Below are 72,089 nucleotides of genomic sequence, written 5' to 3'. Positions count from 1 at the left end.
TTAAGAGAGAGAAAGAGAGTGGTTTTTATCAGAGAGCGAACGGGTATAGGCGATATTCTAATTGACATCAAGAGGGAAAAATGTAGCTGGGCAGGTCATGTAATGCGCCGGAGAAGGAAACCGCAATCGAGGACGACAAAACACTAAGTGGAGCAATGAAATCAGGAAATTCACGGGTGCTAGTTGGAATCGGTTGGCGCAGGACAGGGGTAAATGGAGATCGCAGGGAGGGGCCTTCGTCCTGCAATGGACATAAAACATGATGATTATGATGATGATGATGATGATGATGATGATGATGATGATGATGGAGGTGGTGGGCCCCCCCTGAAAAAAAATCCTGGGTACGTGCCTGGCCTGAAAGCTTTTAAGGGCTACTATTGGCACAAAAACAGGGCGTTCTGTGTTTAAGTTGTGCTCTCGTAGCAAACATAGGAATCGTTATGTTGTGATATCGCGCCTGCAGTCAGCATGAAATCAACGTTTTATTCCTCCATCCGGTGTTCCCTAGTCGCTAACTGAAAACTTGTTTAGTAAGTACAGTACGAGTCTTAGATGTATGGTTGTCCACAAACGATCCAAAGGAGATGCTATGAGCGTCCCCTTTGGCACGGGGCGGTGGGTTGCGCCACCAAGCTATTGCTGCTATACTCCTTAATGTCCTTCCTAGGTTAAACAATAAAAATGGAAAAAAAACACTATGAACTCTCACACACAAATTTTCTGATCTCCTATTGCGAACTGTGCTTTTGTACGTCCCCGTTTTTTGTCGTTTCCCTACTTTTCTTCCACCAATCCTCCAATCGCCTCTAACTCATGCCTATTTCGGGCATATATACTTTTTCACTGCTCTCGCTGAACCCAAAGGCCTCAAGGAGGCCAGTGGTGCCTAAATTGACCACAGGGTAGACGTCTTCACATTCTAATGAAACGTGCTCCATAGTTTCCCTAGCTTGAACGCAGCAAGCACATGTTTCTTCTTCCTTCTTGTAACTCGCTTTATAGGTGCGTGTCTAAGGCATGCCGATCTCGCTTCGAAAACTAATGAGCTTCCCTTTGAGTTATGGTAAATTGTTTCTTTCCTGATTTCGTTTTTTTTTCTCTTAAGTAGTTACTCATGGCAGGTTTCTTTTCCATTGCCGCCACCTATGAGATTAGTTCAGCCTCCCTGATTTTCCGCTTGACCTTCTTTGTTGCTGTGTTGCCCACTCTACAGGACGCATATTTGCTGGTAAGCTTCCTAGTTCTTTTCCCCCCCTGTGAATCAGTTTTTTCTGTGCAGAAACATGAACATTCTCCCAGCCAATTTACTTTCTTCCATATTCCTCAGCCGGCCTTCATACTCAATTTTACTGCGAGCTTCCCTCACTTCAAAACTAGTCCAGCCCATATCACCCTGCACAGCTTCATTTGTAGTCTTCCCGTGAGCGCCCAATGCGAGGCGACCCACTGACTTGGTTCCCATCGAGCCCTGATTGTACCCCTGGTTTAAAGCCCGATGATGATGATTGTAACCCAAATGTACGCAGAGGACGCCATCTATAGTGAGCCGACATGAAAGGCACTCATGTGGGCCTCCTCACATAGCCCGCACACAGCTCCGCACATGGCCCACGAGTTGCACACGCGCAATGTCGAAGGGTCCGTCCGTCCGTCCGTCCGTCCGTCCGTCCGTCCGTCCGTCCGTCTGTCTGTCTGTCTGTCTGTCTGTCTGTCTGTCTGTCTGTCTGTCTGTCGTTCTGTCTGTCTGTCGTTCTGTCTGTCTGTCGTTCTGTCTGTCTGTCTGTCTGTCTGTCTGTGCGTGCGTGCGTGCGTGCGTGCGATTAGCACCTGCGCAGTTTGTTGGTAAACTCAAATGCTATACACTGGACACAAGTTTCCTTCCAATCAACAGGACTTTGCCTTGGCCAGCTCCATCGTCGAGGATCAGCAACGGGTGATTGGTAGGACGTCGCCCAGGACGTCGCCCGAGCTCAAGGCATTCTGGAATGAGGACGCCTATCGGAAGCAACATTCACATAATAAAGATGATTACTCTCCCTCTCTTTCTCTCTCTCTCTCTCTGCCTTCGCGACGAGCAGCATCGCGTATGAAAGGTATTTTAGGGATGCGTTTCGCAGAGGAGAGCGAAGTTATAAGAAATGGTGGAGGTTATTTACAGGAAGTCTGACTTTACTCGAAGCAAACAACCTCTGCACAGTGCAGGCGAAGGATGGTGGGAGGCGTTGATGAGAAAGGCAAAGAAATTCTAGGGACGCAAGCAAGATAAGACAAAAGCGCAACCAGTCAAGGTTTCAGTCGCGGCCACAGCGGGGCGCTGCATTACCACATATTAGCAGTAGCAGACAATCTACATGCAAGCGCTCTAAGCAAGCTAGGGCAACAAGCAAAACGTTTTTTTTTTTTATGGACCGTCATATCTAGTGCCACATCCATCGGTATTGCTTCGGTTGCCTCGGTTGGCCCATGTCAGCGTCAAAGGCGTCCGTTTGAGAGCGACACATGGCTACACAGTGCCACATACTCAGTGACTCAAGTCGTTCCAATGCTTGGTTTCCAATCGTGTTCCCTCAGCACAGCAGCCCGATGCGCTTACCGATTCGACTATGAACTACCCGGGGCCCAGGTTGGCGGGAAAACGGCTAGATGCATAGCTAGACTCTCCGCCTCCGAAAATGTGCGTGGAGTACCCAAAGAATGCTAATCACATTAATAGACAGACAGACAAATAGGCAGAGAGTCATGCCCCGGAAAGGGCGTCAAATGCACTAAAAATGCTAATACCATTAATGGATAAAAGTGAGAGCATGAACACGGCATGTTTCTTCGCGATGGAAATGTTTAAAAATATTGCCGGCTATTTATGTGAGCCCTCACAATACTCTCTGAAATTGCTCTTCGATATTAGGCAGTGGCATTCGTCGTTTCTGACGTTTCTCATGTGAATAATGTCGACTTCTCTGGTCTTGTTCAAATGATAAGCTGTCAAAAGGAACTTAAATAGCAGGGAGAGCAGGAAAAAAGTGAGGTCTACATTTCGGCTTTTAACAATATCGATGTTAAGGAAATGCGTTTGATAAAACCCTTGAGATCATCGCTCACACATTTACTCTATTAGTGACACTGTGTTACGTGAAATTTCGACATGACGCACGCACTTTTCACACTTCCGGTTGTGTGATCCTACTCAAGGTGAAAATACATCTGCGTTCATAATTGGTCGCAAGTTGAATTTTCAATACTGGAAGGAATCCGGTTTAATATATCCCAGAGTAATTCATAAACCCTAGTCTGTAGCTGAGTCCAGCTGGAAATCTATTTCTCGTAACATTGTGGAAATCAATTTCGATTCATCTATGACTTCCTCTCTGTATGCAACTATCTCGCGAATCTAACTTTTGAAGATTCTGTGACGTGCCAGGAACCATGTGCCACTTGTTGGTAAACTTCCCAAGTGTCTCTGCATTCCGGTTTTTATGTCATCGCCGTCTGAGCGCTGTCCTCTAAGAATGCACCTTGCGGCATCGATGCCAGTAACTGATCTTTCATGCCAGCTCACATAAGGATTGGCATGAAAAAAAAAAAAATTCGCAGTGAGCTAGTTAATCGACGAACTTCCATGTTGGACACAGCTGTATAAACTTGTACACGCTTTTCTTGTTTGCTTCAAAGCAAAGGGAACTTTTTTGGCTGTTCTCCGGGGGTCCTTTCTTGGCTAATCTTGCTCTGCGAGTTGTGCAGACCTATTCACAGTCCCTGTGTCAACGACACCTGCCCGATGTGGGAGATTGGCCAAAAATTTTGTCGGCCAAAAGAAAAAATAAGGGAATACTGAAATATTAAAGCAATGAAAAAGAAGGTGAGTAAGTTAAGTTATGGGCTTTTACGGGCCAAAACCACTTTCTAATTATGATTATGACGCCGCTGTGTAGGACTCCGGAAATGTCGACCACCTGGGGTTCTTTGACGTGCACCTAAATCTAAGTACCACGGGTGTTTTCGCATTTCACCCCCATCGAAATGCGGCCGCCGTGGCCGGTATATGATCCCGCTACCTCGTTCTCAGCAGCCCAACACCATAGCCACTGAGCAACCACAGCGGGTAGAAGCTGAGTAAATGCTGTTCAGAATCAAACGAAAAATTTAGCGCAGTTCATAAAAAATGCCAGATTAAAGTTCAAAAGCATTTCCTTCAAGTTACTTTCTGAATTCATCAATCAAACCACTTGACACAAAAGAAAAATTCCTGCTAGACCGAGCAAACATACCCGTCACTGCACTCAAGCGTCGAAGGCGCCCAAGGGTACGAAAACCGGAACGGTTAATTAGAGCCCAACAAAGCAAAGCAGTTTTTCGAGAGTTCTTTTTCCTGCAGTAGAATGTCGTCAAGAGAGTACAAATTCGTCTACGGCTTCATCCTCCCCTCGAGTAGAACAATATGGCGATGGCGCCAGATCAGTCCCGTGTAAATATAAAGACAAATATATGATATGTGACTACGTAGCCCATATCGATGGCAACTTCGAGTCTTCGTGGTGCGCATAGTTTACATTTTCTTGGACTAAATAGTTGTTTAAAATGGGAAGTCTCGACTCGCCATATGCCTCCGAAATCTGGCTGTTAAATTTAAATCGCCAGACCGTTTATAAAGACAATTTGACAAATGCATATGCTGTTTCGTTAAAAAAATAGGCCAGATACCAAAGGCACATTTTTGTACGAGAAGCAGAAGAAGAAGATGCTTCAGGAGTTGTGGATCGTTGAGAAGCTGGAGCTTTCTAGACTACTCAGGAGCAACAGAAGGCCGGCTTCACAGCTTCCGCGGCAGCCAAGTATCGAGGCAGCATCTTCCGAGCCTTTCTCATGTCTGAGCGAGGAGGCGCTGATAGCGTCCAGTATCGATGACGGCCAACCCGACGCGCCAACTAGGGACGACGGGCGCCTAATATTCCCTCTCCTATACTTCGCCGTCGCCTTAGTCGCACTCGCCGTCGCTCTGACCATCGTCTTTCAAGGGAAATCCCCGCTGGCTTCAATCTCGACCGCACTGGGGCAGTACGACGACGTTTTCGAGTCCGCTAGCTTTGCATCCTCCGCCGCCGGCTGGGTGCGCGAACGCGAACAGAGCGAAGTTCGACGAGTTTCCCCGTCCCGCGTTCCCCGAAAGGTCAAACGTCGTAGGCGAACGACGCGCAGCAGACCGGAGGAGGACCTGTGTGTGTTACGACTGGCCAATGACAGCGTCTCAAGTACGGGCCGTTACGGAACGCGGACAACGAGGTGTCTCGTACTGTTGCACTGTTGCGCGAAGCTCTCCGAGACGATGGACATAAACTTCGCAGAAGCAAATCTGAGGGAGCGTGGGCGTGGCATCGTAACTGCCCGTCATGTAGGCGTCATAGTAGCCGGCAGTCGTCGCGATTTATCAGCGCACGGAGCAAACGCCACTGCGTTCTCTCGTCGCGCTGTCCTGTGGGCGTCGTGGAACAACTACAGCCACCTGTACCTCCCAGTTGCCGGCAAGATCGAGTCGGTCCTGAACACCACGAGGCTCGTTAAGGACGTGTTACGGTCCTCTAATGTCACGCTCGGAGTCGTAATGAAGGCGGCAGGGAGTTTAAAGAAGCTTTCTGCTACACTGGGGAAAGGAAACCTCCTTATTGACACGGGCCCTTCGTCCGAAATTCTGTTTGGTGATGAAGTCAGTGAAAATTATATTTGTTGTGTTCGCAGACTCATCTCGGATGGCGAAAGTGGCAAGGTACGCCGCCATCAGCGCAGGGACGGCGATAACCGTTCCGTGCCTACTTGCGAGCATTTGCGGTTTTTGTAGTCCAGTCGGGCAGACTGCTTTATGCAACGTGCAGACGACGAATAGAGCAAATAAATGCAAATGATTTGTTTTTCTTGCCATACGCTAAATGTATGGTAATACCATGACAGTTGTGTTCATATAGGAGGTTGTGGCCAAGTACTGCACCAGGGTGGCCAATCCTGCTCTGGTGAGGGAGTGCGTTACCGGTTCGGGTCACCGGGATCAGGCCACACTCCAGTACATGAGTACTCAAGTACATGACCGGGGTTGTTGGAGAAGTATGGGAGAGGCCTTTGCCCTGCAGTGGGCGTAACGAGGCTGATGATGATGATGATGACCATGAAAGAACCCATACCTGGAGATACCTGAAGTCAGAGGGTGCGTTTTGGGCTGTATTATTGGTAAAGTATCCCAGTATTCATTTATGCCACTCATGCTTGATTGAGGAATCAATCGGCTGGTTCCACTTTTTCTTATCTGGAACACGAAGCTCAGTAAACTATGCTAATATAGCAGTTCATTATTGTGCTCCTTTCAAGTACAAACGCAGGCGGTAATGTTGACAGCCGACGTTTCATTACGGACTTTACGCAACAGTCAGCCTCGCTTTAATAACTCATAATTTTCTTGTGGTAGAAACTAGTGGGCACATCAGATTGTTCACACTTATGAACATCACTTGCTTGTATTACCCGAGTGTCCTGGCCGTCTTTGATACACTGATGCATCACTTCACGTAAGCCACTCCAAACCAGTACTTTTTTTATTAACGCTACAGGGTCTTGTGTCTGCGTGCAACTTCCCCCTAATTAACTTACCCATAAGACATTCGCTGTTTACGCGCATGACGAGGCAAGAATAAACGTATAACAAGCGATAATCTAATCGCCTGCTCCAATAATCAGTCATTTAACCTGCCTTCTGTTTAACGGTGATAGTGCAGCGATCCCAAACGCCTAAAATATTTTCTTCCCGGTTATTCTAGAAACGCTGTGAGCCACTGATGCTACTGCGTGCGTCCCGCTGCTATGTGATGCAAAATAACCATCTAGCGGGCACCACACCATAAGCCACATTTCCTCCCATTTACAGCAGCGTACGTCTGCACGTGTATTGCCTGTTCGCATTCTGATGCCGTCTACTGTCGACGTACGGCTGTAACGAGGCCAAAGGAAGTGTGTGACAACGTACATGCTGCTTGAATTCACGCAAGAGCAAGTGTCGGTACATGGAACCTTTGCTAACGTACGCTTAAGTTCTTCTTTAAAGAAACAGATATTAACGGGGCCACCCAACATGTAATCTCGAATTTCCCGCCACAACGCTTGAGAGCGTGGATTCCGATTGCAGCCACAGCGGAGCGCTGCATAAGCACATAAACATGGGAACAGGCAGACAAGCTAGATAAAAGCAGTTGCATGAAAAGTTCCTCGATGCTCACACTTTAAGCTAGCTTAGTCAAGCGGTCTTGTTGCTCCATCTAGCAGGAGACCAAGAAAACACCAGAGAAACGCGCCGAATTCGTGCCGTTCATTTCATTGTGTGCACGTTCGACTTCCAGAAACTGTTGCATGTGTCAGGATTGGGGGCTCAATCCCATCGTCTGTGGTCCTTTGCCAAGATTGGAGTACGGCATGAATACGGAGGTAGCTGGCCCATGCCGTCGTCCAACTTATTTACGCTGAGATCGTTGATGAAGTGAAGAACTGTTTCTCATCGAGAACGAGGAAAAGGGGTTTATTTACAGAAATTAACTCAGTCTAACATGACTGCTTGAGAAAAAGAGTATCAGTCCAACATGACTGCATGAGAGAAGTGACTCAGTCTAACATGACTGCTCAAGAGAAGTGTGCTCAGCATTCGCACAACCACAGTTTTTATACACTCGATCCGCCGGTCCTACGACGCGGCGACTGTTCGTTTCCTCATCACCAACTCGCCGCTGCTCTGCAGAACAGTTTACGTACACAAAGGCAACCGCGCTCTGATGCCCGACGACGGCGTTGGCGGGTGCCGTTCCGGGAACTATCGTTGCCGATCGAGGGTCGCTCGTTGTTCCGTGCCACTCCGAACCGTGAGAAGCACAAAAATACGTCGTTCCCGCGGCAGCTTGTCCATGCGTGTCAAATCAGCTCCGCGTTGGGGAACTCCGGAATCATTGTTCACGCACCGAACTAGTTCCGTCACAATGTCGAAGGGGCTGGAGGAACGCGGCGGATTCCAGCGCAAAGGTCGCTTCTTTGAACGCCTCCCAGCTGCAGCGACGGAGAGGGAGAGGTGCGCGTCGTGTCGCCCTGTCGTAACTGTGTGGCAATCTTGTTTCGCAGCACGCCATTCTTGACAGCGCCTCCATGGCCCGGAAAGTCTCGACTGTCTAGCGCTGACAACCGCTAGGCAGGAAGAGAACGGCTGCTGGTCAGGGGGGGATTGATGTCTTGGCTCGCAGCGACCACTTGTGCATTGATGTCACCGCCCCAAAACATCCAACAAGGACAGGCAACTGCAACATGAACCCCACAACACGGCTCTGCGCCGAGATGACGTGCATTGGCTCTCACTTTAGACTCGCTAGGCTTCAAAAAAACAACAACAACATAAGTGCAGAAACAAAAAAAATGCTACATTTCGCTATGTCAATTTCTGAAGCGAATTCCTGCTGACACATTCAGCAATCATGGAGGGAATCCTGCCAAATGAGAGGGGATCTTCTTCGCTTAATAAAATTAACACTAGTAACCCTAAAATTTAGGCGGGGCCTCCAAACGCAGAATTCAAATTAGCCTGCTCAAACCATCCGCATTGCTATGCAACTTTCCCTTCTTATATCTAACGGAGAAGTTGTACTCTTGGAGAGTGAGGCTCCATCGGAGCAAGCGGCCGTTTTTGTGTGACATTTGATTGAGCCACGTCAGAGGACAGTGGTCGGTCTCGAAGATGAACTTCGCTCCGTACAAGTAACACGACAACTTCTGGGCGGCCCAAACCAAACAAGCGCATTCCTTCTCTGAAGCGCTGTAGGCTTCCTCTCTTACATTTAGTTTACGGCTGGCGTAGAGGATAGGATGCTCCTCGTTATCGTCGCCGACCTGACTAAGTACCACGCCCATACCTCTGTCGCTTGCGTCGCATTGAACTATGAATTCCTTTGTGTAGTCTGGCGCGCGAAGCACAGGGCGAGAAAGCAATAGCGTTTTCAAACTTTGGAAAGCGTTCTCTTTTTCCTTATCCCAGTGTACGTTACTCGGTGCTCCCTTTCGGAGGGCGTCTGTTAATGGACTTGCCAAATGCGAGTAATTCGGAATGTACCGTTGATAGTACCCCACAAGTCCCAAAAATGAACGAAGGTCCGTTTTCGTGCGCGGCTGAGAAAATTCTCCAATCGTCGCTATTTTCAGCTCAGCCGGCCGTCTCATGTCCTGACCGACAACATGGCCCAGATAAGTAACCTGCGAACAACCAAACCTACACTTTTCCGCTTTCATCGTTAAGTCGACTTTGAACGTACGAAGCCTCGCATTCCTGTCGTAATAGACTTTGGCGTTCTTTTGAGCTATTGCCATGTTCTTTCCGACTAGTTCTTGGGTTGCGCTTAGCCGTTCCAGTAAATTTGGCACGTATTCAACCACTGTTGGACTCTCCCCTCTTTCCTCCCACATCTCTCTTAACATTCTCAGTGGAGACCGGAGTGTCCTCCCATACACTAGTTCTGCTGGTGAGAACCCTGTCGCCTCATGTGGAACCGTTCGCAAAGCAAACAAAGTTGCCGGCAGACAGTTTTCCCAGTCCTCCTTGTGCTCGTAACAGAGCGCACGCAAAACTCGCTTAAGCACCGAATGCCACCTCTCTACGCTGTTTGACTTAGGGTGATAGACAGAACTGTGTATTAACTTTACCCCGCACTTTTGCAAGAATGTGGAAGTCAGTGCGCTCGTGAATACTGACCCTTGATCTGCCTGAATTTCGGCTGGAAACCCAACTCGTGCAAACACTGTCAAAAGCGCGTCTGCTACTTCGGTGGAGCTGAGCTCTTTCAAAGGGATTGCTTCTGGAAACTTTGTAGCCGGACACAGCATGGTAAACAAGTACCTGTAGCCTGATTTTGTTTTTGGAAGAGGCCCTGCCGTGTCTATTACAAGTCGTCTGAAAGGCTCTGTTATTAAGGGCACTACCTTCAGTGGAGCTTTCCAAGTCTCTCCTGGTTTACCAGAACGCTGGCAGGCGTCGCATGATCTTACAAAGTTTTCTACATCTTTGAAGCAGCCAGGCCAGTAGTATTCCATAAGCAATCTTTCCTTTGATTTGTTTATGCCTAGGTGGCCGGACCACCCATTTCCATGACAAAGACTCAAAAGGTCCTCCCTATACTTAGTAGGTATGACTAACTGATCTAAAATCCTACCCTTTCGATCTCTGTAATGCCGATACAACAATCCTGCTCTCTCATGTATCGTTACGTTGCGCCTAGCAATGCCTTCTTTAGCTGTGTCACGTAATTTTGCTAAGCTCTCATCATTCTTTTGCTCAGCTGCCAGTGACTCTCTATCCACGCGTAAGAGTTGATCAAAGTTGTTTGAGGCCGGTGATAATAACGACCCTGTCTCGCTTGTGAGCGCGTCTGCTTGCTCTTCCTGCAGGCTAGAACTCTGACACTCTAGTGCTACGCTCTCATTGAGCTGGTCAGCTGACAGGCTCTCCTCAACTGTTCTTTTGTCCCTCGGGCCTAGCTCGGATTCGGGTATTGAAGTTATCCCCTTTTCTGCTTCCGCTGGAGGAGCTTGAGCATTTTCAGCCGAAAGCGCCGCGATCTTACGAGCTTGGCCTCGGGTCAATGCCTGTACTATGCCCTCTCCCAGTTTGAGCCCTCTGTCACGCAGCAACTGATTCGAACGATTCGAAAAGATGTAGGGATACTGCCGTGACAAAAATTTGGAAACTGCAGCCTCAGTCTCTAGCTCCCCGAATGGTCCACTGATTTTGACTTTGGCCATGGGCAGACACACGCTGTGTTCTTCTACAACCTGTTTTATCCATGCTACTTCTCCGGTGAAGTCATCTACCATCACGTAAGACGGATGGACAATGTCCAGCGTGGCGGCACTGTCTCTTAGCACTCGGCATGGTTTTCCATTAACTTGCAGGTCGTGGAGATATGGACTTAAAAGTTCCATATTCTCATCTTTTTCCTCCACGTAGGAAAAAACTACGCTAGACTTCTCGCAGTTTACAGCTATATGTCCCAGTTTGTGGCATTTGTAACAGCGAATTGGTCTAAAAGATCCGAACTTTCTTTTCTGTTCTTGTGCGGTTTCTCCGTTAAGTTTCTCCTCGCTCTTTTCTGCGGGCTTTTCCGCCATGTCTACAGGCTTCGATCGTCTAGTTTGCGCACCCTTTTTGAACGTAAATGGTTTCCGCGGTCCATTTCGACCGTCCCAGTTTCCCTCCTCGGCGTTCAACTTTCTACGGGTTGCGTACTCTTCGGCTAATTCAGCCGCCCTTTCCACAGTGTTTACATTACCTCTGTCTTGCACCCACAGTTTCACAGCTTGGGGGATGGTTTTGTAAAACTGCTCTAGACACATGCATTCAATGATCATGTCTCTGCTGTCGTACGCTTCCGCGCTTTTAAGCCACTCGACTAGGTTGGCCTTTAAGTTATATGCAAACTCCGGATAGCCCTCGCTATCTTTCTTGCCTGTGCTCCTAAACCTTTGCCGAAAAGCTTCGGCTGAAAAACGGTATTTCTTCAGGAGACTAGCCTTAACTTTTGCATAGTCATATGCATCCTGCACACTCAATCTGGCGATTACTTCCGCCGCCTCACACGGCAACATAGACAGCAACCGCTGTGGCCATGTACTTGGGCCGAAGTTCATCTTTTCGCAAGTCCTTTCAAAATTGCTTAGGAACAAGCCTATGTCGGTCCCGACCTCAAATGGCTTTAATAGCCTGTCCATGCGGTACGATTCTGCCTCACTTGATCGTCCCAGAGCGCCTTCACTTCCTTGAGGCAACTCCAAACGTTTGCTTTCAAGTTCAAGTTGCATTTTCCTTAGCTGAAACTCGCGATCTTTATCGCGTTCCTCTCTCTCTCGCTTTTCTCTTTCTCTTTCCCGTTCTTCTCTTTCTCTTTCCCGTTTCTCTCTCTTTTTGAGAAGTTCCATTCCCATTTCAATATCTTCCTCACTGGCCTGATTGGAAATTAGCTCCAATAATTCCGATTTGAGCATTTCCTTGCGTACATCTAGGCCCAGTTCCTCACCAACAATCAACAACTCGTCTCTCAGCAGTGTCCTTAACTCCATGACTGCTGTTTTACTGCCTTGATTCTGCTCTCTAAATCAAGCTAGGTAAACACAACCTAGCTAACACACAACAATCTAGCTTCCCTACTGTTCTAAACAGAACAACCCCAAAATGAAGCCTAGAGAGTCAAAGCAAAACCCAAGCACTCACCGCAGATACAGCACCATGTCGCAAAGTCCATCTCACCGCTGTCAGCCAGTTGTCAGGATTGGGGGCTCAATCCCATCGTCCGTGGCCCTTTGCCAAGATTGGAGTACGGCATGAATTCGGAGGTAGCTGGCCCATGCCGTCGTCCAACTTATTTACGCTGAGATCGTTGATGAAGTGAAGAACTGTTTCTCATCGAGAACGAGGAAAAGGGGTTTATTTACAGAAATTAACTCAGTCTAACATGACTGCTTGAGAAAAAGAGTATCAGTCCAACATGACTGCATGAGAGAAGTGACTCAGTCTAACATGACTGCTCAAGAGAAGTGTGCTCAGCATTCGCACAACCACAGTTTTTATACACTCGATCCGCCGGTCCTACGACGCGGCGACTGTTCGTTTCCTCATCACCAACTCGCCGCTGCTCTGCAGAACAGTTTACGTACACAAAGGCAACCGCGCTCTGATGCCCGACGACGGCGTTGGCGGGTGCCGTTCCGGGAACTATCGTTGCCGATCGAGGGTCGCTCGTTGTTCCGTGCCACTCCGAACCGTGAGAAGCACAAAAATACGTCGTTCCCGCGGCAGCTTGTCCATGCGTGTCAAATCAGCTCCGCGTTGGGGAACTCCGGAATCATTGTTCACGCACCGAACTAGTTCCGTCACAATGTCGAAGGGGCTGGAGGAACGCGGCGGATTCCAGCGCAAAGGTCGCTTCTTTGAACGCCTCCCAGCTGCAGCGACGGAGAGGGAGAGGTGCGCGTCGTGTCGCCCTGTCGTAACTGTGTGGCAATCTTGTTTCGCAGCACGCCATTCTTGACACATGTTGTACAAAAAATCATCTGGGGACATTATTTCTCGCAAAAATAAAAGACACAGAAGTTCATTTAGGACCGAAATGCTGAATTCCTTCCTGACGAAATGTCACGTTTTCCTGTGGTTACCTCAGAGACTTAAAGATACAGGATTCGGGACAAAAATAGCTTTGTTTACCAAGCTTCACAGTGGTGATGGAAGTCAGAATTTTTTCCGGTGATCGACGTAACAATTACTACTTAACAATAATTATTAGTTACCCCTTCTAAATAGTGAGTACAGTGGGCATGTTGTAGTCCCAGAATCAAATACAGGCAGTACTCAAAGCGTGACATTTTACTGAGCACCAGTTTCAAGAAATGCGGGCATAAAGTAGGCTGTGAAATACATGGCTCTTCCTGTAACATTTATCTGACTGCATTTTTTCCGGAGTGTGGAAACGCATTAACAGGAACAGTATTGCACTGCACTGACTAGTTCCAATGTAGTTATTTCGTGGAACTAGTTAAACGTTTAGAGTTGCTAGCAAGTGTTTATGGTTTGAGCAGTGGCTGACTTAAATTCTGAATTTGGAGCATCATCCCTAAAGTATATAAATCTTAATTGGTGTTACCTTGATCATTAGCAATTATATTTGTGATTATCGCTCAAATTCTAATGTCTGCCACTACTGTTAAGCTTGATCAGCAAAAATTACTATTTTATTTCGAATCCCCATTATTAACATACCGGTACACTTTAGAGAAAAAAGTAACCGATTACGGTTAAAATGACTTATTTCTTAAATGTAATTGATTACAGCTACAAATTATTGCTCCTTGAAAGTAACTCAGTAATTACTAAAAATGAATTCATTACTTTTACGTTACTTTCCTGCGAATGTTTGCTACTTTTCTACAGATACTGTAAATAAAACAAACTGGCCTGGCTCTGTCTCTATTAATGTTCCGTAGCTCTTCGCACATTGTTTATCTTGTGTGTGTGTGTGTGTGTGTGTGTGTGTGTGTGTGTGTGTGTGTGTGTGTGTGTGTGTGTGTGTGTTTGTGTGTTTGTGTGTTTGTGTGTGTGTGTGTTTGTGTGTGTGTGTGTGTTTGTGTGTGTGTGTGTTTGTGTGTGTGTGTGTGTGTGTGTGTGTGTGTGTGTGTGTGTGTGTGTGTGTGTGTGTGTGCGCGCGCGTTTGTTTGTGTTGCTGCTGCTGCCGTGCTGTGGTGGCAGAAAATAGCACCTCTTCCTCTTCACAATCTCTCTCTCTCTTTCTCTCCGCGGTGGTGCCGAAAGCCATTTCAGCTATCGAAAAACAAGTGGTTGGATGGTGTGCTTTTGCTGCTGTTGCCGCTTGAGGCCGTATATCATTGCAGCGCGTTTTTTTTATTTTTCCTTTTTCTTTTTTTGCTGCTATAAGAAGGAGAAAAGTGAGAACATTATTGTGCCGCCGATGGTTATCCACCGCTGTTATACTAGTGGAGATAAAAGCGATAACAACGCGCTGTTATCAGCTCTGAACAAAGGACAAATAGAAGTGGCGATAACAGACAACCTTGTTTTACAGCGGAAAGAATAGGCACCGGCTCCGAGAGATTTCCATTAACAATGACACAGTTAGAACAGTTTGTGCAGCACATGCGAACGCCTTTGTAAACAAAGCAGCAAATAATAACGCATTCTAAAGGTTTTAAAGGGAAGGCATCGTTCACTCAATCAAATGCTTTTACTAAAGCAATCTGAAGCAGTGCAAAGTAGTGACAGTAAAATGAGCAATACTAAAGAGCTGTCCGCACTAGGTGCAAGTTGGTTTGCAAGCAATGACCTTCCGTTCCCCACGCGTTTGGTGAGGTACAACGAGTAATGAATTTGCCTACTGGAGTTTATTAGATAAGATGTTTGCATAAATATTGTGCTCTCAATTCGTCAGTGCAACGGACCTATAGCAGCATAAAGACCGTAAATTTGCACTGCCACTACTTGCAGTGTTTAAGATAATTTGACTTTTGCTCTTTATAAATGATAGTGGTAGGGACTTTATCAAAACTAGCAGGGTAAGCTTTCAATAAAATACTTTGAGGACGCTTAAGCTTTGCCAGTAAGAGAGAGAGAGAGAGTAAACTTTATTAATATAAATAAAACAAGGCACGATGGTTGGAGCCCCTATTCCAGGGCCCCACTGGCACGAGCGGCTCGCTGGGCTTGGTCCAGAAGAGCCAACTGGCTCTCCCGACCCTCGTCCGCAAGCCATGCCTCCCACTGCCTATTCCTCATTAATGGATGTTCGTGTAATATGGGACTGTCTATGTGCGGAGGCCTCCTGGGACACTCCCATGTGATGTGTTTTAGTGTGGGTGTGTCTGTGCACCACGGGCACTCGTCAGTGAACCTCGTGGGGTGTATTCTGTGTAGGTGGTGCAGGTTGGGGTATGTATTCGTCTGAATACGACGCCAGTCCCTCTCCTGTTGGCTGTTTAAATCGGAGTGAGGATGTCCAAAACGTCTCCGCTCCTGCCTTTGCTGTAGGAGGATGTCACGAGAATTCAGTGGAAGGTCATCGCTAGGCCATGCCGTTGCTCGGACGTTCAAACCTCGAGCAATACGGTCTGCCCTAGCGTTTCCTGCCAGTCGCTCGTGTGCCGGACACCAGACGATAGTGTGGTGCCCCTCCAGTTGAGTGCCTAAAATTTTGATTACTGATTTGGGTGCCGTTCCTTGCAAAAACAGGCGGCAAGCCGCTTGTGAGTCGGATAATATGACAGCCGAATTGGTTTGGCGCTCGGCGTCCTGAATGGCCAAGGCGATGGCTGCAGCCTCTGCCACGCATGCCGAGGCGGTTTTGAAGGATGCCGTCGTTATGTTGTTGTTGCATGTAGAAACTATGGTGAAAGTGTCTGAGCTGGCTCGACTGGCATCCGTATAATACACCCCCGGTCCCACGCCGAAACGTTTGTGAAGGGTCTTTGCGCTTGCTCTGCGTCGTCCGGGATGGTACTTGGGGTGCATGTTTTTGGGAATTGGGGCCACCGCGATGAGCGATCGAACATTGCGGTCTATCTGTGCCGTTTCCTCTCCGCAATACTGGGGTCTCAGGGGAAAGCCTAACCTCGCCAATACTTCCCTGCCCTGAGTTGAAGAACAAAGTCGTTCTTTCTGGGCATATAACGTCGCGACTGCGTACTCGTCAAAAGTATTGTGCAGGCCCAGTCCCTCGAATCTCTCTGTGCTAGCGCATTCGGGAAGACCAAGGGCGGCTTTGAAGGCTTTTCTTATTATTGCGTTTGCCTGTTAATTCTCTTGGTTTGTCAAGGCCTGATATGGAAGGGCGTATGTGAGTCGGCTAATTACAAATGCGTGACCAGGCTGATGGTCTCTCCCTCAGTAAGAGTGGAACGAGATAGCGTTCAAAGATCCTTAAATGCTTCTCACGCTTCCCGGCAAGTGCAGCTCATGTAACCGTAATGTTTACTGGGAAACGCTAGCGGCGAACGCTGTGCACGACGGCGAGATTTCTGGTAGAAACGCGACTCTTGCGTGGATCGATCCAGGAGGTGGTGCACAGCCGCGGCCAAAGAAATAAAGCATTTTCAGGTTTCCTGTATTGTTTCGCGCTTTCAATATTTAAGTCTGACAAGGCATGCGATGTCGGTGTTTTGTTTCATGGCACTTGTTTGTGGACTGTCATTTTCAAAATTCCGAGGAATAACTTTGTCAATAATCCAAGAGAAAATACGGGCAATATTGGCGATAGAATGGTGTGGCAGTATAACCCAGATATACCACATATCATAATCAAGGCGTCGCATATACATATAGCTAAATACGTACGGGATGATTTTTCTCTGATGGACAACACCGCCGTCACAGCATTTTCTGTGACCCGGGGCCCTCTGTACTGGTACTGGTACTGGTACTGGTACTGTGTTTCAACTGGAGTGCCGTGAATAGAATAAGACGTACTGCGTCACATCATAATTCGCCATTGGGTTGGCATCGACATTGTCACTTAGTGTGACCGCTAAGGTGCCGATAAAGCTTTCTGATTCACGAATGTTACGGAGACAGGCAGCAGGTTGCACAAGAACGCTATCGCTGACTTCGACCACCACCTTCGATGGTTTCTAACACAATTTCCTAGCCGATCCTCCTAAATATTTTGGTATATTTCTACACCGAATAACTTCCTTTTCTGGGATATTTTTTGTCGTTTTGTGTCAACTACTTTAGTTTGTTGCTAGTCATTTCATTCCTCGGTATGACAACGATACCAGTCATGGGTATGTAGCATGTTTAAAGAAATGAATGAGAAAAAAGCAACATCAACAAAATGTCGTGCAGCTCCTGAAATTAGTTGTTTGCTTTTTATTATTACCATTATCCTTTAGGATTATATATTACTTTTTAATTCATGTTACGTAATTTCTTTTCTCGCATTGGCAACGTGAATTTATCGGTTCTCGAAAATTTAGAAGAAAAAATGCAGCTTTCATGACCATGAGCTTCATCCATCTGATTCTTGACATATCTGTAAGCCATAAGGGACAGAAACAAAGAAGATGGCTCGCGACAAAAACTGAAGGAGAAGAAGTATAAGAAGAAGAAGAAGAGCTCGTGCATTTCAAAAATCCCCCGTCGTTCGCCCGAGAGATAGACGACCGATGAAGAAATTTACGAAAATTTACAGTGGTCGAGGACCGACCGACTCGGCCACTGCAGTTCCAGACGACACGATCACCCCGACTCTCCAGGCCCCGAGCGAGTCTTCCAACGTTGGCCGAGAAACGGCTGGTCCTTCAGCTCCCACCATCCCGGCCCTTGCTGGACGCTCTCGGCGACGTCGAAACACGTTATCGTCCAGCTCTTCGTCCGCCTCGCAAGCCCACATCGCAGTCCCCTCGAAGCAGACGAAGCACTCTTCGAGTAGCTCCCGGACAATGTCTTCGCGCTCAGAAACAGCTGAACCAGTGCCGCTTACCCATGGCATCCAGTCGTCCACTGCAGCGTCTGCTGCCCCCCGCCCGAAGGAGGAGCTGACGTCACCATCTAGGAAAGCCCACCAGGCCACCAGCCGCACTGGCCGTCGTCGCACGGACCAGCTTACGCGCGAAGGCCGCAAGGCTAGCCGACGTCAAGAGTCCAGTGTGGAAGCTTCCAAACTGTTGCCGACGACGCCCACTTCTCAGGAATCTCGTCCAGACGACACCGGCCCCGAGTGTTCTGCAGAGAAGTCAAACCTGCCAGGGACTAACGTTGGCAACCAGCCGCCTTACGAAAAGTCACCGGTCGGAATTCTGCTGAGGACAGAAGTCGGATCGCTTTCTCCCTCAAGTGAGTGCTTCAAGCTTTCCTCTATACGCGCCGTGGTTGCTCAGTGGCTGTGGTGTTGGGCTGCTGAGGACGAGGTCACGGGATCGAATCCTGGCCACGGCGGCCGCATTTCGATAAGGGCGAAATGCGAAAACACCCGCGTACTTAGATTTAGGTGCACGTTAAAGAACCCCAGGTGGTCAAAATTTCCGGAGTCCTCCACTACGGCATGCCTCATAATCAGAAAGTGGTTTTGGCACGTTAAACCCCATATTTAGTTTTTTTATGCTTTTCTCTATGCTTTTCGCTAACGGTTCACAATTCGAAGGTAATGTAATCAACCTAAATCTTTCTTATATTCGACATATTGTGACATCTGCTGGTTCACTGGCAGGTAAATTATTGTTTGCTAAAGTTTAAGGTCGGAGAAAACGGAGGACGCCAGCGCAGTAGATGGCTTCGCTCAAGGCGCAGGAAAGTGTCTCACTGGACTTGAACGAATTTTCTTAAACTGTTACGATTCACATTGCATGCTCCTGATGCCAACAAGCGTGAAAAGCGACTCCATGGTACGTCACGAAGAGGTATCAAACATATTGGCATCTATTGCTCGTGGTAAACAGAGCCAGTGTCTGGTGGCAGTTTGCCCTCTCCAGAAGACATCAGCGTTCTGCGCGAAAACACTAGCGTCCTTGCAGTGCCGCTGCGTGCATCCACATCGTGGTACATACAGTCGCGATCAAAAGTTTGGGGACCACGGCGCCAGCAAAAGATTTAAATATATTCACGCGCAGCTGCGCTGCCTGGAATTAGCTTAATACACTGTATTGGACAAACACCTGCGCATGCGTGTGCTCATTATTTCAGCCGGAATACCCAAGCTGCGGGAAAAAAAAATATAGCGGCACCTTTCGTCCCCAAACTTTTGATCGCGACTGTACGTACCATGGCCTGACCGGACAACACGGTACACCCCAAGACAAAAATTCTGACTGTTTTCTTTGTGTTTCATTTCGTAAACTATTGAGCTGCGACTTCTAAAAGGCTGGTGGCGGCGCTCCCCATCCTATCGCCGTGGTGAGACGCCTATAACTACAAGGCTGCTGCTTCTATTCCCGCAGGTTTCTACCGCTCTTAATGCAGCGCCATCCCGGTGAAACGGACTATTAAACGTTAGAGTTAGGATTGGCGAAACGGAACGAATTCAGATGGGATTCAGTGATAAATGCGAAATAAGTACATTAGCACTGCGTCACATATTGTCGCGGTCCGGGATCTGTTATTTTCAACCACGTTCCCACAGCACTGTCAAGTGTTGTTGAGGGCCTCACACGACACACGTCCTGCCTCTTCGAGATGGAGCGTGTGTGTGTGTATATATATATATATATATATATATATATATATATATATATATATATATATATATATATATATATATATATATATATATATATATATATATATACATGCAACTAATGGTGTTCTGCTCTGGACTACCGCAAGTTGCATTGCGCTCTTTGAAGAAGCAGGAAGCCTGTATCGTCTAGTTACCGTCATGGATGTCTGTTATCGCTGCGCAGGGGTGCAACTGAAGGATTCCGCAAAGAACCGGGATTTCAACCTGGAAGCAGGCAGCGTCATGCATCGGCCCGATACGGTGGTTCCTGGACCAGCGGCGACCCCTAAAAAACGCAGCCGAAGCTTAGCCGCGGTGAATAGTACGCGGAAGTTACAGATTGCCCTTGGCACTGGGACTGGCGTGTCTATATTGACTACGAACATCCAAGACCTCCTAGAAGTGGTAAGTACAGATTGTGGCGCTCGACAGCTCAGTTTCATTTGATAGGGCACAGTGAGTCTACCGGTGTTTCTCAGGTATACAGGTAGCATTTAATTTCATCTGTATTTAAACGGCCACGATAACAGCTGGTAATATGGACCTCAAGATTGGCCTGATGCAGTCAGGTTGACAGAAAAATACACCGAAATGCACTCCACTCTATGCGCAAAACACCTTGTTCCTGAGCTTTTGTGCAGTAGCACAGCTAACGATGAAGTCTGCATCTAAGAAATTGTGAACGTTGCCGCCGGCGTGCCGGAACGCTGCAAGGACTGCACACTGTGGAAAGACGCGCGACAGTCAATGGCATATTGATAGCGCGCGTTCACACAGCACTATTTCTCTAGTCATTCAACGGCAATGCTTAAGTTACAAAATAAAACGCGGGATAGGGAGGAACGAGAAATCGAGGTCACGGTCAAAAAAGCTGTGCGGAAAAAAGCCCCACCAGTGATGGGCTGCAACAGTTTCACTCACTACATGCGTCGAGACCGAACAGGAAAATAAAGGAAATCATCCACCTAAGGGTAACAGTTGCCGAAACAAGCCGAACAGGGGTCGTACTTTCGGATCGCGTTCAGTGTAAGGGTCTCTAAAGAGCGGAAGCACGAAGGCTTTCTTAACTAAAATAAAATTCTAAGGTATTGCGTCCCAAAACTACGGTATAACTATGAAACACGTCGTAGCGAGGGACTCCGTCTTAATTATTACTATTTGGCGTTCTTTAACGTGCGCCCACTGCCTGGTACACAGGCGTTCGTTGCGTTTCGCCCCCCATCGAAATGTGACCGCAGCGGCCGGGATTCACTGATACCGCGCATGAGATTTGTCTGGCCTCAAAAGCCACTTTGCTCAACTCACTAAGTGTCATCCATATTTGCCTCACCAAGCGAGCAGAATAATATAACAACGAGTAGCGGAGTTTATCTGTGACGTGGGGATATATATATTTTACCGGTAAATCAGACGCATGACTTAGGTGCAACCATTCCAAAGACGTGCATCTAGACCACGCAACATACAACAGGGACTGTGACGGCCCGACAACCTTCCGACAGCCCTTCTTCACCGGAGGAAGTGTGTTTGCATGCTTCAGGCATATGCGAAAACGCCAGGAAGGCCATGATATAAAAATTACTGACAAAGTGCCACTGTTTCCTGGCCCGACCACCCAACTGTCATGCGTTTCTAGCGCACTTTTCCTCACATGTTCTGCTGACCTGGCCGGGACGTCATATCAGGGCAGGGGTAATTTCGTGGAAGAAGACGACGACGTCCAATGTTCCTTGCGTGGCCTGCTCTTGAACTACTTTTTTAGGCCTGATTTTAATTAACAAAAATAATTTCGTATTCTCTGATAACCTTACGCGTGCGCGATCCGTTAAATCGGTTTTGTGAGCTAGGAGAGCAAGATCATAGCCCAGACTTTTTTTTTCTGTTGACAGCGTGGGCGACAGGGCCATAAATATATTTGGGGCCACAAACAAATATTACACCGTGCTAAGCAGTTTCGAGCTAGATATCGCCATGTGCTAGTACTATTACCGTGCCTTGTAGCATGACGGCGTCTTGCACCATGACTGCTTCTTCTAACGTAACTGTTCCTGGTAACACTACTGCTTTTTGTACCATCAGACTCGAGGGCTCACAGATCAAAGTAAAGCTTAGCATGTATTTACACACATGCAGGAGCACAAACTTATGGGTGCATGTAAGAGTTCTAAGAATCTTTAAACTTTTGAAAGCAAACAGTTATTCAATTGTATTCCCAGGGTTGCTAGGCCATGTGAAGATGTACATTGCAATAAAACCTCTTAGTATGGGCAGTGAAATGTGTAGAGCTCCGTGCCCTGCCCTAAGTTTTCTAGACCACAGCTACTCGTTGTAGGGGTTGGAGGACGGGACGTCGGGATGAAAAACCAAAACTTGGGAGGGATTTATTCTACATTATTTACAAGGAGGTGAGAGTCATGTAACAGTAGTACAGACATTACGGGCCTGCAGCAACTCGGACGCTGCGGCCCGCGGCAAGAAGTTCGAGAGAGGTGAATCAGGGAATCAGGGCAATCACGCCACTTTCAGCCAATGGTAGGCGCCCGTGTCGCGGTGTCACACCTGGCGGCTCTCTGCGGTCTTGCCTCGCAGACTGGCAATGCACTTCTAACGAGGAGAAGGGGAGGGCTGCTCATGCTCCATTGTCCGAGGCCCACCTGCTAATCCCGGCGGCGCACGAACTTGTTGGCACGTGAACTTGTTGCCTTAAACTTGTTTGCTCGGCCGCTCCTCTGGAATGTGCTTTCCTGCTTCGGCATTCCTCAATTAGCTGTGCTGCGACTCGAAGTGGTTTGGGGAACTCGAAGTAATCGCAGGAAACAGCTCCATATCTAACAGCTCGTCCTCGCCCCGGTTGTTCTGAATGGCCGGTGAACTCAATTCGCTGGCCATGAGGAACGCTGAAAGAAGCTGCAGGGTACTGGGGTCGAGCCTCGTTTGACAACCCTCGCGATCCTGGGCCCTGGAGAACATACGTCAAACAAACCAAACAACACAGCGCTGCACCACGCGTAAACGCAGGCTCTTCACCCCTGACTCGCCAGGCTATTACTGAGTCAAAATCAACCCTGATCATTTAGTTCGCCAATTTTGACAAAACAGTTGTAACCACCCTTCCAAACAGCCATCCATTTCTCCTCGAATGCCGACAAGACCAGAGTACTATTGTTGTTGCAAAACAAAAGGGTCGTCGACGATGCAAACAACAAATGAAAACAGCCGAACATAACTTAAGTGGCCTAACTACACGAACAGCATGTTTCCAATCTATCGCAGTGGCGTACTTATCGCACGTAATGGTGCCACTGAACAATCTGGTCAACCTCACAAGTACGTAATCACAAGCGCACTAGCCTTGTGGTCATTATTCAGAACGCATACTTGTGTCATAGGCAAACTTTTCATTCACGCTTACTCACGTTTCTTTCCTGAAAGTCCTACAGGACACGTGACATAAACGAACAATTAAAATTGCGGGACTTACACACTCCGCAGAACCCTTAAACTAATGCGTCTTTTAATAACTCGTTCCACGCCTACTTATAATGGAGGTCAGAATACGGCTGCCCTCCACACACACGAGCAACCCAGTCATAAATCTGCTTCCTTCCGTCCACACAGGACTCGCGCTAATGGAACTAAGAACGCTTCTCCGTGCAAATCATGCACTCACTGAAAATCTACGCGCTTAACCTTAGAAAATTCAAAAACACTTAAAAAGAAAGAAGGTTAAATAACACACACGCGCGTTACGATAGGCCTCTCAACGATAACCTTGACCTTCAGGTTACTCACACACACACAAAAAAGCCTATCTACTTATTAATGAGCATCTCGCGAGACTACAGGATTACATAAAACGCATCTTTCAAATCTCGAGCTTCTCAAACGAAAACATAAACAAAGCTCATACCTTACACATTGAAAGAAATCCTAGTCTCAAATCGCGAAAACTTTCCGATGCTCAAAAATAAAAAACAACACTTCATTTCTACGGAAGCGCTCCTGGCTTCCCGTTCCCGATTGCTTACGACTGACTCATACTCTGAGCCGTCCCCGAGGCGGTCTCCTTTTGAAAACTACTTTGGCTGCCGAGGAAACACAAAACGGCTGACTCACTATCGGCTCCCCCAAGACGTTACGGTCTCCTGCCAATTTGCGTCCTCGCGCCCCGCTTTCAACACAAACTCGATTGACCGCGTCGCTACTCCCTACCTGGTCTCGTCCTGCCACCTTGCGTTTCTTCGAACTGCACGCTGAGCTATGAAAAGAACTACGGAACGACGAGGAGTTTAACAGCCTCGTGCCCTTTGTCCGCGTCCGTGCAGAGCATTCTTCGCGGTCCCCCTTTGACCTGTGGCTCGAACGTTCTGGATGCGTCAACATCGTCCTAGACGACCGCACCTTCTTCCTCGCGCCCTGCCCTTTTGGGTTTCTCGCCATCTTTGGCGGCGCTACATTAATTACCGACTTTCGGTCTTTACCGCGCTTCTTTTTACGGCGCTTTCTCTTTGCACTCGCCTTCATGTCGCCTTCTCGTGCCTCGTGCTGGCCGGTACACATTTCGTCGGCCCGGATCGGTCTCTTACCCGCACAGTCTGAGTGATTCTCACTTAAATCAACACTTTCTCTGCCTCGACTGGCGGACAGCTCAACCGACTCTGGAACAATGCTGCAGGCTTTACTCGAGTTAGACAACTCGCACTCTTGCGAACTGCCCTCTACTACATTGCCCAGCGCAATGCTGTGCATCGGCACACAGCCCGTCGGTATCGATCGCTGTCTCACGCGCACAGTCCGAATGATTAATAATTGAATCATCCCTCTCTAGGCTATCTAGACTGGCGGAGAGCCGCACCGATCCCTGAACAATGCAGTTGTTCTCTCGTGAGCTACGGAGCTCGCCACCCCGAGAACTATTCTCAACTGCATCGTCCAGCTCGCACTTCACTTCTGCACGCAGATCTGGCTCTACATGGGTGCTCGCGTCTGTCGCGTCAACAGTACCCTTTTCCTCGCTAGCAGCCTCGCTAACCTTAACAGCGACGCACACACGCGGTAACTGTGCCAATTTGTTCGCAGCTGGCCTAGCTGTCTCCACAGTCATCTGTTGGCACAGCACCTCGTCGCTCTCACTCTGGGCTTTAACGGCCTCTATTGCCACTAAGGCATCGTTAGCAGCTAGCCTTTTCCCTTTACCTATGAATCTGCAGCTAATCTCACAGGCACTACTCTTTTCGTCGGCTTCTGGCGAAAATCCGCTAGACACTTGCTCATTCTTTCGCTCTGTACTACCTACAGAATTCTCAGACAGCCGTTGTCTCTGTGCCAATAACTGATCACAATGCTGTATCTCTTTGATCAGTGCTGCCTTCTCTCTCTCATACTTTTCCTCACGCTCAAGCTCGCGTTGATTCTCACGTCCGTGACGCTCACACCTAAGAGTAAGTTCTTGAAGCTCCTGCTTCCGTTCATTTTCGCGTTCTTCATGCTTACTCTTACTCTTAAGTTCACGATGCTCTCGCACACGTACACGACGCTCACGCTGCCGTGGCTCCTGTATCACCTCCCAAGCAAGCTTAATGCTTTCATCATCATTGCCACTATCTTGAATCGCCTTTATGATAGCTGGCGTTTTCATCCGTTCGTCCGCCTCAACTCCCAAATCGTCGCACACCAACAACAAGTCTAACCTCGTCAACCTTCTAAGATCCATGGGAGCTGCCCCGACAGGTGGTTAAAACTGTTTTCCTTAATTAATTTGTGCAAACACACAATGCAACAAACTCCCGATTCCCAGAACTATCAAAATTGAACACACAACCTTTGAGTCTGGCGAATCATAAGGAAAAAAAACCACGCGCTCACTTACGGTTGCAGCACCCTGCCATCCGGTTCCCTTGTCCGCTGTTCCCGGTTCCTCCGGACTCCCTGGGTCGAAGGCTCGCTCCTTCTTCGCTACTCCCAGTTTCTTCGGACCTCTTTCGACGAAGGCTCTCTCTTCTTCGCTCTTCCCGGTTCCTTAGGATCTTTCTCGACGAAGGTTTATCCATAGCGCTGCCACCAGCTGATGCATTCGGAGGCGATCCCACCGCTGCCACCAGATGTAGGGGTTGGAGGACGGGACGTCGGGATGAAAAACCAAAACTTGGGAGGGATTTATTCTACATTATTTACAAGGAGGTGAGAGTCATGTAACAGTAGTACAGACATTACGGGCCTGCAGCAACTCGGACGCTGCGGCCCGCGGCAAGAAGTTCGAGAGAGGTGAATCAGGGAATCAGGGCATGTCCCAGCATCTCTGGAAGGCTTCTTATAAGCCCTTCGAGCACTGTAAGTCACGTCATGTTTGACCAATGGGAGAGTCCACTCCGATGACGCCACTTTCAGCCAATGGTAGGCGCCCATGTCGCGGTGTCACACCTGGCGGCTCTCTGCGGTCTTGCCTCGCAGACTGGCAATGCACTTCTAACGAGGAGAAGGGGAGGGCTGCTCATGCTCCATTGTCCGAGGCCCACCTGCTAATCCCGGCGGCGCACGAACTTGTTGGCACGTGAACTTGTTGCCTTAAACTTGTTTGCTCGGCCGCTCCTCTGGAATGTGCTTTCCTGCTTCGGCATTCCTCAATTAGCTGTGCTGCGACTCGAAGTGGTTTGGGGAACTCGAAGTAATCGCAGGAAACAGCTCCATATCTAACATCGTCCATTCTCCTGCCGTCAGTCCAGACTGTAAGGTGGTCGGATTAAATTAGATTCATGGCAAAGTATTCAAAAAGCTATCACGATACCGAAATACTTTTGAGACAACTCAGACTCGACGTGACAGTTGATTGGATACTTCAGGATACACTGTAGCTGTTTCTTGAGGCATGCCGCTGTTAGGATGCTTACCTTACTGATGTCTGAATGCAGCATATAGAGTTCATTGGAGCGTGAGTCAGCGGAGTATAAAAAAGCAGATCTGCGACACCAGCGAAGTGACATCGTCGATCTCATATTTTAACTTATAGCTGGCCTGACGACGTAACGATATTGCTTGCGAGTAACCACCGCGAAGGCGACGTCGTTCTCATTTCAACAACAATGTCACTATACCAGTTGCCCCACATAACTTAAAGCAAGCGTCAAAAATATCCGCGTGCCACGTAGTTGGATAGAACCAAGCTAATGTTGTTTGCCGTCGCTTGAATATACTCGGACAACTTTTGTGTCTTGCCTAATTACACAATTATTCTTAACTTTTTCGCACATATTCTAATTAGATCAAACGTGTTAATGAGAACATTCTAGAACAACAATAAAAACTTCCGATATAGATTTGTACGCTCGATACCAGGACGATAAATTTGTTTTCCAAACACGCGAAAGCCTATGATACACAAAAAGTGCCGCGAGTGGCCAGGTGAGTAGCAATTCGTGTATTCGAAGGCTTCTTTCATGCTTGGAAAATCACTTTTATGTGGCACGTATTGAGCAACAGAGAGGTTGATATGGAGTTCTAGATGGCTCCACAATTTTCTCATTTACATTTTTCATTAATATTAGTTGAGAAGGTGATCGTAATTAAAACTTTTTACGTTAATAGGCTTAATGCAAACAATAATCTGGGTATTTCCAAGCGACGGCAAACAACCTTACCTTGGTTCAGTCCAGCTACGTGGCATTTGCAAATATTTGATATGCAATCTCTTTGCGTTCGTGCTTCTAGTTCAGCCCAACCACGTTACAATGTAGATGTAGACAGAAAAATACGGGAAAATCCATATCAAATAACTTCAGCAGTAATAAGTAGTATTGCTGAAATAGTAGATGGTTAACATGTGAATCTAGCAATAAACCACTAAAGAAACCCATAAAGGGATCATGCTAAAAAAGGTCTCGACGTTTGCTCTCGCTTCGTGCCTACATCCTTTCCGCCGTTTTAGTATGTAACCATACTTCATTCCACAAGCAATTCATTCTTTAAGACTGCTTCAATTCACAGTCCAATTAAATTGCGCAACCGTATGATAAATGTAACTCATACGCACTTCAGAGCAACTTGACAACACACAAAGTAACAACGCTTTGCATTACGCAGCACTTGCCTAATTGGTAAACCGATTAGTTGCGTTTGCAGGAGCTACGGTGGCGTTAGAGAAGTTCATCGAGTTATCTCCTCAGCAATCGCCAGATTTCTCAGATAAAAAAATAGGGCGTGTATCTGTGTATTATTCAAAGGTGTGCATATAATGATGATGATGATGATGATGATGATGATGATGATTACGACGACGACGTGCATACATATTGACACGTGTACTTGTCTTTATCGGGCGACAAGTATTGTCGCCTAACAAATGTTATCGCACAGCGCGGGACGCGCCTGCATGTGTCCGAAGTTTCTGGAAAGTTATCGAAGCTTCTATCCGCTGTCTGTTGTCGCCGAACGTTGTGTTATCTGATTTCATCGCTTGACACGAATGGTGTAGAACATTTTAGAAGACATGCGGGTCCCAACGTTTAATCTGGAACATTCGATGATTGCTGTATAAAAGCCGACGCGCTTGACCCGCTGATCAGATTTTCGACGATCGCCGAGCGTGTTCGCCGCTATCGTTGCGCTATAAGTGTAGCCTGTTTTAACGCGATAGCGTTAAGGAGCTCGTGTCGCAGAAAAGCCGGTGTCGTCGGCGTCGGTGTCGGGTGTCGGCGTCGGCGTCCGCGGCGTTGACCGTGAGCGATAAATCACGGCAGGCACTTCATACATAAAAAGCAACTTCCAAGGTGGGCTGGGTGGGAATCGAACCAGGGTCTCCGGAGTGTGAGACGGAGACGCTACCAGTCAGCCACGAGTTCGATGCTTGAAAGCGGTACAAACGCGCTTCTAGTGAACGCGGTGTTGCCTTAAAAATGTGCCGTAGAAAGTTATATTGCGGTGTATATCGGTAATTATGAGCATGTAACTTACAGAAGTCGCATTTACACGAGTAGCGAAGTACGTTTCCGCTACATTTCTTCTGCGCTTACCGCACACGCAGAGCCATCTTGCGGCAAACACAGAAGACCCCCCTCCTCTCAATGTACGGTGCTGCCCCGACAGGTGGCGCGCCATACGCGCATTGGGCCTTGCTGTGCGCGGACCGGTGCCAGGCGCGTTGCGGCCCCGACTCCCTCTCCCCTGACGACGCTTCGCCGTGCTCCCACGCGGGTTGCAGAATCAAGCGCCATTCCTTTCTTTAGATTACTATCTGTCTATCTCTCTGCTCGTGCCGATCACGACGTTTGGCTGGCGTAGATCGTTTCCCCCTCCGAGACACCGAGTTCTTTGGTTCGTTCCGTTTGCTCAGGCGCACGTTTCGTTGCCGCGCCGAACGCTGCGTTGCTCGACGCTCTCCGTGTGATAGGTGGGCGCAAAGTCCGATGCGGGGCGCCTCGTAGGTGATCCCTGCGCACCCCTTGGCGGGTCGATGGGAACGCTGTCGCGTTCCACTCTTGAAGGCGAAGCTTAAGCGTCCTCCAATTTTTGTGGGCACAGGTTCGCCCAATAAAAGTTAGTTTTGTCGTTCACAGTACTGCTACTGTGTTATTCAACGTCACGACCACGTGACATCTGGTGGAGGTGCTGGGTAAGTCCGGTCATGAACGGTAATTCTTGCCGTGCAGACTCCAGACGGCGTGATGAGGTGCCCTCCAGCGGTTCGAATTTGAGGGCCTTCCCACGTAGTCTTAACTTTCTTCAACTGGGCGGCGATGTGTCCACTCATGACGGAGTAATCAGCCCCTGTGTCGACTAAGGCAGTGACTGCGTGGCCGTCGAGAAGCACGTCGAGGTCGGTGGTTCTTTGTCTGGCGTTGCAGTTAGGTCGTGGCGTCGGATCACGGCTGCGTCGTGTTGAACTGAAGTTGGAACGTCGCGTCGTCAAGTCGTCGTTCGTCGGTATAGTCTTGCCTTCCTGACTTCGTCGGGACGGCGGCGTGTCGTTGTTATGTCGTCGAGATCGTTTCGTCGTCGTCTTCGTCGGCGGCGGAGGATCTTCGTCAGTTCGACGAACAGCAACCGCACCTCCATCGGTTGCTGCTTTTAATTTTCCGGATATGGGCTCGCTGACCGGCCCCGGGCTGGGCCAGTGTATGGTCGGCGCTGCGGCGACAGGTAGCGTCCTGGTGACGGCGAACGGGATGGGCGTCGAGGGCTCCACTGAGTAGCGGCGAGGTAATCGGCGATGTCACGTGGGCGCTCTCCAAGCTGTGGACGCGGCGCGTTGACGGCGAAACCTCGCAGTCCCATCTCCCGGTACGGACATCGTCGGTAGACGTGACCCGCTTCTCCGCAGTGGTAGCAGAGCGGGCGGTGGTCAGGAGCACGCCAAATGTCCGTCTTCCTCGCGTAGGTGCTGGGCGACGGGTGGTCGTGCTGGCGGCGGCGGCGGCGGACGACGAAATTGCGGCGTTACAGGGCCCTGGCGCGGTCGCTAAGGAGGGCCTTGACGGCGTACGACGGCGGCGTAGGTCATCGCTTCGGGTTGGGGTTGCGGTAATTGAGGTTGCACCTCCGGGACTCCAAGCGACCGCTGAACCTCATCTTTGACGATGTCAGCGATCAAAGCCACTTGAGGCTGCGACGACGGGAAGATCTTCTGAAGCTCCTCTCGTACGACTGCCCTGATAGCCTCGCGCAGGTCTTCGGAGGCCAGTGATTGAACTCCGGCATAGTTTGTAGCGTTGGTGCGGCGGTCGAATTGCCGGTTTCGCATCTCGAGTGTCTTCTCGATGCTAGTGGCCTCGCGAAGAAACTCGTCGACAGTCTTCGGTGGGTTTCGTACCATACCGGCGAAAAGTTCCTCCTTAACACCACGCATTAGTAGCCGGACTTTCTTTTCCTCGGACATTTCCGGGTCGGCGTGGCGGAATAGGCGGCTCATTTCTTCTGTAAAAATCGCGGTGGTCTCGTTGGGCAGCTGCACTCGGGTTTCCAGTAGTGCTTGGGCTCGTTCTCGGCGTACGACGCTTGTGAATGTCTTCAGGAAGCCGCTTCGGAACAGCTCCCAGGTAGTCAAGGTGGCTTCTCGGTTCTCGAACCACGTCCTGGCAGCGTCTTCCAATGCGAAGAAGACGTGTCGCAGTTTGTCTTCGCTGTTCCAGTTGTTAAAAGCAGCGACCCTCTCGTATGTCTCAAGCCAGCTTTCTGCGTCCTCGAACGTTGAACCGCGGAACGTTGGAGGCTCCCTGGGCTGCTGCAGCACGACGGGGGATGCTGGGGCTGCCATTGGGGTGGACTTGGTGGCGATCTTCCTGCACGTCTCAGGTAGGAGTCCGTGCTCTGGGGGCAGTCCTTGCAGCCGGCGGCTAGCTCGCTGGTCTTGGGCGACGTTGGTTTTGTCCTCGGGCTTCGGGCTTGGATCGCGGCTTTGCGGGGGTGTTCGGTACATGAACGCACAAGCACCTCCACCAGATGTCACGTGGTCGTGACGTTGAATAACACAGTAGCAGTACTGTGAACGACAAAACTAACTTTTATTGGGCGAACCTGTGCCCACAAAACAGGCTACACTTATAGCGCAACGATAGCGGCGAACACGCTCGGCGATCGTCGAAAATCTGATCAGCGGGTCAAGCGCGTCGGCTTTTATACAGCAATCATCGAATGTTCCAGATTAAACGTTGGGACCCGCATGCCTTCTAAAATGTTCTACACCATTCGTGTCAAGCGATGAAATCAGATAACACAACGTTCGGCGACAACAGACAGCGGATAGAAGCATCGATAACTTTCCAGAAACTTCGGACACATGCAGGCGCGTCCCGCGCTGTGCGATAACATTTGTTAGGCGACAATACTTGTCGCCCGATAAAGACAAGTACACGTGTCAATACAAGTCCGGACGAAAACACTCCGATGCCGATTGCCTATCACGCGCCCCCATTGACCCGCCGCCGCAAGATGACGAAGATGACGACGCCTTCCTTGGCATGATAAGCGCGGAAGACTTCGCTGAATAGCAACGGGCAGACCCGGAGCTAAAAGGCCTGGTGGAATATTTGGAAGGGCACACCGACGTTGTCCCCAGGGCATTTAAGCGCGGATTATCTTCCTTCACGCTTCAAAACAATCTCCTCGTGAAGAATAACTTTTCACCAGTCCGCGCCAACTGCCTTTTTGTTGTCCCGTCAGGACTTCGTCCAGAAGTATTGCACGCCCTACATGACGATCCGACCGCTGGACACCTCGGTTTTTCCCGGACACTATCGAGGATACAAGAAAAGTATTATTGGCCGCGCCTGACCGCCGACGTCGCCCGTTATGTCAGAACATGCCGAGACTGTCAGCGACGCAAGACACCGCCAACAAGGCCAGCCGGATTACTACAGCCAATCGAGCCTCCTTGCCGACCATTCCAGCAGATCGGGATGGACTTGCTGGGACCCTTTCCGACGTCAACAACCGGAAATAAGTGGATCGTCGTGGCGACAGACTACCTTACCCGCTTCGCTGAAACTAAAGCACTGCCGAAAGGTTGCGCAGCCGAAGTGGCAAAATTCTTTGTCGAAAACATCCTGCTTCGACACGGCGCCCCAGAAGTCCTCATCACCGACAGAGGAACGGCCTTTACAGCAGAGCTCACCCAAGCCATTCTGAAATACAGTCAGACAAGGCACAGGAGGACCACGGCCTACCACCCGCAGACGAATGGTCTTACGGAGCGGCTGAATAAGACCCTCGCCGACATGCTAGCGATGTACGTCGACGTCGAACACAAGACCTGGGATGCCGTCCTGCCGTACGTAACATTCGCTTAAAACACGGCGGTGCAAGAAACAACACAGATCACGCCGTTTAAGCTGGTTTACGGCAGGAACCCGACGACGACGCTCGACGCCATGCTGCCCCACGTCACTGACGAAGAGAATGTTGACGTCGCTAGCTATCTCCAGCGCGCCGAAGAAGCCCGACCGCTCGCCCGCCTACGGATCAAGAACCAACAGAGGACCGACAGCCGACACTACAACCTCCGACGACGCTTTGTTGAGTACCAGCCCGGCGACCGTGTTTGGGTTTGGACACCGATACGCCGACGAGGACTCAGTGAGAAACTACTCCGACGCTATTTCGGACCCTACAAGGTCATCCGACGTATTGGCGCTCTGGACTATGAGGTCGTGCCAGACGGCATTTCGCATTCACAGCGACGTCGCGCACGACCTGAAGTGGTCCACGTGGTGCGTCTTAAACCATTTTACGGACGCTAACGAACTTTCCTTATTTCGTTTTTTTTTTCTTTGCTATGAGTGCTTACTTATTACTTTCGTTTGTTTGCAGCATCGGGTCGATGCTTTTTAAGAGGGGGGTATTGACACGTGTACTTGTCTTTATCGGGCGACAAGTATTGTCGCCTAACAAATGTTATCGCACAGCGCGGGACGCGCCTGCATGTGTCCGAAGTTTCTGGAAAGTTATCGATGCTTCTATCCGCTGTCTGTTGTCGCCGAACGTTGTGTTATCTGATTTCATCGCTTGACACGAATGGTGTAGAACATTTTTGAAGGCATGCGGGCAATGCGGGTCCCAACGTTTAATCTGGAACATTCGATGATTGCTGTATAAAAGCCGACGCGCTTGACCCGCTGATCAGATTTTCGACGATCGCCGAGCGTGTTCGCCGCTATCGTTGCGCCGTAAGTGTAGCCTGTTTTGTGGGCACAGGTTCGCCCAATAAAAGTTAGTTTTGTCGTTCACAGTACTAATACTGTGTTATTCAACGTCACGACCACGTGACAATATGTTGTCATGACAGCCCGAATAACGTAATAGTCTGAGTTTTACATGTCGTGAGCCACCAAATAGTGAAACATTTTATTGCCATTATCTTTACAGAAAAAGCCGACCTTGGACAAGCAGTCGCTATGGCCAAATCTACACGCAGCACTTCTTGAAGGAGCACTCCAGCAGCGCCGGACGTTCATCTATTTGCTGTTACTATGTACCGCTGCTGGAAGTCTACTTCTAGGCTTACTCATGTATGGAATCTTCAGTGGAAACAGTCCAAGTGCCGTCAAAGTTTGCGGAAATAACGACTGCGTAGACCATGTGGCAACACTCAGTTTGGCCGGCAACGAGGACATCGTCAGTCCCTGCCAAAACTTTGCCCAATTTGTATGCTCCGGAGTAAAAAATAGGTACAGTTTCATGGCCGAAAGCGTCGTTGAGCAAATGATATTCGGCCAAACAGATAAAATTATCCGGCGCCATGTGACCCGTTCAGTCTTCCGCAGACCCTCCCAAATGATACGCAGATGCATCGACTCAAACACTCGGGACGAGAGCACGCTGAAATTTTTTGTGGATTCTTTGCGCAACAAGAGCTTCGCCTGGCCGACCCCTGATGAAGCAGACGCTTTCCCGGATGCCAGCTCTAAGAACTACTCGCAACCCCTGAAAATATTGCTCGATCTCGCAGTGACGTGGGCGATGCCACTCTGGTTCCGTTGCGACCTCCTCTTTCGACGTGAGCGCACGGACCGTGCAGTTAGGCTTGCTCCGTCTCCTATGGGGCGTGTAGCAAAAAAATTTCAGGATTTTGTAGTGAGCACCAACTTATACACTACCTACGCTCAGTTTATAGCAAACATCATTTTCTCGCTTCGAAAGCCAACACCTTCGTTTGCTTCTTTTGTCCAGCGCAGTAGAAGCATGCAGGAAGATATCTACAACAACTTGTCGGTCACTCTCACGAATTCTGTTCCAAAAAAAGTTCTGTTGATAGACATGCCTTCGTTTGTGAGAGGGCTCACGGTCATCGACTGGCAGAGGGTGCTGCAAACAGTGTATAATGTGCATCCTCCTATCACCGGCAACGATGTAGTGTTTGTGACGAACCATCGGCTACTAGTTGTCATCAGCGCGCTCTTCCAAGCCTACACCCCGCAAGAAATTGCGTTTCACGTCATGTGGTGGTTCGCTCAGATCGCATGTACCCTCTCGAGCCGGCTCCTGTTCAACGCCATCAGCAGTGTCCGGCCGGGAAGTCGGGTGCATTCCTCATACTGCGCGGCTCTGGCCAAAGCGTTCTACAACATTTTGTTGGCGGCTGCATCTAAAGCTGATACTTCCATCCAAGATCAGATTAGGATAAATAACTACTTCAAAAACGTAAAGACTGTTGCTCTTGAAAAACTCGGATCTACGAAGAATATCGAGAACTTGACAAACAACACATTCCAGAGCATGCTCATGCAGACGGAAACTGTCCTCTGGCCCAGTGGCAGCTTAGCAAGCCCGGAAGGCTTGAAACTTCACTACGGTCCAGCGCATAACGGCTCCAACGGATTGATTGGTGAAGTGCTTGAAACAGTTCGTTTCCAGCAGCGCTTCATCGGAACATACGAAGCCAGTGTTGCTGCAAAGATATTTTTTTCTACAGGCACACACCTGACTTCCTACGATCCCGCACAGAATGTCATCTCTGTGGCGACAGACATGCTCGGGCCGCCTTTCTACTACTCTAGTGGCACCAGCGCCATGATATACGGCGGACTCGGCTTTCTTTACGCCATGGAGGTTGTGTTCGCAGTGAACAGCATGATTGCTCTGATTCGCGACAACCTCACTTCGACCCCGACCCAGCCGTCAAATGCGAGCCTCTGGGTCCCATCAACGTGCGATAATCGCGATTTACTTTTTCCGGAGCTCCCAGCGCTTGCCTTGGCCCACGCGGCGTACCTACGCTTTCGTGATGCGAACTCGGACCTCCCTCTGAAAGGCTTAAGCTACAGCCCAGAACAGATATTTTTCATTTCCTTTTGCCACGCTACGTGTTTGTTCTACCCGAACAAAACCCATTTTTCTCCAGCCTGCAACGAAGCTGTCAAGAACTTCGCACCGTTTTCGAGAGCATTTTCCTGCCCGAAGGGTTCAGAAATGAATCCTCCAATGAAGTGTGAATATTTCTAGTATGTTTATGCCGTATTCTAATCGTATATTGTGCAGTACATTCATCTCTAATTGCCAAAGCTTACTGCCCACCATTGGTCTCTTAACTAGTATTTATCGGTGCTTATGGAAGTTAATTGTATGCGTAACGCTGTGGCTGTTCTTCGAATGCGAGTATTTTCACAAGGTATAATGTTAGCATGTGCACTGTTGTACGATAAACAGAGGCATTGTTGGAAGGCTGCAATTGACTCGCTAGCGTATTTCGGCTTGCATGCAGAGGCGTTACTTTCGTGGCGTGTCTGCTGCGGCATGCAACGTGCGTGTTCAGGGCCTAAGGAAGTCAGTACAGTCTGTGGAACTTGCCATCAAGAAAATGTACCAGAGCACATGCTCCTATGTAAGAACGTTATTATATATAGTAAGAACATTTGAAACTATATTGTCCCGGCAATCTGACGACTTTCTCTTAGTTGAAAGATTCATGAACTACCGGTTTTTCACCATGAAGAGCTTGAGTCGTCTATAAGTTGGCTTAAGAACCGCAAGTTGATGTAGGAAACTCGGACACTGAGGCATTTCATCGACATTCACGAAAGTGAAATAGTGTACCATTTGCACTTGTGTAGTTCCGTTCAATCATGGCGAATAAAAAATCGTCACCCCTTCCACTCTGTGAAGATGGGTGATAAGCGAAGCTGTTCCCTTTGTATAGCATACCGTCAGCTGTGCCATCACCTTTATGTTTATTTGAATGTGCCCTGGTGATTAGCGAGATGTGCATTGTGTGGATACTGGTGGCATCAATGAAGACAAGTTGTCAATGACACAGACTTTTATTGAGCATCGGCAACTTCACCGGTCAGTTTGCCGCAGGTGAGTAGAGTGGCCTTGTGATCGCTGCGGTATACTGCAAGGGGTTCGGCCATCTCGATGTCATACATGTCGTTTGCAAGTGTCAGATTTACACACGTACGTCTTATAGTAGAGGGTAGGTTCACCTGAGTACAACACCGAAGTGGGAAGCCATCAAACATGAATGTTATCAGCCACTGTCGTTCCAGTTTGGAAACGTCCACGTTAGTCTTGTAGCCTCTGCTTGACGGGATATGAGCCATGGCATTTTTGCTTGCTTACGGAGTATGAGCCACTAAACTTTTGCGAACAGACGCGGACGTTCAGTGACACAGAGAAGCTTCACGTGTAAAAGATGAATACGAGCTAACATTAGATATTCAGTAAAGCAGAATGCCATTACTACAATTTTACGAAATGATCATCTAACTAGCCACAATAGGAAGTTGTTTAAGGCCGCCCGTCAGTAAAGAATGGAGAATTGCTGCACGTTCGTATGCATAAAGCATAAAAATGCTGCCGTTGCCTCAAAACATGGCTCGTACTCATAGGAGGGATTTGCCGTACTAAGATCATTGAAAGGAGCTCACAACAAAATGCCAACAAGGGTGAAGGCAGATAATCAGAATGAACCATTCGGCGACTAAATACTAATAGAAATTACAAGAGGGCCTATACATGAAGTTAGACTAAAATGAAAATAGTGTCGCCCAGTCAGTACCCTAGCATCGAAGCCATACTGACGCTTTAATGAACTTGTGTATAGCAGAAATCGTTAAACCATGGCTTGTGCCTAATTGAGAAGAACGAAAGGGCAAAATATGTGGTGTCTTAAACGCTAATGCCAGCTTATTACTTGGAAATACGAGCAAGAATCTGCCGAGGGAGGAGCGGCAGCTACAAGAAAGAAATGGTCGATAGTTTCCCGTTCATTGCAAAAATTTCGGCGGTTAGGCATGGATAAAGCAGATCAATGAAGACAAAAATTTAGCCGGGAACTCTACGGCGGATGTTTGCTAAGAAGTCTGAGGAATCTTAACTTATCCAGATAACGAGCCACGCCGAATTAAACGTTGTCGCCGTCGTCGTCATTGTCGTCATCGTCGTATAAATACGTGGTGGCTCATGCTCAATGTGTGGAATTGGCCAGCACTAGGTTTCATGAATATAAAAGGAATTTCAGTTGCGAATTCGCGAAACTCATAAATTTAATATGACAGAGCAAGAAAATAATTCATGGAGCGTGAATTCAAAGATCTAACTTGGAAATCCTTTGGAATGTGTAATTAATTCTTGATGGCGATGCAAAATTTTTGTGACCGTGCAACCACACGAATTCACAAGAGTTAATGTTCTTAATGAAAGGTTTGGTTTAATGGAAAGGCGGGTTTAATGGCACAAAGGCAACTAAGGCCATGCTGCGCATGAAAGGAGAGTGCGAATAGTAAGGTAGCGGAAATTTTGCAAAAGGCTATTTCGAAGACTATTTTTCTCCCTATATAGCAAAGCGGCGGTCCTGCAAAAAATAGGTGTGCTCTCTTGTTTTCTCATAACAGAAAATGCAAAGAAGGGAATGCCTCAAATCATACCTGTGTAGGTAAAAATTCAGAAAGCGAATCTCTTAACGTAATATGGAGAGAAATACTTCAAGCCAGCTTGCGAATGATTTACGACGCCAGAGATATATTAGGTGTCGATGCTCAGGAGAAATAGTTAAGACGAGTTTAGGCAACGCTTGTTTGAAATAGGTGTACAGAATAAAACCTTGAACTAGGGAACAGCCCAAAACACGACGACGCAGAAAAGAGAGAGAGAGAGTAAAAACTTTATTCGATATAAATAAAATAAGGCACGATGGTTGGAGCAGTTGTTCCAGGGACCCACTGGCACGAGCGGCTCGCTGGGCTTGGTCCCGAAGAGCCAACTGGCTCTCCCGACCCTCGTCCGCAAGCCATGCCTCCCACTGCGTAATTCCTCATTAGTTGACTTTGGCGTAATATAGGGCTGTCTATGTGCGGTGGCCTACTGGGCACTCCCATGTGATGTGTTTTAGTGTGGGTGCGTCTGTGCACCACGGGAACTCGTCAGTGAACCTCGTGGGGTGTATTCTTTGTAGGTGGAGAGGTACAGGGCTACCTGTGGCAGCTATGTACCTCCTCTGCATCCTTGGTTTTCGCGCTGTTCCCTAGTTCAAGATCTCCAACCAACTAGCCGACACGTTCATTTTATTAGACTTGAACCGCAGTGAAATGTGCGGACAGTGGCACCGCAGGTAGAACATGGTCGTTAAGCGACGCCGTGGCTAGTGAGTCTGCAATTTCGTTCAGAAACAATCCTTTGTGACGAGGCGCCCAAACTAATCGAATCAATTGCAAATAAACGGGCCCTACAGAATGTAATAGAAATACAAGAGTGTTACTCGACGTCGGGAAGCGACGAACACGCAGATAAATAATCTGTCACAATAGCTGCTGGGATATTTGAAGCGCTTCGTCTACACAGAGCAAAAATTACTGCTATGAACTTTGCCACAAGAATGCAGGTATAACATCCGGCAATTTAAAACCAAATCCAAATAAAAGTCGGGGCGAAGCATTCCAACGCCTGATTCTTTTTTCAGCCAGTGATGTTCCAGTTGGAACATCCTTTGTTTAAATTGTCGCTAAATCATGTCGAAGCAGTACATGGTATGGGAGTAGCTTAGCATTGTTTGGGAAAACATTTCCGGATATCTTTATAGAACTAGAATAATCATTGGTTGGGAGTATATATCGAATTTGCAGATTAAGGTGGGTAAATAAAGCTTGACTAAAATAAGCTGGGGCTTATGAAATCGAAGTTAAACAACACGAAAAAAATAAGGTACGCTGTGAGCGAAAACCATTTCCCACCGGATCAAAGATGAATCATCAAGTCCTTACAAGCACTGTACGATCAAAAGGCGAAATTGCCACGAAAGAAACTGAATTATTGCGTGTATGTGCGACACAATATTTACTACAAAGTTAGGCAGGACTAATCACAAGTGCAATGCTCCTCGCTACAAAAGAATCAGCGGTGTACATGTAAGCTGGCACGCAGCAGACTTGGAAATATAAAGCGGATGAATTTAAGGACGGCATCAACGTAGATTGAGTATAACAAAAGAAGTGCCATTCCACCCACATATATTTGACCTACGCTTTCTCAACTACAAGACTAAGGTGGTTGAAATCATTCAAAAGAGACGGTGCACTCGTCGGGAAGTTCTTGCAGAAACCAGAGGAGGACGCAGGGATGTTGAACTGCTGTAACAACCGGGCCGTCTATGGGCATGGACTAGTCAATTTCCCAGACTGTTGCAACAGGGATAAAAAAGGCGATGGAAACGGCATTAGAAAAAGTTATACTAAATTTATCCGACTCCTTAGCTCAAGCGATGTCCACACGGATATCCGTCATTTTTAGACATTAGCGAACAGTGTGCACAATTCAGCTACCTTATTTATTAGGTCACTTGTTGCTCCGATAAATTTCCCTTCTAATATTGTGGATATTACAAGACCTTCGAGTTCACAGCGAGTTTATCACGAAGGCCGCTCCCTTTCAGATCTGCTAGGGACTCGACATGTGGATAGGGACACTTGAATTATTAAACGCCCAAGACTTCCTGATAACACATTGTCTCATTCTCAAACGCTAGAACCAAGAAGTCAGCGAAATAATCTCTTACTAGCACAGGGATTAATATAACGCGTGTTATTATAAAAGTGAAACTCACTGACACAAACTCCGAAAGAGTGATCTAGTTTGAAATATTGGTATTGACTGCCTAGCCCGCACGTTCTGTTACCAGGATACTACCTTTGGAAAAGCACCCTCAATCATTGCAAACACACCTTTCCGACACAGGGTGGGGAATTACCTAGCTGAATATGCTGACATACGAGAGATTTCACTTTCCAACCTCAAAGCAACATCTGATGCGTTACCAGTGGTGATGGCTCAGCCATATAGCCGCTTGTAAGGTTACGTACATCTTTCTCTATCGTTGCCACCCCGATCAATAAGCAAGGTCAAGTCACAAACGCTCTCACAGTCAAGACCCACAAGTCCGAGATAGCAGAACAGGTCGCCATCGCACTCGCGCTCGCAGACCCGACCACCACCCACGTCAACAGCGATTCACGCTCGGCCGTCAAAGCCTTTCAGAAAGGAACAATTGCAAGCCAAGCTCTACAAATAATCTTTAGATCCGCACCACAGCATCATCACACCATCTGCTGGTTCCGGCACACCTCGGAGAGATCGAGGACGCCCCTCCCAATCTCAATGAGATGGCTCACAGGAGCGCGCGAGACCTAACCCTCCGCGACGCCACCTATTCTGGTCGTGACCATCCCAGCGAGAATCGGGACCCTCCCTCCACATATAACGAGATAACAAAGCACTTTTATCTAGACCGCAGAATATACAGCACACCTCACAATAAGCTCACCAGGCCTCAAGCCCTCACGTTCAGAATGCTTCAAGCAAACACGTACCCCACGCAGAACAGACCACATCACTGCATGACTGACCTATACAAAACATCAGATTGCGAAAATTGCCATAGCACAATGGAAGCCCATTACTTGCTCTGGCCGCGTGGTCGGACCCACGCAAACAAGGATCAAGACTCCGCCATGCTACAAGAAGCATTACGCAGCACGAACCTGGCGGAGTAGCTCTGGGCCGTCCAGCGAGCCCACGATGCTGCCAGGCAGTTACAACTCCCGGTCCCAACGTGGGAGATAGCCCTCTCTATGGGACCTTGCGTCCCGTAGCTCGCAGGACCTTTCATTAAAGTTATTCAATCCAATCCAATCTCTATCGTTGGCTCATGGAGAGGGGCTAAACGACGTAAGCATTTGAAAATCTTTTGTTCTAGGGAACTACACCAAAAACCATTCGCCATTATCGAAGTTGAAACCAGTTCATTCATTGAAAAAAAAACCACTAGTTGACGGGTGCGCCATTATGATTTCGGAGGCGACGGCTCCAAGGACGCATTGCGGTATGTCACCAAAACATGGTTGTATTTATTATTATTATTATTAGTAGTAGTAGTAGTAGTAGTGTAAATATGTTTATTGAGCGAGTCCAACAAACGGGCGGTAGCTCGGAACAGTGAGCGCGGAGAGCAAGATGGTGGTCTTCGAACGCCGGTCTCGTGCCCTCTGTTCTTGATGATGATCGGTATGCCATTCTCCTCCTTTCTTCATTACAATTGCCCCCGTCGAGAAAGGTGGAGCCATCCTGGCGATCTAACAGGTGGGTACAAGAGGGTCGAAGTACGGCTTGAGGCGGTTTACGTGAACAACATCACGTCCACGTCGACGACGGTCGCCTTGCAGCGTAAGAGGCTCAATGACATAGTTTACGGGGGAAGTACGCTCGACGATGCGGTAGGGACCATGATAATTTGGGAGCAGTTTGGACGACAAGCCAGGGGCGCAGGGTGGTACAAGCAGCCACACAAGTGCTCCAGGAGCGAATGTTGCGGCCGGAGAGTGATCATCATCGCGGGCGTTTTTCTGGCGTTGTTGGTCGGCTGTAGTAAAGCGCTTGGCTAGTTGTCGGCAATCTTCAGCGTAACGGGCCGCTGCTGACACGGGCGTGCACTCTGAGGTATCTGGTGCGTATGGCAGCAACGTGTCGATAGTGTGCGTCGGCTGGCGACCGTACAAAAGGAAGAAGGGGGAAAACCCGGTTGTGACTTGCGTAGCGGTGTTATACGCGTATGTCGCAAATGGGAGAACCAGGTCCCAGTTTGATTGATCAGATGCAACATGTGTCGCAAGCATGTCGCCCAGAGTCCGATTAAACCGCTCAGTGAGACCGTTCGTCTGAGGGTGGTAGGCAGTACACGTCCGATGTACAATTTTGCACTGGTGGAGAAGTGCTTGAATTGCATCGGAGAGAAATACGCGGCCACGGTCACTGAGGAGTTCGCGAGGAGGACCATGCCGAAGCACAAAACGCCTCAGGATGAAAGAGGCGACGTCCTGTGCTGTCGCCGTGGGAAGAGCAGCGGTTTCGGCGTATCGTGTAAGGTGGTCGACAGCAATGATAGCCCATCGGTTTCCGGCCGTGGTCAAAGGTAAAGGTCCATAAAGGTCAATTCCAACGCGGTCGAATGGGCGTTCTGGGCATGGAAGGGGCTGCAATGAACCTGCGGCAGGATGCGATGGTTTTTTTCGTCGCTGACACTCGTGGCAGCCGCGAATGAACTTGCGGACAAAGCGAAACATTCCGCGCCAGTAGTACCTTTTCCGTAAGCGTTCATAGGTCTTGAAGACACCACCGTGAGCACACTGCGGGTCGGAGTGAAAGGAAGCGCAGATTGTAGAGCGAAGCGTTCGAGGGATAACTAGGAGCCACTTCCTACCATCTGGCGAGTAGTTGCGCCGGTACAAGAGGCCATCACGGATGCTGAAGTGCGAAGCTTGGCGTCGCAGAGTTCGAGTGGTCGAAAGAGTGGGTGCCCCGGATAAAATGTCAAGAAGTGAAGCGATCCAGGGATCGTGGCGCTGTGCAGAGGAGACGGTGGCGACGTCAAGAGCTGACAATGGAAGGTCTATAGTGGATATGGACGCAGTTTCGGTGGATAGTGGTGACCGCGACAGTGCATCAGCATCGGCATGCTTGCGTCCGGAACGATATATAACGCGGATGTCAAACTCTTGAAGTCGAAGAGCCCAGCGGGCAAGGCGACCTGACGGATCCTTCAACGAAGACAACCAACATAATGCATGATGGTCCGTAACTACATAAAACGTGCGGCCATATAAGTAAGGGCGGAACTTGACAAGCGCCCAGACTATTGCCAAGCATTCTTTCTCGGTGACGCTATAGTTTGATTCAGCCTTGGTGAGCGTTCTGCTGGCGTATGCGACGACATACTCTGCGAACCCAGGCTTTCGTTGCGCGAGAACAGCACCGAGGCCGACACCGCTGGCGTCTGTGTGCACCTCAGTTGCGGCCGTAGGATCGTAGTGGCGCAGTATAGGTGGTGACGTCAGGAGACGGCGAAGGATGGAGAAGGCTTGGTCACACTCAGAAGACCATGACGAGATATTGGAGGCGCTGCTTAGTAGTTGGGTCAAAGGCGCAATTATAGAGGCGAAGTTGCGCACAAACCGACGAAAGTAGGAACATAACCCTATGAAGCTTCGTAACTGCTTTAGAGTCGTCGGTTTGGGGAAGTCAGTCACGGCACGTAATTTAGCTGGGTCCGGAAGCACACCATCCTTTGATACAACGTGACCAAGAATTGTAAGTTTTCGCGCAGCAAAACGGCACTTCTTGAGATTTAGTTGCAGCTGAGCGGTTTTCAGACACGTCAGGACATGGTTGAGGCGTTCTAGATGGGTTGCGAAATCTGGCGCAAAGACAACAATGTCGTCGAGATAGCAGAGACACATGTGCCACTTCAAACCCCGCAGAACCGAGTCCATCATGCGTTCGAAGGTGGCAGGCGCATTGCAGAGGCCGAAGGGCATGACATTGAATTCATATAGACCGTCAGGCGTGACGAAGGCTGTCTTTGAACGGTCGGCCTCTGCTAAAGGTACCTGCCAATACCCGGAACGCAAATCTAACGACGAAAAAAACTCGGCACCTTGTAGGCAATCAAGGGCATCGTCAATTCTGGGTAAAGGGTACACGTCTTTTCGAGTGACCTTGTTTAGGCGCCGGTAATCCACGCAGAAGCGAATCGATCCATCCTTTTTTTTAACGAGAACCACAGGGGATGCCCACGGGCTTTGTGAAGGGCGAATAACGTCGCGTTTAAGCATATCGTCAACCTGGTCGGTAATAACTTGACGTTCCGCGGTGGAGACGCGGTAAGGGCGTTGTCGCACTGGCGAGTTGGAGCCGGTGTCGATGTTGTGAACAATGGTAGAAGTTCGGCCAAGGGCACGTTGGGCAACATCGAAGGAGTCGCGGAACTGGTAGAGCAGCTGGAGAAGAGCAGTGCGTTCAAATGGGGACAGTCCGTCTGCGATGGACGAATCGAATAGGTCAGCAGCTGGAACATCAGAAGGGGTAAGAGCACTGATGACGTCGAGGTCGCGTCGAGCTGAATCTTGCTGCACGGAAAAAATTTGGCCGACATCAATGGGTTGCACGCATCCAAGGGATTCACCTTTAAGCAGTCTGATGGGATATGGAAGAGGATTTGTGAGGCAGAGAGCGCTTGTTCCATTCGAAATAGAGAGGGTCGAATAAGGCAAAAGAAGTGGCTTCCGATTTAGAAGAAGGCATGATGGTTCAAAGAATGCAGCTTCATCACATATGCTGTTGCAGAATACGGGGAGCAAAACAGCTGCTGTCGGCGGAATTTCTGTGTCTTCTGTGACGACTATTTTGTGTGCGGCTTGATGAGCGGGGTAGTAGGACTCGTCACACAAGGGGAAGAGCTCAAGTTCAGATCTGGCACAATCAATAACGGCGTGATTATACGATAGAAAGTCCCAGCCAAGTATAATGTCGTGCGAGCAAGAGGAAAGGACGATAAACTCGACAATGTAGTGTTCTTTAGCTATAATAAGTCGAGCAGTGCAGGCAGCTATAGGCCGAACAGGGTCTCCATTCGCTGTACGTAAGGGCATCATCTCAAGAGGCGTGGTCACCTTCCGAAGCTTGCGGCAAAGTGTGGCGTCTATAACAGAAACGGCAGCACCGGTATCGACAAGAGCATATGCACGGATGCCTTCTACGAAAACTTCGACAATATTCGACGGCAAAGTTCGAGGACTTGAGCATTTCGACAGCGCAGTTCTTGCCTCACGAACTGCGGAGGCTAGTTTCCCTCATTTTCAGGGGCTGGTCGACGACGCATGGGCGACAAGGAGCGGCGACGGGGTGAAGGTGAGCGACGAGACGTGGGTTGCGGATAGTCACGTGAAGACGTGCTTGGTTGGGGACCCGGATCTTCATAACGAGAGCGGGGACGATCTATGTAGTTCGGTGAACGGGCGTCTGAATATCCTGGCGCGCGACGGTGGCAGAATCGGGCGATATGACCAGGGCCACCGCACGCAAAACAGATCGGCCGGTTGTCGCGCGTTCGCCAGGGATTTGCAGGGATGGGAGCAGACCATGTCACGGACGGCTGAATCGGGGCTGCAGCATACGACACACCATGGGGTGGTGAGGGCTGTTGAAGCTGCTGCCGCTTTACTACCTCAGCGTAACTAAGAGGCGCGGCGACAGGTTGCTGCTGAATGGGCACCGGCATGGCCTCGGAAATCTGCTCTTGAATGACGTGTCGAAGCACGGGAGCCAACGGGATTGGTCGCTGCAGTTGCTGTTGTGGGAGCTCCTGACGCTGAGCAAACGGCAGGAGAGACAACTGACGGGCCACCTCCTCACGCACAAATTCTTTCATTTGTGCGATAAGGTATGGCTGGGCAGGCATGATGTCCAGTGCAGCGAGCAGTTGATTGTACGTCTGAGATGAACGTCGGGTGAGAGCCCGCTGCCTTCTCAACTCGTCGTAGCTGTGGCACAGAGTTACCACTTCAGACACTGTGCCAGGAGACTTCGCAAGAAGCATCTGAAAGACATCGTCGTCGACGCCCTTCATGATGTGCTGTATTTTGGCACTTTCGCTCATTGAGGCATCGGCGCGCCTGCAGAGATCGAGTACGTCCTCAATATAGGCGGTAAATGTTTCATTCGGTTCCTGTGCCCGTGTGCGCAGCCGTTGCTCGGCGCGTAACTTCCGCACGGCAGGGCGACCGAAAACGGCAGATATTGCCTCCTTGAAAGCAGACCAGTTTTCAAATTCCGATTCGTGGTTCGTATACCACAGCTTCGCCACGCCAGCCAAGTAAAAGTTCGCGGTACTCAACTTAGTAGCGTCATCCCACTTGTTGGGTCCACTAACTTTTTCGTAGGACGACAGCCAGTCCTCGACGTCCTGGTCTTCCGTACCCGAAAATACCGGGGGGTCTCGCTGGCGAACGGGGCCGGGACAAACGGCGGCCGGGAGAGGTGGCGGCTGTTGGGCTGCGTCAGCTTGCATGGTCGAGTGCAACGTGCGGGATCGGAGTTCCAGGGTGCCGACGATGTGCGTACCCAACACGATCCACCAAATGTAAAGATGTTTATTGAGCGAGTCCAACAAACGGGCGGTAGCTCGGAACAGTGAGCGCGGAGAGCAAGATGGTGGTCTTCGAACGCCGGTCTCGTGCCCTCTGTTCTTGATGATGATCGGTATGCCATTCTCCTCCTTTCTTCATTACAGTAGTAGTAGTAGTAGTAGTAGTAGTAGTAGTAGTAGTAGTAGTAGTAGTAGTAGTAGTAGTAGTAGTAGCGGCAGGAGGACTTATTTGGATCAGGAAAATCACCTATTAAAAATGTTAAGCATATATCCAATTTCTGCTAACAGAGCTTAATCAAAGCAACAAAAAGTAAATGTATATAGAATATAATTTTAATAACAATTATTTTAACAAAAACAGCTATGACAAACCACATGCACATGCCGGGGGGCACCCGGTGGCTTCAGCTTCGAGCGAAAAACTATTATGCACAAGAAAACGTATACTTCAGGATATTTATTTCAGGCAGATTTTGCAGCAGACTTTCAAGCACTCTCACGTTCCAAGTCATTTCAAGCATCCTCAAGTGTTAGAACGTATTGAACGTATATAAATTTAAATTGTTTTAAGAGGAAGCTTTCGCTCAGGTGCTCGTATTTAAATACATGTAAAAGGAAATTCGTTTTTCTAGGCAACCACTGCCCCAAATTTGGCGACATTTGTTGCATGTAAAAGAAGAACGTAAGATGTAGTGAATATTGGTTTCGAATTCTCGATTTAGGTGGTCGATTTCTGTATTAAAAATTTGTCAAAAATCGAAAATGTTCAGGAAACGAAACTATGAAGTTTACAACTCTGTAACTCAGCAACGAAAAAGGACACCACAATTATGTGAATTCATCTAATACAGCTAAAGCGGACAAAATCGACGCGTTACAAAGGAATATCAAAACATTTTATTATATTGAAATACAGCTTTTGCAGAACCCTTGAAAACAACGTAACAAATTCACGTAACATATAAAATGACATATCGCATTTGTCCGCTTTCAATGATATAATGGACGGAGTTTACAGAACCGCGATATCTGTTGTTGATGCAGAGCTATTAATTTGTTAACTTCGTGATTCAATTTTTTAAGACCTTCGAATTTCTCGAAATATTTTTAACAAATCTCAGGCAATAAATCGGAATTCCGCTTCCAACAGTCACAATTATTTAACTTTCCCTCTCAAATGCAACAAATTCCATTTAAATCGGTCTAGTTATCTCAGAAAAACTTTTTTACGTTTTACATTTATTCGAATAGGCCGCGTAGGAGTTGGGCCTGAGATAAACCTTCCTATGTGCACAGGTGTGCTTTCTCTTTAAGTGACACTCGCAGAGTGTAACTTAGGAATGGTTGTTTTGATTTCGCCCCTAAAGTTAATGCGAAGCAAATGTTTTTCATATTCGGTACTTTAATGTTTGCTGGGTATGGTGCAACTCTGCCGTCTACGTTTATCCTCCATAACTCTTTTGCTGCACATCTTTCATCCGTGCTGCGCTTTCACTCCACTCAGTAAGCCATCGGTAGGGTCGCGCCATCTAAAAGGCATCGCGCGAAGCAGTAAGCCACATTGCGAACCCCGCGAGGAGCTTGAGCCTTAGTTGTATGGTGGCGCCATCTATACAGCATTACTCAAACTAACAAGCGTTTGACACAGCCTCTGAGCTTTGCGTCGTTCTGATCTAGTCGAAGAGTACATTTAATGTGAAATGCATTCCTGGATTTAGCAGACCAGAGTTCTTGCCGACTATACGTCTAACCATCTTTCGTAGCCTGATTTCAAGATAGTGCGTCTGTAAATGTGAGCTGATCCCAAAGATAAATGCAGTTTAAAAGTATGGACTTGACCTTGTTCCAGGTCCTCATTAACGGAACCAAAATCCTTTCAAATTTCTACCATTCCATTTTAGCACAAAATAAATCTGTTCGCATATTCCAACAATAATCGTAGATGAGTTCTGCCTCAATTTTTCATACACCTAAGCACCGCCCACTCTCGAAGGCCAGGTGATGGCAGTCGCTTTTAAGATTGCCGAGGCAAGAAGTTGGTTGGTGATCTCGGAGGCCATACGCAAATTCGCTGCGTGACAAACTTTGACGCCCAAGCACAGCAAAGTTTCAGTTTATGGTTAGCTCAACCGGCAGTCTAGTTCGAGCTAAACTCGTACTACCGAGCTTTGTTGTCCAACTAAAAGCAGACAGTGGCTGGTCAGTTACCCAGCGCATGCCTCCGAACCCAGCCAGGCTTGAGATCATGCTAGTTGGTGCTCCATGTTACGCACGCCTGGACGAGGGCAGGAAACTACAAAGACAAGCGCGAGACGCTTACCTTCGTCGTTGCCTGAGCCCCCCTAACCCGGTGTGCGCCGTAATTCAAAGCAATCCGAAGCCAACGCCCACGAAATCGTCAAACACAGCCAGCTCCGAGCATCTCGATCGCGTCGAAGAGCATCGCGCTGGGAAGATATTTTAGGGAGCTGTTTTAAAAAATGGTGGAGCAAATTTAGAAGAAGTTCGGCTTTACTCGAAGCAATAAACATGCTGCACCGCGCCGGGGCACTGCGGTGACAAGGAGGGCAATGTAATTGGATAGTCACGCACAACAAAACGCAGGGCACGGTGGAAGGAAACTAAGGAGAGGCCCTGACGTCACTCTTTGTGAAGCTAAAGTGAAGCCGGAAGTTGGCGTTGCTCATGGCGTTGCTCCGCCTGTCGGGCCAGCTCTCCTCTCTTGTTTACATTTCTCGCGAAACCACGCCGCGCTGCGCGCAACCGTGCTGCTCGGACCCGCGCACTCCGCAGCAATACTAAGCAATCGTTAGCACGTTAGCATGATTCCGCGAAAAAGGGCAAAGTTACCCGCGGATATTCCTTCGTCCGTAGCCGTTGCCGTGGCGCGGTACATTGCGTACAGCGTTGCATGCGCGTTCATTTCACGAATTTTAGTTCCTCCTGTCCCACCTGGCCACAGCAACATCCGGGAGGGCACGGTCCAGATAACGCAGCGTAACAAAACACGAAGACCAACGCAAACCTGCCCGTAAGGCTCCTTTGCCACGGTACAAAACCTACGGAGCAACACGTGTGAAACCACAGAACCAAAACAAAGCCGCCATTGTGGCCCGAAAAGCGTGCCGCTGCGGCAAAGAAAGAAAAATCAGCAAATAGGAGGAGAACGTACTACGTCACTTCCTCCACACTTTTCTCCTAGTGCGCCGAGGAGGTGGGGCCTCTCCTCAGTTTTCTTCCTCCATGACGCAGGGCGATAATTTTTAAGTTTTCTGGGTCTCTCTCTCTCTCTTTCTCTCTCTCTCTCTCTCTCTCTCTCTCTATATATATATATATATATATATATATATATATATATATATATATATATATATATATATATATATATATATATATATATCTTTTCTGTCTTTTATATATGTAGCCTGCGACACATGGCGTAAAGAGGAGGACATTACTGGCACGAGAAATCACAAGGCAGATTCAACTAAGCAGCAAAAAATGGCTAATTACTTTCTGCATGAATTACGCACATATTGCAGTTTACGGATCGGAGCCTGTGAGTCTTGAAGACGTCGCCAATTGAAGTGAAATTCCGGAATGACACCAGTTCCGAGATATTTTGCAAAGTGTGGGACGAAGTACATGGGTGTTCCAGTTACTTTGGGTTTCAATGCATAATGTTGAATTCCAATGGCGAAGTCGGAACAAGTTTTTCTGCTCGTTTCGGAGCAAGTTTGTTCCAATGACAGAGTGAGGGCGAGAGTAAACTGTTCCAATGAGAGAGTCCAAGTGGATTCAGAGCGGGAGTCCCTCCGTTGAGCAGAAAAAGATGCTCCGCCAAAATCGGCGGAGTGGTCCGGAACTCTGCGTGACGTATTTTCTTTACCACGCTTGTCTGCTGCGAGGCGCCACCGGTCACGACTCGCGAGGAAGCAAAAGCTGCTGCACGCTTGGCGAGATATCCATTCCGCACTTCTGAAAAAAACAGGTGAACGGCGCTGAAGAGACAAGTGACTGGTGCGACGGTGTTGGGAGCAAACAGCGGCAGGAAATCACAACACGCAAGGCATCCTGGGTAACTCGGTGATAGAACTTCCGTTTCCGCCTTGCTCCGGCGGCGCAGGTTTTGTTCCACTCGCGGATCTGGAGGCGTTGCTCTACGCCAGAGTCGAGTGCTCGCTCGCGGAGTCCGTCGGCTGCTCCGACTCCGCCATTGGAATTCAACATAATTATTAAATCTTTCTCCGCGCACCGTACCTCTCTTACTTCATGGTACACACGTGCTGCAAGACCTTCGATTTCTCCACGGCCTGAGAGCCGTACTCAAGTAAACCTCACAATCCCAAGACTTAAGACGTCAGACTTGCCGTCATCAGCACTCAAGCAACTTATCTTGTTCCTCTTGTACGAGAAATACAGCGACTGTACACACGTTTATACCTATGGCTCAACTACATCTACCAGTTCCGGTGGCGCTTTAGTTATACCAAAACTACGTCTACAGCTGCAGAGCTGGCGGCTCTCCGCGATGCGCTTCATGTGATAAATGCTGAAAGTCCACAAAAATGGGCAGTCTTCTGTGATTGAAGGCCGGCCTTACAATGTCTGCAGTCACTTCTCCGACATGGAACTCACGATCAATTGCCGTGCCAAATCTTGGAACTCATACATCACTTTAGAGAAAAAGGCCATGATATCACTTTTCAAATGATACCAGGTCATTGCAGTACCATAGGAAATGATGACGCAGATAAGGCAGCTCAGAAGCCAAACCAAGAAGACCGCTGCGTCCCCATTCTTCCCTCAAAAACGGACTCTGCGCGGCAGCGTTGCATTCTAGCACGCACACTCTCGTTAGCTGAGTGGAACACCACACATACAAGGTGCATCGGGCTGCACGGACTCAACGCTTCGTTGGAAATCAGACCTCCGTCTGGACAGCACCGACGCGAAGCGTCTCTTCTTTGTCGGTTGTGGTTGGGAGTTACCTTCACGAAAGCTTATTCAGCACTCGTCGGAATGGCTGAAAGTCCTGCATGTGATGTCTGCGGCTGCGAGGATCACTGGCCACATAGTATGCCACTGTGCTGAGTTTGAAGCCCAAAGACAATCTACGCCCAACGCATTCAGGAACCTAGATGATCCTCTGCTGAGTGAACAGACAACATTAGAACGCCGTCCACATCGATCATCGACTCAGATTGCACTAAAGGGGCTTCCGTGCTTTCTGAAAACCTCTTGCTTGTGCGAGCACCTTTGACTCTGTAGTGTTGTTCGTGGATGTCTCTCTACCCCCATCTCTCTCTTTCTCTCTCTTCTTTCTATTCCACTACGCCATTCCACCAACACAGGGCAGCCAACCGGACTATTGACTGGTTAACATCCCTGCCTTCCTTTTATCTCTCTCCCTCTCCCTCTCTCTCTAAATTCCTTCTTTCTGTTGGGTTTACTACAGTATAACAGATTACTTTGATTGTTTTTCAACAGTTGTTAATTTATTCTTTTTTCTTTTTGTTATTTATTCTTTGTTTATGTTTTTGTTCTCGTAATACCACGTGATCTCTAGCATCAAGATTTCACTTATGTTGTTCGATAAGATATATGACTTTGAAGCTAACGTAATCAACCTAAACTTTTCTTATTTTGATCATATCATGCCATCTGCTGGCGCTTTCCGTGGGGTGTGGTATTTTGGAAGGAAATCACTATCGCCATGGTGGGCACGAGACACGAGTGAAGAAGAAGAGCTCGAGCATTTCGAGAATACCTCTTAGTTCGCCTGAAAGATTGACCTCGGATGGAGAAATTAACGCAAGGTGACGGTGGCCGAAGACCGACTGGCTCGGCGAATGAAGTTTCAACCCCCACAATCGCGCCGCCTCTCCAGGCCCCGAGCGAGTCTTCCAACGTTGGCCGAGCAACGGCTGGTCCTTCAGCTTCCACCATCACGGCCCTTGCTGGACGCTCTCGGCGATCTCGAAACACGTTATCTTCCACCTCTTCGTCCGCCTCGCAAGCCCACATCGCAGTCCCCCCGGAGCAGACCAAGCACTCTTCGAGTAGCTCCCGAACCGTGTCTTCGCGCTCAGAAACAGCTGGACCAGTGCCGCTCACCCATGGCATCCAGTCGTCCACTACAGCGTCTGTTTCTCCCCGGCCGATGGAGGAGCTGGCGTCGCCATCTAAGAACGCCCACCAGGCCACCAGCCGCACTGGCCGTCGCCGCACGGACGAGCTTACGCGCGAAGACCGCAAGGCTCGCCGACGTCAAGCGTCCAGTGTGGAAGCTTCCCCACTTTTCCAGGCGATTCGCGCTTCTCAGGAATCTCGTCCAGCCGCCACCGGCACCGGGTGTTCTGCAGAGAAGACAAACCTGCAGGGGGCTATTGTTGGCAGCGAGCCGTGTTACCAAGAGTCACCGGTCGGAGTTGGGCTGAGCACGGAAGTCGGCGCTAATTCTCCATCAAGTGAGTTCTTCAATGTTTCACTTATGCTGTTCAATAACACGCATGAATTCAAAACTAACGTAATCAACCTAACATTTTCCTATTTTTATCATGTCATGCCATCTGCTGGTTCACTGAAGCGTAAATTATTGCTTGCTAAAGTTTAAGGTCGGAGAAAACGGGGGACGCCGTAGCTTGAGATAGGTTTCCTCGGCGCGCAGGAAAACGTCTCAATGAGCTTAAAGAACTTTTCTAAGCAAATACAATTTACACCACGTGTTCCTGATGTCAACAACCACAAAACCGACTCGATGATACATCACGAATAGGTATCAAATGTAGTGGCATCGTCTGCTCATGGTTAATAGTTTGTGCAGGAGTTCGTTACCTAGCCGTACTCAGCAGGTATAGCTGTCTATACAGATATGCCTAGCTCCTTGTCGTCGTTTAAGTTCACACATACATGTAATTTGCCAGTTGCCGTGTCTAATAAATGAAGGTAGCCCATCCGGGTCAGGCGTGCTGGGAAATATTTCTTGCCCAAACAGGGTTCTTACGAAGTCGGTGGTAACTCCGTTAGGCAGGATACCAGTAAACTATCGCAGGAGACGAAAGCTCTGATGAAGAAACGCCAATGTATGAAAGCTTCTAACCCTACAGCTAGAATAGAACTGGCAGAACTTTCGAAGTTAATCAACAAGCGTAAGATAGCTGACATAAGGAAGTATAATATGGATAGAATTCAACATGCTCTCAGGAACGGAGGAAGCCTAAAAACAGTGAAGAAGAAACTAGGAATTGGCAAGAGTCAGATGTATGCGTTAAGAGACAAAGCCGGCAATATCATTACTTATATGGATGAGACAGTTCACGTGGCTGAGGAGTTCTATAGAGATTTATACAGTACCAGTGGCACCCACGACTACAATGGAAGAGAAAATAGTCTAGGGGAATTCGAAATCCCACAGGTAACACCGGAAGAAGTAAAGAAAGCCTTGGGAGATATGCAAAGGGGGAAGGCAGCTCGGGAGGATCAGGTAACAGCAGATTTGTTGAAGGATGGTGGGCAAATTGTTCTAGAGAAACTGGCCACCCTGTATACACAATGCCTCATAACGTCGAGCGTACCGTAATCTTGGAAAAACGCTAACATAATCCTAATCCATAAGAAAGGGGAAGCCAAAGACTTGAAAAATTATAGACCGATCAACTTACTGTCCGTTGCCTACAAACTATTTACTAAAGTAATCACAAATAGAATCAGGAACACCTTAGACTTCTGTCAAGCAAAGGACTAGGCAGAATTCCGTAAAGGCTACTCAACAATAGATCATATTCACGCTATCAATCAGGAGATAGAGAAACGTGCGGAATATAACCAACCCTTATATTGACACGTGTACTTGTCTTTATCGGGCGACAAGTTTTGCCGCCGAACAAATGTTATCGCACAGCGCGGGACGCGCCTGCATGTATCCGAAGTTTCTGGAATGTTATCGATGCTTCTGCCCACTGTCTGTTGTCGCCGAACGTTGTGTTATCTGATTTCATTGCTTGACACGAATGGTGTAGAACATTTTAGAAGGCATGCGGGTCCCAACGCTTAATCTGGAATATTCGATGATTGCTGTATAAAAGCTGACGCGCTTGACCCGCTGATCAGATTCCCGACGATCGCCGACCGTGTTCGCCGCTATCATTGTGCTATAAGTGTAGCCTGTTTTGTGGGCACAGGTTCGCCCAATAAAAGCTAGTTTTGTATTCCACCGTATTGCTTCTTTCTTCACCGTCACTACCACGTGACATCTGGTGGAGGTGCTTTACGTCCATGTACCGGACGCCCCCGACAAGCCGTAATACAAGCCCGGAACGCAAAGACAACACCAGCGTAGTCCCGGACCATCGAGCAAGCCGGCGTCTTCAACAACTGCCTCCGGAGCACGGACTTTTGCCTGAGACGACCAGGAAGATCGCCACCAAGTCCACCCCAATGGCAGCCCCAGCGTCCCCCATCGTGCTGCAGCAGCCCAGGGAACCACCGACGTTCCGCGGTTCCACATTTGAGGACCCGGAAACCTGGCTGGAAACGTATGAGAGGGTCGCCACGTTTAACAACTGGGCAAGCGACGACAAGCTACGACAAGTCTATTTCGCTTTGGCGGACGCCGCCAAGACGTGGTTCGAGAATCGAGAAGCCACCTTGATGACGTGGGACCTCTTCCGAAGCGGCTTCCTGCAAACGTTTCAAAGCGTCGTGCGAAAAGATCGAGCCCAAGCTCTACTGGAGACAAGAGTGCAGCTGCCAAACGAGACGATCGCGATCTTCACGGAGGAGATGGCCCGTCTTTTCCGGCAAGCCGACCCGGAAATGTCAGAGGAGAAAAAAGTCCGCTTCCTGATGCGGGGCGTCAAGCAAGAACTTTTCGCAGGACTAATTCGTCACCCGCCGAAGACCGTAGCTGAGTTTTCTGCAGAGGCATCGACGATCGAGAAAACTCTGGACATGCGCACCCGGCAATATAACCGCCAGGGGCTCACGCCGCAGTACGCCATCCAAGGACTGGATTCCGGCGACCTTCAGGAGACCATCAGGGCTATTGTGCGCAAAGAACTGCGCAAGGTCTTGCCTTCGTCGCAGCCTCAAGTGGCCTCTATCGCCGACATCGTGAAGGAAGAGATGCACCGATCCCTTGGAGTTCCTGAGGTGCAACCAGAACCACCGCAGCCGGAAGCAATGACCTACGCCGCCGCCGTCGCCCGCCGTCAAGGCCCCCCTGCGCGACCGCGCCAAGGTCCTGCAACACCGCAATTCCGTCGTCCACCGCCGCCGCCGCCAGCGCGCCCACCCGTCGCCCAGCGCACCTATGCGAGGAAGACGGACATTTGGCGAGCCCCCGACCACCGCCCGCTCTGCTATCACTGCGGAGAAGCCGGCCATGTGTACCGCCGATGCCCATACCGCGACATGGGACTGAGAGGGTTCGCCGTCAACGCGCCGCGTCCACAGCTTGGGGAGCGCCCACGTGACATTGCCGATTACCTAGCCGCCACTCAGTGGAACTCTCGATGACCGTCCCGTTCGCCGCCACCAGGCCGCTACCTGTCGCCGCAGCGCCGTCCATACACTGGCCCAGCCCGGGGCCGCTCTGCGAGCCCATACCCGGAAAACTAAAAGCAGCAACCGATGGAGGTGCGGTTGCTGTTCGTCGAACTGACGAAGATCCTCCGCCGCCGACGAAGACGACGAAGAGACCATCTCGACGACATAACGACACGCCGCCGTCCCGACGAAGCCTGGAAGCCAAAACTACACCGACAAAAGACGACTTGACGACGCGACGTTCCAACCTCAGTTCAACACGACGCAGCCGTGATCCAACGCCAAGACCTAACTGCAATGCCAGACAAAGAACAACCGACCTCGACGTGCTTCTCGACGGCCACGCAGTCACTGCCTTAGTCGACACAGGGGCCGATTACTCCGTAATGAGTGGACACATCGCCGCCCAGTTGAAGAAAGTTAAGACCGCATGGGAAGGCCCTCAGATTCGCACCGCTGGAGGACACCTCATCACGCCGACTGGGATCTGCACGGCAAGAATAACCATTCATGACCGGACTTACCCTGCCACCTTCGTTATCCTCCAACAGTGTTCACGAGACGTCATTCTCGGTATGGACTTCCTGGACCAACACGGCGCAATCATCAACCTGAAGTCGAAGTCAGTAACGCTGTCGGAAGATAAAGCAATGCCGCCGGAGAGCCCTCGTAGTCATCACGCCTTGAGTGTGCTCGAAGATCAAGTGAGCGTCCCGCCTCGCTGCAGCATCGTTATTTCGGTCAGCACCGAAACACCCGCTGACGTAGAAGGCGTCATCGAAGGCGACCAACGTCCACTGCTAGACCATGAAATTTGCGTCGCAAGAGGGATCGCTCGACTGCATGGAGGGAAAACTGAAGTGTTGCTGACAAACTTCAGCCAGGAGTTCAAGCACATCAACAAGGGCACGACGATCGCCTACATCGAGGAAATTCTGGAAACAAGTAATGCGTTTGTCCTCTCGGATTCCGCCGCATCTACCCCGACGACCGTGGTTCCCGAACCAGACTACGACATTAATCCAAATCTCCCTATGATTAAGCAACAGCAGCTCAGAAGTCTGCTCCGACGATACAAAGGCTGCTTTTCGACGTCATCGAGGATTCGACAAACACCAGTCGCCAAGCATCGCATAATCACCGTGGAATGCGCTCGCCCACTCCGTCAGAGCCCTTACCGAGTTTCGGCGCGAGAACGTGAAGCTATAAGAGAACAAGTCGACCAAATGCTGCGCGACGACATCATCCAGCCGTCGAAAAGCCCGTGGGCATCCCCTGTTGTTCTGGTAAAGAAAAAGGACGGAACCCTACGTTTCTGCGTCGATTATCGTCGTCTGAACAAGATCACGAAGAAGGACGTATACCCCCTCCCACGGATAGACGACGCATTGGATCGGCTCTGCAACGCTAAATACTTCTCGTCCATGGACCTAAAGTCTGGCTATTGGCAAATAGAAGTCGACGAAAGAGATCGCGAAAAGACCGCCTTCATCACCCCAGACGGCCTCTACGAGTTCAAGGTTATGCCATTCGGACTGTGCTCGGCGCCTGCAACGTTCCAGCGCGTGATGGACACAGTTTTAGCAGGATTGAAGTGGCAGACCTGTCTCGTATACTTGGATGACGTCGTCGTCTTCGCCGGAAATTTCGACGTTCACCTTAGGCGGCTGGCAACAGTACTAGAGGCCATCAGGTCATCAGGACTTACTCTGAAGCCGGAAAAGTGCCGCTTCGCTTACGAGGAGCTTCTATTTTTAGGCCACGTCATCAGCAAATCTGGAGTCCGCCCCGACCGGCAGAAGACAGCTGCCATAGCAAAGTTCCCACAGCCCATCGACAAGAAGGCAGTGCGTAGATTTCTTGGCATGTGTGCCTACTACAGGCGATTTGTCAAGAACTCTTCACGCATCGCTGAGCCACTGACGCAGCTAACTAAATGTGACGTCGAGTTCAAGTGGGAAACGCCGCAGGCCGAGGCATTTCAAGAACTCAAACGACGCATGCAGTCGCCGCCCGTACTTGCGCACTTCGACGAGCAAGCCGATACCGAAATCCACACTGACGCCAGTAGCCTAGGCCTCGGCGCCGTCCTCGTCCAGAGAAAAGATGGACATGAACACGTGATAGCTTACGCTAGCCGGTCGTTGTCAAAAGCGGAAGGCAATTATTCTACAACCGAAAAGGAATGCCTCGCCATCGTTTGGGCTACAGCGAAATTTCGCCCTTACCTATATGGCAGGCCATTCAAAGTCGTCAGCGACCATCACGCCTTGTGTTGGCTAGCGAATTTAAAGGATCCCTCAGGACGGCTGGCACGGTGGAGCCTCAGACTACAAGAATACGACATCACTGTAACATACAAGTTCGGACGAAAACACTCAGACGCCGATTGCCTATCACGCGCCCCCATTGACCCGCCGCCGCAAGATGACGAGGATGACGACGCCTTCCTTGGAATAATAAGCGCGGAAGACTTCGCCGAACAACAACGAGCGGACCCGGAACTTAAAGGCCTCGTCGATTATTTGGAAGGGCACACCGACGTTGTCCCCAGGGCATTTAAGCGCGGATTATCTTCCTTCACGCTTCAAGACAGTCTACTCGTGAAGAAGAACTTCTAGCCAGTCCGCGCCAATTACCTTCTTGTTGTCCCATCAGGACTTCGTCCAGAAGTATTGCATGCCCTACATGACGATCCGACCGCTGGACACCTCGGATTTTCCCGGACACTATCGAGGATACAAGAAAAGTATTATTGGCCGCGCCTGACCGCCGACGTCACCCGTTATGTCAGAACATGCCGAGACTGTCAGCGACGCAAGACACCGCCGACAAGGCCAGCCGGATTACTACAGCCAATCGAGCCTCCTTGCCGACCATTCCAGCAGATCGGGATGGACTTGCTGGGACCCTTTCCGACGTCAATAACCGGAAATAAGTGGATCGTCGTGGCGACGGACTACCTCACCCGCTTCGCTGAAACAAAAGCACTGCCGAAAGGTAGCGCAGCCGAAGTGGCGAAATTCTTTGTCGAAAACATCTTGCTGCGACATGGCGCCCCAGAAGTCCTCATCACCGACCGAGGAACGGCCTTTACAGCGGAGCTCACCCAAGCCATTCTGAAATACAGTCATACAAGGCACAGGAGGACCAGGGCCTACCACCCGCAGACGAATGGCCTTACGGAGCGGCTAAATAAGACCCTCGCCGACATGCTTGCGATGTACGTCGATGTCGAACACAAGACCTGGGATGCCGTCCTGCCGTACGTAACATTCGCTTATAACACGGCGGTGCAAGAAACAACACAGATCACGCCGTTCAAATTAGTTTACGGCAGGAACCCGACGACGACGCTCGACGCCATGCTGCCGCACGTAACGGACGAAGAGAATCTTGACGTCGCTACCTATCTCCAGCGCGCCGAAGAAGCAAGACAGCTCGCCCGCCTGCGAATCAAGAACCAGCAGAGGACCGACAACCGACACTACAATCTCCGACGACGCTTCGTCGAGTACCAGCCCGGCGACCGTGTTTGGGTATGGACCCCGGTACGCCGACGGGGACTGAGTGAGAAACTATTGCGACGCTATTTCGGACCCTACAAGGTCATCCGACGTATTGGCGCACTGGACTATGAGGTCGTGCCAGACGGCATTTCGCATTCACAGCGACGTCGCGCACGACCTGAAGTGGTCCACGTGGTGCGTCTGAAACCATTTTACGGACGCTAAAGAACTTTCCTTATTTTGCTTTTTTCTTTGCTATGAGTGCTTACTTATTACTTTGATTTGTTTGCAGCATCGGGTCGATGCTTTTTAAGAGGGGGGTATTGACACGTGTACTTGTCTTTATCGGGCGACAAGTTTTGCCGCCGAACAAATGTTATCGCACAGCGCGGGACGCGCCTGCATGTATCCGAAGTTTCTGGAAAGTTATCGATGCTTCTACCCACTGTCTGTTGTCGCCGAACGTTGTGTTATCTGATTTCATTGCTTGACACGAATGGTGTAGAACATTTTAGAAGGCTTGCGGGTCCCAACGTTTAATCTGGAATATTCGATGATTGCTGTATAAAAGCTGACGCGCTTGACCCGCTGATCAGATTCCCGACGATCGCCGACCGTGTTCGCCGCTATCATTGTGCTATAAGTGTAGCCTGTTTTGTGGGCACAGGTTCGCCTAATAAAAGCTAGTTTTGTATTCCACCGTATTGCTTCTTTCTTCACCGTCACTACCACGTGACAATATATAGCTTTCATTGATTACGAGAAAGCATTTGATTCTGTCGAAACCTCAGCAGTCATGGAGGCATTACGGAATCAGGATGTAGACGAGCCGTATGTAAAAATACTGAAAGATATCTATAGCGGCTCCACAGCCACCGTAGTCCTCCATAAAGAAAGAAACAAAATATCAATAAAGAAAGGCTTCAGGCAGGGAGATACGATCTCTCCAATGCTATTCACAGCGTGTTTACAGGAGGTATTCCGAGACCTGGATTGGGAAAAAATTGGGATAAAAGTTAATGGAGTATACCTTAGTAACTTGCGATTCGCTGATGATATTGCCTTGCTTAGTAAGTCAGGGGACCAACTGCAATGCATGCTCACTGACCTGGAGAAGCAAAGCAGAAGAGTGGGTCTAAAAATTAATCTACAGAAAACTAAAGTAATGTTTAACAGTCTCGGAAGAGAACAGCAATTTACAATAGGCAGCGAGGAACTGGAAGTCGTAAGGGAATACATCTACTTAGGGCAGGTAGTCACTGCGGATCCGGATTATGAGACGGAAATAATCAGAAGAATAAGAATGGGCTGAGGTGTGTTTGGACGGCATTCTCAGATCATGAACAGCAGGTTGCCATTATCCCTCAAGAGAAAAGTGTTTAATAGCTGTGTCTTACCAGTACTCACCTACGGGGCAGAAACCTGGAGGCTTACGAAAAGGGTTCTACTCAAATTGAGGACCACGCAACGAGCTATAGAAAGAAGAATGATAGGTGTAACGTTAAGTGATAAGAAAAGAGCAGATTTGGTGAGGGAACAAGCACGAGTTAATGACATCTTAATTTAAATCGAGAAAAAGAAATGGACATGGGCAGGACATGTAATGAGGAGGGAAGATAACCGATGGTCATTAAGGGTTACGGACTGGATCCCAAGGGAAGGGAAGCGTAGAAGGGGGCGGCAGAAAGTTAGGTGGGCGGATGAGATTAAGAAGTTTGAAGGGACGGCATGGCCACAATTAGTACATGACCGCGGTTGTTGGAGAAATATGGGAGAGGCCTTTGCCCTGCAGTGGGCGTAACAAGGCTGTATCGGGTGAAAAACACCCGATACAGCCTTCTGTTGCTCAACACGTATTGCATAACAGTATTATCCCAGCGTGAAAGAGGCCCGAGAATATACGCAAAATTGCCGTGCGACTTGCCACTCGAGGCACGTCAGTGCGGCGTCAGTGCGGCGTAGACCAATCACGTGAGGTGAAACTAAACGTGCGTTCCGAACAAAGATCTCCAATTCCGCCCATGGTGCTTGCTAAATAGACCGTCTGCACTGCGTACCCAAAACTAAGCCACCTTCGCGTTCATAGGCGACCACCAAAGAAACCTACAGCCTACACTTATGCAGCAACAGCACCCTTACGCTTTTAGAAGTCATTATCGCCTAAGCACGCGGAGACGCGGCCATTGTTTTCCTTTCCTTTTATCCACGTTTATCTGTATCGTCCTCTAATTACCATCATGGACGTATGTTGGCCTGTGCAGAGGCGCAACCGCAGCATTCCACAGTGAACCGGGATTCCAACGTGGACAAGGGAAGCGTCATGCATCGTCCCGATACGGTGGTTTCTGGACCAGCAGCGGCCCCTAAGAAAATCCGCCGAGGCCTAGCCGCGGGTAATATCAAGCGGAGGTTACAGACTGCCCTTCGTACCACGCCTGGCGCGACTGCATTCACTCCTAACATCCAGGACCTCCTTCAACTGGTAAGTATAGAATACGGTGCTTGACAGCTCAGTTTTCATTTGATAGGCCACAGTGTGTCTCCCGGTTTTTCTCAGGTATACAGAAAACATCTTATTTCACCTATAGTTAAACGGCCAAGATAACGGAGGGAAGAGAAGAGTAGAAGGCAGGGAGGTTAACCAGAATAACGTCCGGTTGGCTACCCTACACCTGGGGAATGGGAAAGGGGAAAACAAAGATCACAGGGAGAGAGAGGAGGGAAGGAAAGAAGGAAATTGCGGCGAGTTCGCTGACGCGTGTCGTCTTACACGATAACGGCTGGTAATCTAAACTTCGGGCATGGCCTGCCGCAGTCAACTTCACGGAAAAATACATCGAAATATACTCCGTGCACCCCACGCGGAAAACGCCTTGTGGTTGCCCCTGGGCTCGACATAGCTCGTTCCGGTGATTTTGTGCAGTTACACAGCTAACGATGACGCGCCATTTTTTGCATATAACAAATTGTGAACGTTGCCAGCAGCGTGCCGTGAACGCCGCAAGGACGGCACGCGATGGAATGACACGCGACAGTGACTGGCATATCGACAGCGCGCTTTCACACAGCGCTATTTCTCTAGTCATTCAACGGCAATGCTTATGTTTGATAGGTATAACATAGCCCCATTAGGCGCAGTGCGCGGCATAGAATTAAACCCGGGATAAAAAGGAATGAGAAATTTAGGTCATGGTCATCGAAGCTGTGCCAGAAAAAGCCCCACCAGTGATGGGATGCCGCAGTTTCACTCACTATATGCGTCGAGACCGAAGAGGAAAATAAGCGAACTCATCTACCTGAGCGTAGCAGTTGTCGAAACAAGCCGAACTGGGGCATGCTTCTTTCGTATCACGTTAAGCGTAGGGATGTCTAAAAAGTGGAAGCCCAAACACTTTAATAAATTAAATTAAATTCTAAGGTATTGCGTCCCAAACCACGAAATGATTATCAGACACGTCGTAGTGGGGGAGTCCTGGTTAATTTTGACGATTTGGCGTTTTTTAACGTGCACCTAATGCACGGTGCACGGGCGTTTGTTGCATTTCGCCGCCATCCAAATGCGGCAGCCGCAGGCTTGGCAGCGCAACGCCAAAAGCACTAAAGCACCACGTAGGCCATAACGCTGCAATACCGCTCGTCGTGGTGATGAAAGTACGAATCTTCCTTACGTGACGCAGCGCTACCTATCCATTCTTCTGCTTCCCTGATTGGACGTAAGTGTGAGTGTCTTTATTTATATTGCTACGGGCTTTATTGACTGCCATCGGGAAGCCACAGGCACAGTCACGTCACGTTGAGAGCAGCGCAGCCGAGCATACTCAGCCAAACGCAAGCGCGAGCTTGCGTTTGGCTGAGTATGCTCCGTAAGACCCATCCGAACTAGGGAGCCGCTACGGAATGTTGTAGTGGTTAAGCTATTTGTGGGGCCTATTGTGTAGGTGTGCTTCATCTTGAGTTGTCAAAGTGAGAGAATATTACCTTCACTCTTCTGCATATATTTGGCGAGTTCTGAAATGCGCCGGCATTCTGAGGCGTCGAGTTGGTACGTTAGTACAATGTCCAAAGTGCCTGATGGTTCTCGTCCACATAACTGAAAGAATGGTGAAAAGCCTGTGGTCGCTTGCCTTGCGAAGGTATAAGCGCAAGCTTCAAAAGGGTACAAACTTTCGGGTACACGTTGGAGTTCAAAGCATCTTGAACATTTCGAAAGCAAACATTCATTAAATTGTGTATCCAGGGTTGCCAGGCCATGTGAATGTGTACATGGCAATAAAACAGCCTAGTGCGGGCATTGAAATTGATGAGTTCTGTGTCCCCGCCTTTCGCTTTTTAGGCCACAGCTGCTGGTCCATGCGTTTGTCGTAAGTCGAGACTGCAAGATTGTCAGGTTGAATTTGATTCAAGACAGCGTACTCAAAAGCTAGCATGATACTGAAATAGTTCTTGAGACAATTCAGGCTCGAAGCAACAGCTGATTGGATACTTCAGGATTTAGTGTACCGCTTCTTCAGGCATGCAGCTGTTAGAATGCTTACCTTACTGTTGTCACAATGCCACATACAGTGTAGTTCATTGGACCGCGAGTCCTCATAGTATAAAATATCGCACTTTCGACACCAATGGAATCACTTCGTCAATCTAATATATTATCTTAAAGCTAGCATGATGAAGTGACGATATTGCTTGAGAGTAACTACCGAGAAGTCAACTTACCGCATTCGATAGGGATTTCAATAAATCGGCTGTTTGCCGTCGCTCGGAGGTATGCATACTATACTTCGTATTCCGCCTAATTACACAACTAGTCTTTAATAATTATTAGCTTCGCAAATATTGTAATTAGATCTACAGTGGTAATCAGAAAATTTTTTCGCAACATTAAAATCGTCCGATAGAGATTTGGATTCTGAATAGGAGGAACATCAAATTGTTTTCCAAGCACGAGAGAACCTGTGAATACACGCAGAGTGCCGCAAGTGGCCAAGCTAGAAGCAATTCTTCGTGTACTCGCGGGCTTCTTTCGTGCTTCGAAAAACACTTTCATATAGTACGTATTAAGCAACAAAAAATTTGATTGCGAGTTTTACAGATTGCTCTAAAACTTTCTCATTTACATTTTTAATCTAAATATGATAGTTGAGAGGTTGAATATCATTAAGACAAATAATGTAAATAGGCACAATGCAAACAATATTCTGGGTATCTTTGAGCGACGTAAAAAATTACCTTGGTTCGGTGCAGCTAAATGGAATCTGCATATTTTTTGTGTGCAATCTGTTTCAGGTCAACCATGTGTCGTTCTTGACGCAAGTTGTGTAATGAGCAGGCAGGAAAATACACGAAAACACATCAGTGGTGCCAAGTAGCACCAAGCAAGGGAAAGCAGGCTCACATCTGAATCTAGCAAGAAAACACAAAACAAACAAAGTGTTCATCCGAAAAGATGCTTCGATGCCTCTTTCTTTTGGAGCCCACATTCCTTCTACAGTTTTAGTATGTCACCACACCTCACATTACAATCTTTTCATTTTGCAGTTCTGCTGAATTTTGCAGTCCTGTGCGCGAAACCATATCATAACTATAAGTCATGCGTGCTTAAGAGTAGAGAGACTTTATAAAACGTAAAGTAACAACGCTTTGCATTACGCAGCACTTGACGAAGTGGTAAGCCGATTCCTACTGTTCGCAGGAACTGCGGTGGCTTTATTGAAGGCCTTCGAGTCATCTTCAAAAATTAATTAGATTGTGAGGTTTTACCTTCCAAAACCACTTTCTGATTGTGAGGCACGCCGTAGTGGAGGACTCCGGAAATTTCGACCATCTGGGGTTCCTTAACGAGCACTTAAATCAAAGTACACGGGTGTTTTCGCCCTTCACCCCCATCGAATTGCGGCCGCTGTGGCCGGAATTCGATCGCGCGACCTCGTGCTCAGCAGCCCAGCACCATAGCCACTGAGTAACCACGGCGGGTCGCGTCATCTCCTAAACAATAGCCAGATTTATCCGATAAAAAACAGAACGTGTATCTCTACATTAATCAATGAAGGTGCATATGATTGTGATTATGATGATGATGATGATAATGATGATGATAATGACGACAATGACATACGTACGTAGGTTCTCATGGCATCACTTTTCAGCGTTGCGTTCCATGCACGCGGAACCGCATGACAGCCTTCGCTTTGATTGCGGTCAGTCACCAAATAGTGAAAAATCTTATTGCAATTATCTTTACAGAAAAAGCCGTCCTTGGACCAGCAGTCGCTATGGCGAAGCCTACACGCATTCATTCTCGGGGGAGCACCACAGCACCGCCGGACGCTCATCTATTTGCTGTTACTATGTGCCGCGGCTGGAAGTCTACTTCTGGGCTTACTCATGTTTGGGATGTTCAGTGGGCACAATCCGAGTGCAGTCAAAGTTTGCGCAAATAACGACTGCGTAGGTCACGTGGCGACGCTCAGTTTGGCCGACAGCGAGGACATCGCCAGACCCTGCACCAATTTCGCCCAATTTGTGTGTTCTGGAGTAAAGAACAAGTACAGTTCCTTGGCAAACAGCGTCGTTATGCAAAGTATACTCCACCAAACAGAACAAGTTATCAGGCAACACTTGAACCATTCAGTCTTCAACAGACCCTCCCAAATGTTCCGCAGGTGCCTTGATGCAAACAGTCGTGAAGACGGCACGCTGAAATTTTTTGTCGACTTTTTACGCGACAAGAGCTTCGCCTGGCCGACCCCTGATGAAACAGACGCTTTCCCGGATGCCAGCTCTAGAAACTACTCGCAACCACTGAAAATATTGCTCGATCTCGCAGTGACGTGGGCGATGCCACTCTGGTTCCGTTGCGACCTCATTTTTCGACGTGAGCGTAGTGACCGTGCTCTTAGGCTTGCTCCATCTCCTTTTGGGCATATAGGAAAAATATTTCACGACATCGCAGTGAGTACCAACTTATACGCTACCTATGTTGACTTCATAGCAAGCATCCTCTTCACGCTTCGAAAGCCAACACCTGCGTTTGCTCATTTTGTCCGGCACAGTAAAAGCATGCATGAACAGATCTACAACAACTTCTCGATGACTCTCACGAGTTCAATTTTCGATGCCAAGAAAGTTCTATTGTGGGAGATACCCTCGTTTGTGGCAGAGCTCACGGTCAACGACTGGCAGAGGGCGCTGCGAACAGTGTATGATGTGCATCCTCCAATCAGCCGCGACGACATAGTGTTTGTGACAAATCACCGGCTACTAGTCGTGATGTCCACACTCTTCGAAAACTACACACCGCAAGAAATTGCGTTTCACGTCGTGTGGTGGTTCGCACAGATCGGCTGCACCCTCGCGAGTAGCGTCCTGTTCAACTCCCTCAGCAGTGTCCGGCTCGGAAGTCACCTGCAATCCGCATATTGCATCACTCTAGCCAAGATGTTCTACAACATTTTGTTGGCGGCTGCGGCCAAAGCTGATACTTCCATCCCAGATCAGATGAGGATAACTAACTACTTCGAAAACGTAAATACTGTTGCTGCTGAAAAACTCGAATTTATGACGAATATCGAGAACTTCACAAACGACGCATTACAGAGCATGCTCATGAAGACGGAAACTGTCCTCTGGCCCAGCGGCAGTTTAGCAAGCACGCAAGGCTTGCAACTTCACTACGGTCCAGCGTATAACGGCTCCAACGGATTGATTGGTGAAGTGCTTGAGACAGTTCGTTTCCCGCAACGCTTCATCGGAACATACGAAAGCAGTGTTGCTGCGAAGATATTGTTTCCTACGGGTGCACGCCTGACATCCTACGATCCTGCACAGAACGTCATCTCTGTGGCGACAGACCTGCTCGGGCCGCCTTTCTACTATTCTAGTGGCACCAGCGCCATGATATACGGCGGACTCGGCTTTGTTTACGCCATGGAGGTTGTGATCGCATTGAACAGCATGAGTGCTCTAATCTACGACAACCTCACTTCGACCCCGATCCAGTCGTTGGGTGGGAGCCTCTGGGTCCCACCATCGTGCGAGAATCGCGATTTACTTTTTCCGGAGCAACCAGCGCTTGCCTTGGCCCACGCGGCATACCTGCGCTTTCGTGACGCGGATTCGGACCTCCCGCTGAAAGGCTTGAGCTACAGCCCGGAACAGATATTTTTCATTACCTTTTGCCACGCTACGTGTTTGTTCTACCCGAACAATACCCATTTTTCACCGGCCTGCAACGAAGCGGTGAAGAACTTCGCACCGTTTTCGAAAGCATTTTCCTGCCCGAAAGGTTCAGAAATGAATCCTGCAATGAAGTGCGGATATCTCTAGTATATTTATTCTCTAATATGTGTCCGTATTATGCATTAAATTCACCTATGTCGCCAATGCTTGCTGCCCGCCAATTATCTCTAGGCTGGCATCCTATATTTATCAGCGCTTATGGGATTTTTTGGTGTGCATTACGCTGTGACTGTTCTTCGAATGCAAGGATTTAATCAGGGCAAAATGTTAGTATGTACACTGTTTCACGACAAACAGAGGCATTATTGGAAAGCTGCAACTGACCGACTAGCGCTTTGCGGTTTGCTTGTAGCGGCATTCCTTTCGTGGCGTGTCTGCTGCGGCATGCAATGTGCTTGTTGACTGCCTAAGGCGCTGGAGCACATGCTGCTACGGCTGCATATGAAGTCACTGCAAGATCATTAGGATATAAATACACTTGAAATTATACAATCCCGGCATTTTGATGGCATTATTTGACTTAAAATATTTGTGAATGAGCAGTTCATAACAATAAAGAGCTCCAGTCAGTTGTCAATAAGTTGGCTGAAAAAGCGCAAATTGATCTAGGAAACTCGGACATTGAGTCTTTTCGTCGACATCTGTTAAATTGAAATTTTGTACCATTTGCGCTGGTCAGGTTCAGTTCAATGGCCACAAATAAGAAGAGTACGAGCTAACATCGGACCTTCAGTAGAGCAGAGTGCGATTACTCAAATTTTACGAAACGATATTCTAATCAGCCAAAATAGGAAGTTGTTTTGGGCCACCTTTCAGTAAAGGGAGACTTACTGCACGCTCGTATGGGGAAAGCATAAAGTCTGAGCAATGTGAAGTTAGCAATATATCCAGCCACGTTGACTTGGTTTGGTTTGGTGCCTACGGATATGGTTCAACGCAATCTGGGCCCATGAATCGGGGGGCAGGAGGTAAAAAGTAAAAAATATATAAATAGAATTTTGTAATATAAAAATGATATTAATTAAATACAAATTGTTGATATCACTTTTAGGCTATATTAGGTTAAAACTTGAAGTGAAAAAAAAACTAGACATTAAAAATTTTGTGTTCATATTGAGTAATGTAAAACGATAAAATTAACATGGCAGTCCCTCTGTTTCGCTTGCAAAATTAAATATGGCATCACATACGTTCTTATTGCAGTGTCTCAGTGGCGACGTTGAAATAAACGTTGTTGTCGCCTTCGCCGTCATCGTCTGAACATGTGACTCATGCGCCTTGCGGGGGATTGGCCAGCACTCTGTTTGATGGATACGAAATTTCACTTGCCGATTTGCTGAAAATAAAAATTTAGTATGACAGGTGCAGTAAAATAAATGACGGAGCTGGAATGGAAATATACTAACAATAACGAAAGAAGAATCAGATTTACGTTGTCAATCACTTGAACTCCATAATTTCCTTGACGGCCATGCAAAAATTCTTATGACTCTGGAGACAAAAACTTCCTTGAATCGAGGTTTTAAATAAAAGGATAACGAGGGCACTGTAGGGCCCTGGCAAATATTGCAAAATGGTATTTCCAAGACTCTTTTTCTTCTTATATGGTGAACCGGCGGTACTGCAAAAAAAAAAGAGAAGTGCTCTGTTGTTTTCGCACAACAAAAAACGCAAGGGATGCGAGGCCTCAAATCATACTTGTGTAGGCGAAAATTCGGAAAGCTAACCCCATAGCGTAATATGGAGAGAAATACTTCAAGCCAGCGTGCGAATGATTCACGACGCCAGAGATATATGAGGTGTCGATAATCAGGAGAAATAGTTAACACGAGTTTAGGGAACGCTTGTTTAAAGCACGTGCACCGAACATAACCTTGAACTGGGGAACAGCGCAAAACACGGCGACGCAGAAGAGGCACAGCGCTACCTCTGGTTGCTGTGTACAGCTTCTGCGTCTATGTTTTCGCGCTGTTCCCTATAGTTCAAGACGTTTAACCAACTAGCCGACATGGTTATTTTATTAAACTTTAACCCCAGTGAAATGCACCACAGGTAGAACATGGTCGTTAAGCGACGCCGTGGCTAGTGAGTCTGCAATTTCCTTCAGAAAATATCCTTTATGACCAGGCGCCCAAACTAATCGGATAAATTGCAAATAAACAGGGACTACAGAACGTAATAGTAGTACAGGAGAGTTACTCGACGTCGGAAAGCGACTAACACACAGATAAATAATCTGTGACAATAGCAGCTGGGATACTTGAAGCGCTTTATTTACGCAGAGCAATGATTACTGCTATGAACTCTGCCACCAAAATACAGATATATATGATATGCCAATCTACAGTCAAAATCCTAATCAATATTGGGACAAAGTATTCCAACATGTGATCTTCTTCACCCTGTGATCTTCCACTTGGAACAACAACGTTTGTTTAAATTGTCGCTAAATGATGTCGAAGCAGTACATCTTGAGGCTGGTATGGGAATAGCTTAGCATTGTCCGGGAAAATATTTCCGAATATCTTTATAGAACTAGATTAATCATAGTTGGGGAGTATATTTCGAATTTTCAGATTAAGAGGGTTTAATAAATCTTGACCAAAAATATACTGGGGCTTAAGAAATCGAAGTGAATCAACAACACAAATTAAATTAGGCTGCGAGCGAAAACCATTTCCGACCAGATCAAAGATGAATCATCAAGTCCTTACAAGCACTGCACGATCAAAAGGCGAAATTGCCGCGAAAGAAGCAGAAATATTGCGTGCACGTGCGACACAATATTTATCACAAATTTCGGCAGGCCTAATCACAAGTGCAATGCTCCTCGCTACAAAAGAATCAGCGGTGTACATGTAAGCTGGCACGCAGGAGACTTGGAAATATAAAGCGGATGAATTTAAGGACAGAACAACTTCAGTATAAGAAAAGAAGTGTCATTCCACCCACACATATGAGACCTACACTTTCTCATGTAACCTGCGAGATCGAGAAAGACTCAGGTAGTTGAAATCTTTCAAAGGATGCCGTGATCTCTTCGGGAAGTTCTTGAAGAAGACCAGAGCAGGACGCAGGGACAGTGAACTGCTCTAACAACCGGGCGGTCTCTTGGCACGGACTCGTCAATTTTCTGGACTGTTGCAATAGTGATGGAGAAGGCGATGGAATAGGCATTAGAAAAAGTTATACTAAATTTATAAGACTCCTTAGCTCAAGCGATGTCCACACGGATATCCGTCGTTTTTAGACATTAGCAAACAATGTGCACAATTCAGCCACCTTATTTATCAAGTCACTTGTTTCTCAGACAAATTTCCCTTCTAATAGTGTGGATTTTACAAGACCTTCGACTTCACAGCGGGTTTATCACGAATGCCACTCCAATTCAGATTTGCAATGGAGTCGACGTTTGGATATGGACACTTGAATTCTTAAACGCACTAGATTTCCTGATAACAAATTACCTCATTCTCAAACCCTAAAACCGAGAAGTGTGCGAAAAATCTGTTACCAGCATTCACTTTCTGAGTGCGAGAGTAACCAGGACCATGAAGTCGCAGGTGCTCGTATATCGTCAACATATATCTTGCCTAAGGGTACTCCAAGAGAACTTCCGTTCAATACTTGTTGTAGCTACAGATTTATTACACCTAATGTCCCCAATACCCCCGGACGCTATACAATTTCAAGAAACTTGGTTGTCGGCTGATCAAGACTCTAATTAAAACACTCTAATAAGTACGACGCCGTGGGTCTTGCTATCACCGCCTTCAATTTCGCGTTTCAGCACGCACGTGGTTAGCGTTTACACTTCGCCAAAGGGTGATAACACGTAATGTTGCATCCAAATGCACTATTATAAATCTTAAAGAATTATTATAAAGCGGGTAATTATAAAAGTGAAATTCACTGACACAAATTCTGGAAGAGTGATTTAGATTAAAATATTGTTGTTGGCTCCTAGTCCGCAGGTTCAATTACCAGGATGCTACCTTTGGAAAAGCACCCTCCATTATTGCAAATACATCTCGTCGACACAGACGCGGGAATTGACTTGTAGGCTGGGGAATTCCCTGGATGTGCTAACATACGAGAGATTCCACTTTCGAACCTCACAGCAACACATGATGC

The 72,089-nt window shown here is 48.5% G+C and overlaps 2 protein-coding genes across 2 annotated transcripts; both read left to right on the top strand.

Moving 5' to 3' along the window:
• Positions 1 to 17,672: 17,672 nt before the first annotated feature.
• On the top strand, positions 17,673 to 35,917 carry LOC135919970 (endothelin-converting enzyme-like 1). The gene is made up of 3 exons (XM_065453992.1): positions 17,673 to 18,391; positions 19,954 to 20,174; positions 33,621 to 35,917. Exons 1-3 carry the CDS (start codon positions 17,722 to 17,724, stop codon positions 35,694 to 35,696), a joined length of 2,967 nt encoding a protein of 988 aa, XP_065310064.1. The 5' UTR covers positions 17,673 to 17,721; the 3' UTR covers positions 35,697 to 35,917.
• Positions 35,918 to 52,397: 16,480 nt separating this feature from the next.
• LOC135919991 (neprilysin-like) lies at positions 52,398 to 68,099 on the top strand. Its single transcript, XM_065454032.1, has 3 exons — positions 52,398 to 53,132; positions 61,982 to 62,202; positions 65,961 to 68,099. Exons 1-3 carry the CDS (start codon positions 52,463 to 52,465, stop codon positions 68,040 to 68,042), a joined length of 2,973 nt encoding a protein of 990 aa, XP_065310104.1. The 5' UTR covers positions 52,398 to 52,462; the 3' UTR covers positions 68,043 to 68,099.
• The last annotated feature ends 3,990 nt before the right edge of the window (positions 68,100 to 72,089 follow it).

Source organism: Dermacentor albipictus, chromosome 4, assembly GCF_038994185.2.
Source record: "Dermacentor albipictus isolate Rhodes 1998 colony chromosome 4, USDA_Dalb.pri_finalv2, whole genome shotgun sequence".
Taxonomy (NCBI): Eukaryota; Metazoa; Arthropoda; class Arachnida; order Ixodida; family Ixodidae; genus Dermacentor; species Dermacentor albipictus.
Note: the sequence above shows the minus strand (reverse complement) of the source record. Positions and strands in the feature narration are given on the sequence as shown.

Bases quoted from the DNA above. Each gene is read 5' to 3' on its own strand.
- LOC135919991 (XM_065454032.1), top strand. From the start codon at position 52,463: ATGGAGAAATTAACGCAAGGTGACGGTGGCCGAAGACCGACTGGCTCG. The intron at 53,133-61,981 runs GTGAGTTCTTCA...TGGCCTGTGCAG, and splicing joins CGGCGCTAATTCTCCATCAA to AGGCGCAACCGCAGCATTCC. The intron at 62,203-65,960 runs GTAAGTATAGAA...TTATCTTTACAG, and splicing joins TCCAGGACCTCCTTCAACTG to AAAAAGCCGTCCTTGGACCA.
- LOC135919970 (XM_065453992.1), top strand. From the start codon at position 17,722: ATGAAGAAATTTACGAAAATTTACAGTGGTCGAGGACCGACCGACTCG. The intron at 18,392-19,953 runs GTGAGTGCTTCA...ATCGCTGCGCAG, and splicing joins CGGATCGCTTTCTCCCTCAA to GGGTGCAACTGAAGGATTCC. The intron at 20,175-33,620 runs GTAAGTACAGAT...TTATCTTTACAG, and splicing joins TCCAAGACCTCCTAGAAGTG to AAAAAGCCGACCTTGGACAA.